The sequence below is a fragment of the Tenrec ecaudatus genome, chromosome 15, assembly GCF_050624435.1.
Source record: "Tenrec ecaudatus isolate mTenEca1 chromosome 15, mTenEca1.hap1, whole genome shotgun sequence".
Classification (NCBI taxonomy): domain Eukaryota; kingdom Metazoa; phylum Chordata; class Mammalia; order Afrosoricida; family Tenrecidae; genus Tenrec; species Tenrec ecaudatus.
The window spans coordinates 10,920,563-10,992,651 of NC_134544.1; the positions used below are offsets into that span (position 1 = coordinate 10,920,563).

At 36.9% G+C, this 72,089-nt stretch overlaps 1 protein-coding gene and 1 non-coding gene across 2 annotated transcripts; one reads left to right on the plus strand and one right to left on the minus strand.

The window, feature by feature from the left end:
* Positions 1-744: 744 nt before the first annotated feature.
* On the plus strand, positions 745-58,750 carry CDH19 (cadherin 19). The gene is made up of 11 exons (XM_075532727.1): positions 745-1,051; positions 10,189-10,483; positions 24,103-24,222; positions 24,700-24,864; positions 26,732-26,916; positions 27,454-27,707; positions 30,877-30,998; positions 38,796-38,917; positions 52,413-52,530; positions 54,542-54,793; positions 57,100-58,750. The coding sequence occupies exons 1-11, from the start codon at positions 857-859 to the stop codon at positions 57,588-57,590; spliced, it is 2,319 nt and encodes a 772-aa protein (XP_075388842.1). The 5' UTR covers positions 745-856; the 3' UTR covers positions 57,591-58,750.
* LOC142428412 (small nucleolar RNA SNORA41) lies at positions 51,930-52,067 on the minus strand. The gene has a single exon (XR_012780317.1). It is a non-coding gene; the product is annotated as a small nucleolar RNA SNORA41 (small nucleolar RNA).
* Positions 58,751-72,089: the final 13,339 nt, after the last annotated feature.

The following is a 72,089-nucleotide window of genomic DNA, read 5'->3' on the forward strand; positions in this document are numbered from 1 at the left end:
TCATTTTCATCTAATACATTATAAACAGTAAGTCAATTTCACTCAGGCACTATAATTTTATCCCCTATAAATCAGTTTATTTATTTCAGATAAAAAAGCTTAGATCCCATATCTAACAAGACAGCTTTTGTATAGACTGTCTAGTCAGAATATTTATAGCATCACTATAACTTACTAATAAATTCAAGAAGATATTAGGGAAAATTTTCCTTTTTTATTTCATTGAGTACATAAACTATGATAATTATAAAGTTGGATAGGACATACGATTTCTACTGTAGACAAAAAGCTGAAAACTGACATTTTTCCTTTTGCTTGGGTGTTGATTTAACAGGAAGGATTGAATTGTGTTGAAGTGGAAATAAATAGGCTGAAAGAAAGAAAGAAAAGACAAAAACAACAACCAGCAAAAATAGCAAACCAGAACACCCTGCCTATCTTAATGCCAGCTGTCAATCAAGGAGATTGGAAGATCAACTTGTCAACAGTCAGTCAGACTGATGACGGGCTCAACATAAGCGGTGCTTGTGTAGATATTTATAATTATTCCAATCAATTGGTATATGAATGGCAAAATAAAATGAGCTCACATAATTGGATGATAAAATAAATATATGTCTTATCCCATTTACTCACATAAGTTTAAGGATGTGAAAATTGTAACTTACCTTTAGGAATTTTTGTGAGATAATTCTATTTTTACTTATGTCAAATTTTATTTTATTTCTTGTACTTTAGGTATATGAAATCCATTTAAGAACTTTTTTAAAAAGCACGATAAGATAACAAGACATTTGTTTACACCGTCTACCATTTCCTGGGAAGAGTACCACCTGGGATCAAAGGAGACATCAGGATGAATCGTTTCTTACTGCTACTTTCCATGGTGGGAATTCCTCTCCTGCAGCTCTGCCTTGCAGTCACAGCATACCTGGAAACAGAGGAAGTGCAGCAGTCTGTGGGATCTCATGTTCGAGCTAAGCGTGCCTGGGTGTGGAACCAGTTTTTTGTCCCAGAGGAGATGAATACGACCAGATATCACATTGGCCGGGTAACTATCTTCTGAGAGGGTGGCGGTCCAGGCAGTCCTATCGTTATGAGTGACTTCTGTTCTAAAAACAGGTCCCTAAATCAAACTTGTATGTAAATCAAAATGGCTAGTTGTTCATATGTAACTTCAATGAGTCAAAGGTTTATCTTAGAATATAGTATGTAGGGTACCATTCAGTGGAATAAAATAAAATTTAAAGAACCTTTCAGAAACACTTTCGGATCCATTTGAAACACAAAAAATACAGTGAAAATAATGATGGAGATGTTTAACTGTGCCCCACAAAGGGACATCCACTGCTACGATGACGCCTGTATTAACTTTGGAGCCCTGGTGACACCGTGGATGAAGCACTGGGACATTCATGGCAAGGTCCGCAGTTGGAGCTCAGCACCTTCCCCTTGGGAGACAGACGTATCTGTTTGTCTCGCAGTCTCAGGAGGTTTTTAGTATGAATTCATATTTTTTATTACAATGGAATTTATGGGGGTCTGGTTCTTACCTCCACGCTGTATGTCAATAGGCACTCACCACCTGAAGACAGCTTGGACACTAATTTTTATGAAATGTAAGTTAACTAATTTCCAGATATGGGGGTATTTGATGCCACTCTGCATTATCTCAATTAACCCCAAACACAATCATACAAGAGTGTCAGACTTATGAACCCTAAACTTCCCCTCAAAACTCCAAGGGGAGGTGGAGCTCAGGTTGTCCCTGGGGAAGTGCATCTCAGTCTCCAGAGGGACTGTAGCCTCCTGTTATCATTGCAGCTCAGTTTTATCAACATCTGGACATTTGATGATGCTATTTTTGGTAATTGATGAAAGCAGCAGGATAAGTATAATTTCATTTACCAAAAATATTTAGCCTTCCCTTCTATTACGCTAAGTAGCTGTTGATTTACCCCTCATTAGCTTTTAATGAAGCAGATTAATACCAAATCCTTTCACTGCTAAGTAGCAACGGAAGCCCACACGTTTCATTTGAACAGTGGAGCTGGAGGACAGAGGATAATTATTTTCACTTTATGCAAAGACAATCTTTTAGGGGAAAAAGTTTCCTTAATGAGACAGAACATTTATTTGTTTTGGGGTTTTAATATTATTTGGCTTTCTTTAAAGCATGGTAATTAAGATAGCATGGTCCTTTCCATAAGGCACTGTCTCTAGAAGGATGGACTGAAATAAGTTTAACCGCTAATTAACAGGCACTAAAATTTAATTGGGCCCAAAGGGTGAAACACTCAAAATTCATTAACTCACTTGTTCCTGGCTCTTTTCAGGAGGACTGGGGTGTTATCCTGGGTCTGGCTTCCAAAAGAGTTCACCCATCCAATTAGCCAGACAGGGAAGCTAAAACGTGGCCCAGCCTGAGAAGCTCTGTGTTTCCAGGCAGAGGGTTCTCCAAGCTCTGCTCACCACCCTCTCCACCCCACCACCCACCTTTTTTGGCAGATGATTCCCAGGCACATCACAGGCGTCTGCGTGCAGGTGTTAAGAGACCCCCAGTTAAGTGTTTGCTAGTTACTGAGCCCCTGCAGCCTCCTTTGCAAAGAACCCCGCAGAGTGCCTAGTGCAGGCCCATCCCTGGCTGGGTGACTGGGGGCGGCTGCTGCAGCCTTTCAGTAAAGGGGCGCTGCGGGGAAGCTGGCCAGCAGGATACAACCGCAAGTTCCCTAGGAGGCTGTCATATTTTCTAGTTTGTTAGTCAGCTTCCGCTCCCTGCACGAATCTCCTGCTTCATTTCACACCATGATTGGTTTTGCCTTCTATTTTTTTTATTCCATTCTGTGAAAATCGTTATGAAAAGACTCTACTGAATGCTTCCCCTCTCCCCGACTTATTTTTTGTCTTTTACAACTGTCTGTAAAGAACATACAGATAACAGGTTTCAAAGTCCTCCTTGGTAGTGCTTCAGTGCTCACTGTTCAGGAGCTACCAGAACATGCGGCCCCAAACAACCAATGCACTGACCTGAGTCCCTGCCAACTCACAGGCAGCCCCAGCGCCAGGTAGAGCCGCTGGGCCACTTCTCAGACTGTCCCTGGGTTGCTGGGGCAGACAGCGCATCTTTCACCTGATCCAGTTAGCAGGTCAACATGTACCTGATGGCACCGCCGCCGCCACCCTGGCTCCGTATTCAACAGCTAGGAAAGTAAATGTGACTGCCTTTAAAAAGATGGCTCATTTAGTGAAGGGGTTGATGCATGTGATTCAGTTTTCTAAGCACCCAAAGAAACAAACCAATAAACAAACGACCTCCTTTGTCACCTTGTTGACCAGAACTCATAGCTGACAATTTAAAGTGACATTCATTTACCAAATTGATAGTAGCTGGCTAGTTGAGAAAACACTTTTGGAATGGCATTACAGGATATTTCATAATACTACAGTGCCTAAGATTGAAATATTCTTATATCAGCATTATGCCATTAGCGGGTAAGGCTGTTCAAATGTTGTTGTTGTTGTTTTTTTTTTTTTTCTCTTCATTCATGATCCTGAAAAATCCCAGACCCACTGGTCTATAAAAATTACATTGTGAATATACTGGAAGTACATTTACTCATCATTGATTTCAACTCCTCTTCTTCTGAGTAGCATGTTATAAATACATGTAAGAACTACATGAACAAAATAATGGGCATTAATTCTTTCATCTGATGATCTGATAGGCATGCGTGTTTTTGAAAATATCTGAAAATACCAGATTAACATTATGGCATATAAATTTGCTTTTTAATTTTTAAGTAGTGAAAGATTACCTAAGTTGAAGCACTCTAAGAATTCTGGGAAGATGGTGGCATGATATATATAAATATGGGAGAGGAAGAGAGAGAGAGAGAGAGAGAGAGAGATTTATGTCAAGAAAATGGTCAGACAGTTGTAGAAGTAGGCAAGTCCTGCCTAAGACTCCACAGGTGAAGAAGCAGGTAAATTCAAGGTTAGCAGGTCAGGCTTTTGAGTGGCGAGATGAATGAATCCAGGCTCAGTAGATCAGATGTAAGATTAGATGGCAGGCCCCTGATGACTCATGGGATCAACTGTCAATATGACAGGCTGTTGGCTCCAGTCCAGATCCTGATGCAGGATCCAGGCCCAGGAAAGACAAAGGCAGCTTTTCCATATTGTCCTTAGAGTGGAAGTAGACCACACCCCGGAGGAAACTTCTTTTCATTTGCTTCAGGACTGCGACCAGAGTAACAGGGTTGCACTGAAAACTCGTCTTACATCTGATTGGCTCCTCAGAGTCTGGACGTGATCACCTTGTGTTGTGATCATCAGGGTGTCGTATCATCAGGGATTACAGTCTTTAACTGCCGAACCACTGACAATACTGACTCAGCCAAGCTGACACAAAACATAATGATCACAGATGGTATGATCCTATATAGAGAAAATCAGAGTCCATAAGGAAAATTCTGGAGCTAATAGAGAAATTTAACAAAATTTAATAAGAAATTTGACAAACTAAAATTCAATTGCATTTCCAAGCATTATTTAATGAAACAATCCATATAAAGGAGCATCCATGTACATAAAATACTTTGGCATAAATCTAACGAGGGACTTAAATGAGTTATGCCATGAAAATTAAAGAATACTGTAGAAAGACATTATAAAAACTTAAATAAATGGAGAGAGGTTGCATGTTTATGAACTGGAAGACTTAAAAATTATTAAGATGTCAATATTACTGAAAGTGACCTATAGATTGAATTCAATCATGATCAAAATTCCAACAGTCATCTTATAAAAAAGGAGGGGGGAAATCCCAAACAATAATTTACTTTGGAAAGGGAAGTGGGATAAAGTAGCAAGTGAAAAAAATAGTACTCACACTTCTTGATTCTGAAACGTATTGTCCAGCTGTGAGGATGTCTGGCAGCTCTGTGGGTTAGATTTTACCCTTTCGAACGGCAATTTTTTGCAATTCAAATCCACTAACTGCTCAACAGCAGAAAAATGAAGTTGGCTGCACTGGTAAAGATTTATACTCTGAAGCATATATAGTGCCAAAAGAAATCATAATTAACTGTCAGTTAGTTTGAGTTTTAAAATACAGCTGTAACAATGGAAATACCGGGGTGGCCCTGGTGTTGTTCTAACAATAAATACATAGACTGATGGAATGAACTAGAAAGTCCAAAAATAAACCCACACACCCCTGGTGTAGTGCCAAATCCTTATGTATGAATTTATATATAAGAATGCTAGGTATATATAAGGAAGGTAAATCCATTCAATGGGAGGAAGAATAGCATTGATTAAGGTAGGGTTACAGATAATTTTTGTAATTGCTTTTCATAGGCTGTGCACCTATAAATGGTTCTGGGGAAATGATATCTCTACATATAGAAGAATGAAACAGGATCCATGCCTCACATCATCCAGAAAAACAAATTGAAAATGAATGAAGCACCTAAATGTATAAATTAAAAGCATAAAACTTCCAGAAGAATAATGTATGCATGAAAAGCACAGAACTTTCAGAAGAATAAGCAGGGGCAACACTATTAAGCATAGCTTTCAACAATGGAGTATCTAATATAACAACAATAGCTAAAGGAAAAATAGAGCGTCAAAACAATTATCTTTTTCCCCCCCAACCAAAACCATTATCCAACAAGTAAAAAGACAAGCTACCAACTAGGGGATCATATTCAGAAACCAACCATATAGCTGACCAAGATTTAGTCATCAAAACATCTACAAAACATTAATAATTTAACAATAAAAAGGTCAATAAGCTCGTTAGAAATTTTCAAAGGACTTCAGTAACATTTAACCAAGGAGGGAATTCAAATGACCACATGAAAAGATGCTCAGTGTTATTAGCCATCAGAGAGATATAAATGCAAAACGCAATGAGATGCTAGAACATGGCTCCAAACCAAAGATACCCAAGTCACCACCATGGAGTCCACCCTGATTCATGGCAACCTTACAGGACAATCTAGAACTGCCTACATGGGTTTCCGAAGACTCTTTTTGGGAATAAAAGCTCATCCTTCTTCTTTGGAGAGGTTGCTGATCTTGCAGTAAGTAACCCAGAAAGCAACCACTAAACCACCAGGGATTTTCTAATAGGAGGGCAAGATTAGATAAACAAGGAAGATTAGAGAAATAAAAACTAAACAAACAAATAGAAATTAACCAGTGTTGGTGGGGATTGGTTGTAGAGAAATGGTAACACTTATCCAATGTTGATGTTCATACAAAACCCATTTTGTATTAACATTATCCAGAGTCTCTGCGGAAAGCAACACGGAGTTCCTCAAATAACCAAACTCAGAACTATGGTATGACCCAGAAAACTGGAAAGCAGAGACTCAAGAAAAAGAACAGAAAGAAAGAAGAATGCACGTCAAGGTTAATTCCCATAGCATTCACAAGAGTTAAAAATTGGAAACAACACAATCGTTAATCAGCAGGCTTATGTGTAACCCAAACATGGTACATACATATAGTGGAACTACTCAGCCAATAAAAGAAAGGGAAATTTGTTACATGCTACAATACGGATTGAGCCTGAAGACATGATGCGAAGCTAAATAAGTTACTAACTAAAGGACAAATAGTATGTGATTTTACTCATAAAAATACCAGAAAATGTTCATGTATAAAGACCAAAGTTTATTAGAGGTTACCAAGAGCAAGAGGAAATTGGGGAAATGTGAGGGAGAGGTAATGGTGATGGAAAAATAACATTCATTATGGGCAGGTTGCATGAATAATTATTGCAATTGATGTTCATAAGCTGTGCACCTATAGAAAGTTGAGTTGAAATGATTCATATTGTACAACAATGACAGACAAAAGGACACACCCAGACACACACATACATAAGGTTAAACATAAGGCTGCTTATGTATAACCCCAGATCTCCTGGATTCGGTTCACTGATTTGAGGTTTAAAGTCATGGCATTAGAGGGAATTCCAGTTCCTAACACATTTAGTGCTTCTGTTCTACCTTCTAATTTGTAGCATAGTGTCTAGGTTATCAAAAGGCTGTAAGTGGCCATCCAAGGTATAGCAATTGGCTTCTACTCACCTTGAACCATCAAAGGAGAAGGGACTCACAGGGAGAAGAGAGGCTGCGAGAGATGCAGCTCATTGCCTCCCTGAACCACTTCTTCCTTTGCCATGAAAGCAGAATGTCCTAGCAGCTCTGAACGTTTTGATCAAGTATTCAATGGAGAAATCAGATCACAAAGAAAAAAATGGAAAAGAGAATTTAAAATTCTCACAAACTCTATACATTCTGGAGACATGGGCAGGGAGGCAACGGTGGCATAATTCATGAAACTACTGTCCTGTGAAAATCTTTAAACTTCAAACCAAGAAATATCTCCAGATATCCTCATAAAACCAAATAGTGTAGCTCAATTACTACAAGCGTCTATCTTGAGTATTATGTTCTTTTAAGAATCATCGCTATGGGATTATATTAACAACAGAATCTTGAAAGATGAGAAAGAAGCCCTAGGGGCAATGGGGTTATGTTAACGAAGGAGGAGAAATTCCAAAGCAGTAGGGTAGGAAGAATTGCACAACTCAAAAGAAAGAACCAAGACCCCTAAATTGTACATGTAGAAACTGTTCAATTGCTATATGTTTTTATTTGTAGACTCTCAACAAGGGCAAACAAAACTTAAGGAAACAAAATAGAGAAATCTGACATCAGAAAGATGATGTGGTTTGTTGCTCGGTGCCATCGAGTCAGTGCTGACCCAGATAGCAACCCTATATATAGCAGAGTGGTCCACTGCCATGTTTGTGCCATCCTAACAATTTCGGTGATGTCGAAACCATCATGGCAATCATTGTATCATCGCATCTCATTGAGAGGCATCTGCTTTTTTGCTACCTCATATCTTTACCAAGCATAAGGTCCTTTTCCAAGGACTGGCCTCTCCTGAGGCGTTTTAGTGGTGAAGTGCTTATGCAGTGGACAAGGATCTGAAAGATCAGCAGTTCAAAACCATTGGCAGCTTTGCTGGAAAAAATCAGGGCTTTCAACTCCCATGAACATTTTCAGTCTTGGAAATTCATGCACAGTTCTACCCTTTCCAGGTTGATAGCTGTTAATAAGCATCAACTTGATGGCAGGGGGTTTGGATTTTGATAACCCCTGATAACATATCCACAGTATGTGAGATGAGTCTGATCATCTTTGTCTCCCTCATTCAACATCTAACTTTCACATGCAGGTGAGGCTATTTAAAACACTGCAGCTTCGGTCTTTAGTCTTCAAAGTAGCATCCCTGCTTTTCAACATTTTAAAGAGGTCTTATGGCACAGATCATGTATCGTTTACCCTTGACTATCGCTTCCATAAAGATTGATTGTGGATCAAAGCAAGATGAAATCTTTGACACTTCAGTCTTTATCATGAGGCTATTTATTGGTCTAGTTGTGAGGATTTGGGTTTCCTTATGTTCAGTTGTAATCCATATAGAAGCCTACAATCCTTAATTTTCATCAAAAAGTGCTTAAGTCCTCCTCACTTTCAGCAGGGAAAGTTGTGTCATCAGCAGCTCAAAGGTTATTAGCACAGTTCTGTGTTTCCAGGGAAGCATTTTACTTAGAAAAGAGCATATGTTTAAAGAGAGAATCAAAAAATTGTCATCATCGTAATTAAGGAATTAGGATATACCTCCATTATTTATGTAAACATAGTAGCTTATGTTAACAATGTTAAGTAATTGATAGGAATGATTTATTTCCCCAATATGCTTCTTTCCTTGCTTAACAGTGATATCTACACATTATTAAAATGCTTTATCAGTTTCTGTCTCCAGATTGTCTCAGCAATCACATTAAATTCTTATTAAGTCATTGAAATTGATATATTTTAAATAGAGTCAACAGAAAAGTCATATTTTTCCTCGAATTATATGTTTGTATTAACTTTGTGAGTTTTCAGGTAAGCTTTGTACTTGGAGAACAAGTATATTCATAAAGAGAGAATCAAGAAAAATATCAAAATAATAATGAATCATGATATCCCTCCTTTCCTTATGTTAAAGTGATAGCTTGTGATGTTAATGAGGTTCAATAGATGGGAAGGAGTCTTTAAGTGTTAACATATAATGGAACATTTTAAATAATGCTCTTTATGAAACTGACAGATGAACACATATGCTTCATAAAACTGGAAGGAAAGAGGGCAGAAGAAGGACATGCATACTTGATCATTGAGCAGAATATGTTCAGAGGCAACAGGAGTTGAAATCTGGCTGGATTAAGTGTCAAAAAGCATGTCTCCCAATGGTTAATGGAGGATTTGGGATCATCAGATAATCTGTGGTATAAATTATGAATTTATGAAGCAGCTATGTAACTTTCCCAAGTCTTTTTTTAAAACCAGAGTCTAAAATTTTTTATCTGTCAAAAACTTGATTATATCAATAATAAAGTATCTCATAATGTTACGAGAATTAATTGAGAGAATTAATAGAGAGTGATTAGTGGATTTTATGATATCTAACTAGTAGTCAATGCATGAATAAGCCTGTTATCTCTTCATCAAGTATCCTAGTTTTATTTCCAATATTTTCTATCCATTTTCAGCTTGCATGCAAAACCTCATATTTAAGATTACTCAGATTATTATCCCCCTATAAGTCTCTAGTCAGAAAGATGGGGTTTGTACTCCTGTCTACTCTGTTCTAAGGGGTCACTGTGAGTAGGCATCAATTCAACGAAAGTGAGTTTGGTTTGGGTTTATTGGTCTCTGGGGCCTAACCTATGTACATATGTGAAAAATATGGAACAAAAAGGTAAATGTTGTACAAATTTGAGCCAAGTTCCTTGTTCATTATGTCTGAAAAATTATTTATTCTTCAGTTATTTTAATTTCTCATTGGAACTATTTCAATTGATCCCTAAAACTTATGTAGTTATTCACATGAATAATTCAATGTCTCCTTCCTCTACCTGGAGACAGTGTTTAAGGTGAAACAAATATTTTACCTTTTAAAAAAATTGAAAATACCTAGGATTATTAACTTGGAAAAACAGAACTCTTTTCTTGGGGAAAAACAATGAGAAACCCTAAAATAAAAGCATTCAAATTTACCTGTCCATTTCAACAACACAGGGAATTAAGTAGCTCCTTTTTGTGTTTGCAGCTCAGATCTGACATAGACAATGAAAACAACTCTTTCCAGTACAAGCTGTTGGGAGATGGCGCTGGGACTATTTTTGAAATTGGCAGCAACACAGGTGACTTATACGCTGTGCAGAAACTCGATAGAGAGGAGCGTTCCCTCTACACTCTGAGAGCGCAGGTAACAGACACCACTACTGGACAGGCTGTGGAAACCGAGTCTGAATTTGTCATCAGAGTTTCGGATATCAATGACAATGAACCCAAATTCCTAGATGGACCTTATGAGGCCATTGTACCCGAGATGTCTCCAGAAGGTATTGCATATTAATTTGCATCAAATCTTTACTAACAATGAAACAACTTTAAAACTTTCAGGAATTAAAAAAATAAATAAATGCAACTTACATGACATTCTATATTCATTCTTCCTCCTACAAGTATGGCTGAAAAATATTTTCCAAAAGTAAATGTATTTTTTAAATTTTGTAAAGAAGGTACTGCCAACTAGTTTTGCTGTCAAAAATTTCCTCAGTCTTTAGAATAATTTTTTAAATCAGGAAAAGCAAACAAAGACAGATTAAAGATGATTAATTGAGTGAGTTGCAAAGTTCTTTAGCTTGTGTATTTATCAATATTTTACACTTAAAGTTTTAGATTAAAGAACAAAAATAAATATTTTGCATCTCAGAAAGAGACAAATAAAATAATGATATAAGGTATGCATGTGAAAATAGTAAAGACAATCTGTGAATCAAAACCTATTATACACAGCACAAAGCATGAACCTTAGTGGCATGAAGCCCCCAAATAAGTCGGACCCCTCAGCATGTTTATAGTCATTTTCAAGCTTTCTTTTAAAATACAATAGAATGTAATTAATATTTTAAACAAGATTTGTAGATTACAATATTTTCAATAACATAAGCATGGACTGCCTTTTAAATGCAAAATAATAATAATCATCATCTATTTCCAGGTAGGATGTAGTGCAGGGAAATATAGCTCTTCTGATCAGGGTCTTTGTAACTCCCACCAAATGAATGGGGGAACCATGCTGGAAGGTGAATGGCACTCTAACAAGGGAATTCATCCGTTTTGCCATGCCACCGAGTTCAAATGAGCCATCTCAGAGGCAGAAAAGGGATTGCTCATTACCATCAAGAAAGAAGAGCCCGGAGCGCAGCCCATCCTTTGGAGCTTGAGTTGCCTGTGGGTTGAGTTTTGTTGGACCCGGAAACGGAGCTGGAGATGGCAAGAGATGAAAGAGAGGGTGCATCAGAAGGAAGAGCAGCACTGAGAGCACAGAACAGCGAGGTGGACATGCAGACCCCTGAGTGATTGATTGCTGAGGGCCTACAGGCAGGTGTCGCACAGACATAGTGGATATCCTCCAGGAACTTAATCTGTGGAGTTCGTTAGCTGACCCAAGGAGCTACAGCCAAGAGCCTTTGGGCTGTGGTTTATCATAGCGTGGAATGATATTTGATTGTTTATTGGCAGTGCTACAAGAGCTTTGTAACATTGCTCAAGAAAGGAAGAGGTCAAAAGGTTCGGTGATTGAGAGGCTCTGGACCAGAGAGAAACTAAAAAGGTTTGCCTGCAGGCATGGCTGAGAAAGGACATCTCTGGCTGGAGAACTGTTGTGTCCTGGGCATTTCTGTTCATAACTTGTAACCTATTAACTACCCAATAAACCCCACAGTTATGAGTATTGTCTATGACTTGTATGTCGCTATTGCAATGAATCTTAGAGTCCAGCAGAGATGTGAAGTGCTTTGGGAAGGATAGTTGGTGGTATAATAAATGGAAGAAAGGTGGAGGCATGTCGTCTAAGCTCTGTCTCAGGGATTGGCCTTGTTTGATTCTTATTCCTCCCTGTGATATCACAAGAGGCCAGACAATGCCTGCAAGACAGTTTTACAAGGTGTGCATGTGGGTGGTGAAGAGTGCTGTGGCTACACAGAGAGCGAGAGCGAGAGAGTGAGAGAGCGAGAGAGCGAGAGAGCGAGCGAGAGAGAGAGAGAGAGAGAGAGAGAGAGAGAGAGAGAGAGAGAGAGAGAGAGAGAGAGCAAGCTTTGGAGCCACCAGCTGATTATTATATTTGGATCTGCACCTTGAATTTAGATTACTATAAAGAGTATTGCCACATGAGGATTCCAGCCATATAACAAATCAGAAATCAATAAACTACTTGTGGCTTAGGAAAGAAATATTTGTTTCCAGATACTGATGGCCTTTCAAGCTAAATCTTTCATGTGAAATTGAGTCTAAAGATTATGGTTTCCCATCTGTCCCTCTTGATTGGCAAAGTTATTCTTTTTCCTCTGCTGATAGTGCAGCAGTTACACATTCCACTGCAATCCTCGTGGTTGACTGTTCAAAACCACCAGCAGTTCTGCTGGAAAAAGACTGGGATTTCTACTCTGGTAAACAGTTAAAGTCCTGTAAAACATATGGGGGTCGCAGTGTGTCAGCATTGACTTGATGGCAGTGAGACCATGAGAGCTAAAATATAGTGCTGTCTTAGGCCAGGGGGCGTGCTAGTGGTGCAGTGGGTAAGCTGCTCAGTTGCTAACAGAAAGTTCTGTGCTTCTAGTGCACCAGTCACTGTAGAACAGTGATAAGGCGGATAGTTTTCATAGAGCCGTGGGAGCACTAAGGGGAACTTCTCTGTCCTACAGGCTCACTATCATGGAAAATTGACTAGACAGCAGTGGGCTTGGATTCTTTTGTTAGTTAGTTGGTTGGATTCTAGTACGTCAAGCGACTAAATGTGCCTGGCTTTGACGAGATTCGATGGATGAAAATCTCACTGCCATGCAGTCCACTCTGACTCATGGAGATCCTGGAGAGCAAAGTTGTTTCCAAGCCTGTAAACCTTTACAGGCGTAGACAGTCTAACTTTTCCCTAAAGGGAGGGTTGTAGGCTTAAATTACCAGCCTTGCAGCTAGAGGCCCAAACTTAAAGTTACTGAAACATGTATGAAAAGACTAAGTTAGCCTGTTTTAGGAAATGAATAGAGACTATCAATGGATGCAAAGTCTAGCCAGACTCTACAGATCTGAACTGCGGCCCAAGGAGGCCCAGTGGGGTGGGGGTGTTTCATGTATTTGCTAAGTAGTGACTCATCTTTCCAAAATTTCTAGTGCAGTCTTTTATATTTATGCTATTTTAAAGGCACGCTAATAACAATTTTTCAAAGAAATGATCTTATCGTTCAGTAATAGTTTCTAGCCATATCCCAAATATTAGCAATTCAATTTCAATAAACCACGTGATTTTTTAAATTTGGCTTAGAATGCTACATAATAAGCAATTCAGACTTCATGAGTTAATTACGCCATTTCTAATCCCTCAGTGCATCTCGCAGTTTTTGTTGCAGGTGCTTGTCTCACCTTTCTGCACATGATCTTTGAAAAAGCAGAGTCCTCAGTGATTTATTTTCAGAAAGCAGCACAAACTCTAGGAAAAGTGAATCATGCTTTAACCAGTCAGGTCACAGTATGTGAAAAACAATAAGGAACATATTTACAGTTTGCTTAATATAAATATTTGTTAGTGCTAACTGGCTTTATTGATAAGTATATATTTGTAGAAATAAAAATAAATTTAAAAGCAGATTCCTTGGTTATTTATGTTTATAGAATGTCTTGAGTATAGAAGGCAAGGCAATATATTGCCCAGTAAATATTATCAGTCCTTATTTATCCTCATCTCTACTCCTGGGCATTTTTCTTTTCCCAATAAATATCCTCCATCCACATTTTTCACATCAGCCGTCACTGAGTATAAGCTCTAGCCAAGTATCCAACTTTCCACACTGGTGGTAAGTGCTTTATTTGTTTTGAAAACTAGGATGTGATTGTGAATGAAGCAGAGAACTCTTGAGTGAGACTCCTTGTTTACCTCACTGGTTAAGAATTCCTATTTCAGCAGTCTCAGAGCTGAAATGCACATGAAGAGGATGATCTCAACTATAACCATAGTAAGGATGAAATTATATTAAAGATGCATTTAAGCTGCCTGTTTTGTGGTATTTAGAAAGGCATAGAAAGACAGTTAATGTTAGTAACATCTAGGTGGCATATGTTTACAGATTGGACTGCTAACCTGAAGGTCAGTAGTTCAAATCCACCAGATGCTCTGTAGGAGATATAACAGACTCTCTATTGCTCTATAGTTACCATCTTGAAAATCCCATCCTGTCCTGTCGGGTCATTATGTGTAGGCATCAACCAGATATCAGTGAGTGAATTTTATCATCAATCGAGGAGTCCCAGATGCACAGAGTTAAGCACTCAACTGCAATCCAAAAGGTTGTCATTTCAAATCCACCCAATGGCACCACAGAAGTCAGGCAAGGAAGTCTGCTGTCTGAAAGTTCATAACCTTGACAACCCAACGGAGGGGTTTTACTCTATACACATGGAGTCACCATGGGTCAAATCCACTTGATGAAAATTTAACAACAACAATGACAATGTCATTATTGTCTAACTACGCCATGATGAAGACTCATTATAAAAAACAGGTTAAATTCAATGTATGAGAGGGCTTCAAAAAGTTCATGGGGAAAATCCATTATCTTTTAATTCCATTTTTCCCTCATGGAATTTCCTTCATATTGTAAAAGCTACATATCCAAATAACTGTCATTGTTATTTTATAAAGTATAACAAACCTCAACATGTAGGACAGATTTCTCAGGGGAAAAATAACATCCTTGAAAATTGTTATTTCCTGAAAGTATCTCCATTAATTAACTTGGAAAATGAAATTCTGCACACCCCAAACTGCTTCAGACACACAAGTCAAAAGGAAGGAATTTGGCATATATTGCTCTTATTTTCCCTCTCCATATATCTCATTGGCTTTCTTAAATGCAATCAAATTGATTGGATTCACATTATAGTATTTCACATTATACAAAGTATTAAACTACAACCCATGAAAAGTAATAAGTGTCTACTTTTCAGCTAATAATCAGAATAAAATGAAAATACTTAGAGAATAATTTACAAATTTAGCTGATAAGTGGGAAACTATGCTCCAGTAAGAGGTGCCAGGACAGAAAGTCATTGTGTCTCCCATATAAATGCTGCAAGAGTAAGTCAGCCAGGAAATGGCAGGGGGGCATATCTAGCTCCCTCTGGCTATATCAAAGGAGGAGAAACCACCACATCAACCCAAGGCCAGTGGCCACAGGCAGAGGTCAGGCAAACCTTGAGCCTTCTTTACAGTAACTGCTCTCACCTCAACTATCTCTTGTATTGTAAGTTACGTCCCTGCTGGGTTTGATAATTCCTTGGGATGGTTACATAGAATTCATAGACAATATCCGGGGCTGTGGGGTTTATTAGAGTAACTAACAAATTATAAAATGTTAAGGATACAGGTATTTTGTCTATAACACCTCTCATCAGCTGTGCTGCCAGGTATGTTTCTCTCTGCTCTATGACCCTTCATCCATATGTTCCCTTGGCCTTGACCTTGTTCCATGGTCTGGGAAAGTCCCCATTCTGTCTCATGGTTTCAGCACTGCTCCTCTCCTCTGTTTCATGGTCTCTGTGATGCCACCATGGAGCCTGTACTGCCTCCACCTTTTCAGACAGTGATCTCAGAGACACTCTGATGGTGGCTCTTCTGTCTTGATCATCACAGGGCCCTCCATGTGCTTCTGAGATAGCATGCGTTTACTGAGAGCAATGGCAAAATTAACCAGTTCCCCTATTGATATTTCACATACTGTATCTGCAGGTTTCCACCCAGTCATTTGGGAGTAGTGCCAAAGGCATGGCTAGAGGAGCCATCATTAATAAATTTCACTTCATCAAATCCTGATACTAATACATTTCATTCTCTATGTGAGGGGTGAGCAGATATAGCAAGTATACCAATCATTCCATCGTGAATGTGATATTCTGAAAACAAAGTTTCCTCATGGTCATTTGACTGAAATGATTTTGTTGTTGTTACAAAAATCAGTGAATCTGTGTGTGGGTCAAAATAATATTATTTTATATGTGCAGCTTCAAATTTGACCACTAAACAACTCAATATTTTCTCAGGAAAAATAGATTGACATTATTCTGAGTGTAATCACATTAAACAAGTAAGTCTCCTATCAAAGAGAGTTGTGAATAAGTCTTATCGAACAATGCACACCTTCATTCAATGAGATTTCTGCTGCCCCTCTTACTACTGAGCTAAAAGAAACACAATAACACTCAAAGAAAGGGGTCACTCTGAGATGCGCTGCTTAAATCTAGGCGTTCAGACATTATGGCATGGCTCTCCTCATGTTCCCTAAATGTTTAAAATAAATTAAAATATGCCCTTAGTGACAGTTACTGGCTTTCTTATTGCCTACCTGATTCCAGAATTAGTCTGCATATAAAAATTTATCACACTCATATGTTTTTACCTGTAGATACCTCCCATAATTGCCAGAAGAGATAACATTATAAGTGAGAAGAAAAGAGCTTATCCAATATAATTTTGTTGCTGACTTTAAAATAGCACCTGGAGGAGACACCTGTAGTGTTCTGTCTTAGTACTGGATGACATTGAACTCCACATAAATCAGCATTGACAGTCACGCCACTCTTACACCAGGTTTTCCTCTGTGTGGGAAGCTGTATAGTGGTAAAAATATGCCTGACATTATGGAAAATCATATAATTGATCCTATAATTGGTGCTTTCAGTCCTTCAGATATACAGGTCCTTTTAAAATGTATAAGCATGCTACCATTGCCATGGAAAAATGTGATTTCATGCAACATGTGGATGCACATGCATGTGAGGCATTTAAGAATGCCCTGGCCTGGGTCAGGCACACCTTTGTTCAGTATGACGTCTATGCTTTTGAACTTGAAAGAGATTTTTCTACAGCCGATTTGCCCAATGGAACACGTTATTGGATTCTTCATTGCTGCTTTTCCGAGTGTAGATTGTTGATTCAAGTAACAAAACCATTGACAAATCCAAACTTTTCTTCATTTATACTGATGGCGCTTTTTCTGGTCGTGAGCCTCTTTTTTGTTGTTTGTCGTCTTTTTTTTGTACTGAGGTATAATTTATAATGAAGTCCACAGGTTTTGATCTTCAGGAGTCAGCATTTCTTCTAAAGCTCTTCACTTCCAGAAAGTAAGATCGTTAATTGGCGTATCATAGGGTACTTGGACATCAAGTAGGATTGTTCCATTTGCATCTCACAGGGTCCTGGGAGTTTTCCTCCAATTCTGAATCCACATTCTTCCTCTTGTGAAAGAAGTTTTGATTTGATTTCTTTATTTAAAAAATAATTTATTTCTTTTTTTGGTGTTACAGAAAATTTATTTGCATTTTTTCATTAAAAAATCATTTTATTGGGGCTCATACAACTGTTATCGCAATTCCTACATACACCAATTGTGTAAAGCACCCTTATACATTCGTTGCCCTCATCATCCTCAAAATTCGCCTTCCGCTTGGGTTCCTGGAATTAGCTCTTCATTTTCCTTTTTTCCTTCCCCCTCGCTCCCCACTCCCCCCTCACTCATGAACCCTTAATAATTTATAAATTATTATTTTATCTTATCTTGCACTGCCTGGCGTCTCCCTTCACCCACTTTTCTGTTGCCCATCCCCCAGAGCAGAGGTTATACGTAGATCCCCGAGATTGGTTCCCCCTTTCTACTCCCAGATTCTGGACTCATATGCTCAGAATAGAGATTGAATAAGTATGGTGAGAAGATACAACTCTGAGAAAGCATCTCTCGTCATTTTAACCCGCTCAGTCAATCCTTGTCCTAATGCCTGGCTCTTTCTCAATGATAGCCTCTTGCTGTTCCCCGCTCCCAAATGAGCGCAATCAAAATCCTGGATTTTATAATCCTTGCAATATCATCCAGAACATGTGATGATCCACACTCTGAAATGCTTTCATGTAGCTAATCAAATATAGTTAACCAGAAAGATATAACTAATATTTTATATACATTTATGAGAAATCTTGTTAGATGAGCAATATAGTGCTATCAAGTATCTATGTAATGGATATTGGAATAAGTAAATTGATTACTTTTCTCACATAAATTAGTCATATAACATATGATACAGAAAGAGGAATTCTCTTAATAACACCTTTACTGACTTCACAGGTAGAGGCTATTTATTTCAGAGGCTATTTAGACTAGTCAGAGCTCATTCATTTTGCTCTCTGCATTTCCCAATGACAAGGCCATCTCTGCTCCAGTGCTCGTGGACATTAGCTTTACCCTAAAGTCTGAGTGCTGATCCATTCAGTCACCAAGGGAAATGTTTTTCCTCCTGCTCTTTAGTTTACATTTCTTCCTAATTTGACTACAGAGCACTAGTCCATTTAAACTTTTTTAAGACTGGCTATCACTACACTATTCCAATCACAGGTGGATCAAATGGGAGTGAAGCATGTGATGATTCAATATACTTGGATCATTCTTGGATTACTTTCATTTTGCAGAAATGGGATCTTGGTTGTCCTTGGGCATTGGGAAAGGTCATCTAGAAGTTGGTGATCCAATCTCCAGTTTGACCAAGGCCAGTCTGGCTATCGGAATTTCCTCATGTTAGGGATTGAGTTGCTTATCCTAATGGAGCTGCAATGGCTAAATATTTGGCTGTTCACAAAAGGTCATTTGTTTCAACTTGGTAGACACTCCATTGGAGAATGATGTATCTCTTAATTTTGGTAAAGATTACAACCTCAAAAATTAAATGGGAGCATTCCTACTCTGTCCCATAGGGTTTATATACATCTGAAGTGACTTTATGGAAATGGGTTAAAGACAAAGGGCAGTGATGGTGCAGAGGATCAGTGCTCTCAGTGGCAGATTGTAAAAAGGGTGCCTTGAAGCCACCAGCGACACCAAGGGAGGAGACCAGGCGCTCTGTTTTCTGAAGATGACAGCCCAGGACATTGTAGAATGATGAGTCAAAACTGTGACGAGTCATAACTGATTTGATGGTAATTTTTATGGAGGTTTTGAAAGTTATATTAGGACCCTTGCGGCACAAGGGCAGTTTGAAATCAATAATTATAGCAGTCTTCGAAACCCAGTGGGGCAGTTCTACCCTATCCTATAGGGTCTCTTGAGTCACACTGACTCTAAGGCATATAAAGTATCAATCTTGAAGATTTAATCCCTACTTCCTGTTACAAGAAGATACTAGCAATAATATGGACTTATCACAGAGTCTTTGAGGGAAAATAGAAATACAGATTAAATGTGTAATGTAACAATATTAAATAGCTAAAAGTTGCTGAAATTAGAGTTCCAGAGGGAGATAACAAAAGCAAAACGCAGGGGTAAAAAATAAAGGGATAAAAGCCAAGAATATTCCAAAATGACTTAAGTTGATTATAGGAACTCAAATAAGCCAAAGCAATTAAAAAAATAATCCAGACACAGTCACATAATTTTAAATGATTAAAATCCAATGACTAATAAGAGTAATTATAGTACCTTACACAAAAAGAGACACATTCCCTTTAGAGGAACAAATATAAGAATTATATCACAACATCCTTTTAAAGAGAAATTGATTGATAGTATTACATACAGAGAAAAAATATAACTGAAAGTCATAACACTAAATATATATTTCAAAAATATATTTTAATTAATTAAACTGAGAGAAATCAGGTCAATAGTTTTTTGTTTTATCTATTTATTTTAAAAATCATTTTATTGGGGGCTCATACCGTTCTTATCACAATCCATACATACATCCATTGTGTCACGTACATATGTACATTTGTTGCCATCATCATTCCCAAAACATTTGCTTTCTGTTTTTTTTTCTTTTAAACGTTTTATTAGGAGCTCATACAACTCTTATCACAATCCATACATATACATACATCAATTGTATAAAGCACATCTGTACATTCTTTGCCCTAATCATTTTCTTTCTTTTTTTTTATTTTAACAATTTATTGGGGCTCATACAATTCTTTTCACAGTTCATGCATATACATACATCAATTGTATAAAGCACATCTGTACAGTCTTTGCCCTAATCATTTTTTTTCTCTTTTCTTCTTTTACATTTTATTAGGGACTCATACAACTCTTACCACAATCCATACATATACATACATCAATTGTATAAAGCACATCCATACATTCCCTGCCCCAATCATTCTCAAGGCATTTGCTCTCCACTTAAGCCCCTTGCATCAGGTCCTCTTTTTTTTTCCCCCTCCCTCTCCATTCCCCCCTCCCTCATATGCCCTTGGTAATTTATACATCGTTGTTTTGTCATATCTTGCCCTATCCGGAGTCTCCCTTCCCCCCTTCTCTGCTGTCCCTCTCCCAGGGAAGAGGTCACATGTGGATCCTTGTAATCAGTTCCCCCTTTCCAACCCACTCACCCTCCACTCTCCCAGCATCGTCCCTCACACCCTTGGTCCTGAAGGTATCATCCACTCTGGATTCCCTGTACCTCCAACCCTTATATGCACCAGTGTACAGCCTCTGTCCTATCCAGCCCTGCAAGGTAGAATTCGGATCATGGTAGTTGGGGGGAGGAAGCATCCAGGATCCGGGGGAAAGCTGTGTTCTTCATCGATACTACCTGACACCCTAATTAACCCATCTCCTCTCCTAAACCCCTCTATGAGGGGATCTCCATTGGTCGACACTTGGGCCTTGGGTCTCCACTCTGCACTTCCCCCTTCATTTAATATGATATATATATATATACATATATATACATACATATATACATATACACATATATACACATGCATACACACACTTATATCTTTTTTTTTTTTTGCATGATGCCTTATACCTGGTCCCTTGGGCACCTCGTGATCGCACTGGCCGGTGTGCTTCTTCCATGTGGGCTTATTTGCTTCTGAGCTAGATGGCCACTTGTTCACCTTCAAGCCTTTAAGACCCCAGACACTATCTCTTTTGATAGCCGGGCACCATCTGCTTTCTTTGCCACATTTGCTTATGCACCCGTTTTGTCTTCAGCGATCATATCATGGAAGTGTGCAGCCAATGATATGATTTTTTGTTCCTTGATGCCTGATGACTGATCCCTATGGGACCTCGTGATCACACAGGCTGGTGTGTTCTTCCACGTGGGCTTTGTTGCTTCTGAGCTAGATGGCCACTTGTTTATCTTCAAGCCTTTAAGACCCCAGACGCTATCTCTTTTGATTTTTATGGCCAAAATTCTACCAAACACAAACATAGAGAGAAAATATTTTTAGTTTGTTTAGGAAATACTTTTTCATTGCTCTTAAGGTAAATCAAATTCCCTATTAATACAATTTCTTGGTTAGAAAAAAGAAACAAAATTTAGCTAACAGAATTAAATTTATAAACCCAAATCAGTAGAAAGATTGCATAAAAAGTGGCCCCAGCGCATAAAAGATCATATGTGGAATATGAGTTATGACATATGCTGCAGTTCAGATGTAAAATGGACAACACTGGAAAACCGGCACAGGGGCAACAGATTCTTTAATGTGGCTTTTGTAGCCAAGTCTCTATCCCACACCAAAGGACCTTTCCCTGCCTGGGTCTGGTAAGAATGGGTTTGGAGTCCACCACTCTGTCCCATGTTCTGGCTCCTGGTTCTGCTGCTTTTCTCGTGATACAGCTGCATTTGGACCTAGAAGGTTCACTGCACTATCTTGAATCCAGAGGACACACCCCACTCCCGGCTCTTGCTCGTAATGAAATCCCTCTTGCAGGTGAATCCTATCAGTACCTTACCCCGTAATGTGTATCTATATCCATGAAGTCTGAGGTGGACTCCTGTGTACCCTCTCCTTTTCTTGGTCTGTCTGGTTCTCCTTGGCATTGTATTATGTTACACGGAAAGAACTGAAATAGAAACATAATCATGAAACAAAGAAGGAGTGAGTAGATGCTTCCACAGGATGGCTAAATAACTACGTCTGTCCAAGGCAAACTGATCTAGTTAGTTTTCTATGAGATTACTTGTTCAGATAACGTCTCATGACTACTACACAAATGCATTTTAAAATATCTAACACAAGTACTGTATCTCACTGCCAAAGAGTCGTAGTCACATCATATGTGTGTGAAAATTTGACATTAAAGAAGGATGCATTTTGATCCAGCTGAAGAATGTGGAATGTAACCTGGACTGCCAATATATTGAACACCTTTCTCTTAAAATAAATACCGGCAGGTGGTTCTTAGAGGAGAGGATGGTGAGCCTTCTTCCCATGTGCTCTAGACATGTGATCAGGAGATTGGTCCCTTGGTACAGCAGAAGGGTGGTACAAGAGAGCAAGACCCTTGACAAGATGGATGACGCAGTGGCTCCAATCCTGGGCTGAGACGTGACCATTGTGAAGATGGGCTCAGACCTGGCGGGGTTTTCTAACCAGGACTGTTGGGAATAGGGTTGCTGGCAACGGAAACTAACTCCATGGCACCTGACAACAATCATGTTGATTTGTCAGGAGTTGGGTAAGGAGAGTAAGGAGAGTAAGCTTGGGGGAGCAGTGGTTAAATGTGAGGCTCCACACTGACAGGTTAACTGCCGGAACCCAGCAGTTACTCTGTGGACGAAATAGGGAGTGGTTTGCTTTCATCAAGGCTACAGCCTTTAAAAATATATTTATTTATTAATTTTAAGACTAAAGTCTGGAAAGCCCTATAAGGCCATTCCACTCCACACAATAGAGTTTCTATGAGTTGGAATCAAGTAGACTCTAAGGGGGTTGATGTCTGGATTTTTAAAGAAGTGAATATATTGTAATAGTGTATGCTAAGATAGCTGACATACAGCCTTATCACCATCAGCTGTTCAGAAAAATAAACATTCCAATATATCATTGTGTTCATTCACTGTCATCAAGTCAACTCCTACCCTTCATCTGCCTATAGGACAGGATAGAACTGCTCCTGTGAATTTCTGAGACTATTAACGCTTTACTCCTTTCCTCCAATTCCAATGTATATAAATATTGAACAAACAAAAATCTAAAAATAAGCAAAGAATGCATTTGACTTAGAGTCATGGTAAAAGTTTGAACAATTTTATTACTGAAGAACAGAATGGATTGTTATAAGAGTGCATCAATTCGAAGCATTCTATTATAATGGGAAAATACATGATGCTAATTAAAAAATGAACAAAATAAACACAGGCTACTTGATTTTGCATCATTTATGATGTCATTCTTACTGACACAAAGCATCGCATTTCAACAAAAGTTGATTTTCAATGAAATTTATACTGTTAGACTTAATGTTTGCATTAAAATGTTAAATTTATTCAGAGATATTTTCCTGAGCATTATTTTAAAATGTACACATAGGAATCCTCTATGGTTTTTACTGATGTTTAAAAATTAATGATAATAATAATTGCTATAATTCACTTTGCCTTGGGTTTGATTCTTCAATTCAAGCACATTTTTCTAGAAAAGATTTAAGCAGTCAAAACAGATACACCCATCCTTGCCTCGAAGCTCTTTCTAGTTTATTTAAATAACACATATAAATAACTCGTCACCATTTTGCAATTTGTCGTAAGTGCGTGTCACAATGTGGATTTTGAAGAAATGCATTTTTGATATCTCCATTAATGACAAACCTTGTAAACATCTTTAGCTGAAAATCATAACACATTACTTAATGTAGACACTTTATAATGTGATAAAGCTACATGTTTAAAATTCTACATTGGATATGGGAATTGGGGTTACAACGTAATAAGACTCCAGGTTAGGTTATCCTATATTTTTCTGTGCAGAAATATATTCGTCTTATATTCCATAATAAAAGATGGGCAAGTCTTTCACTTATATGATCATTTTTTCTAGCAAAACAAAAAATGCTTTACAGAACTGAGGTCACTGTGGAGTGTGATCAGCATCTTATTGTCATGACATTGTGTATATTCTCTTCAGGAACCTTTGTCATCCAGGTGACAGCTAGTGATGCTGACGATCCTTCCAGCGGCAATAATGCTCGTCTCCTCTACAGCCTCCTCCTTGGGCAACCCTATTTCTCCATTGAGCCAACAACAGGTATCTCCGAATGAAACAAGCATAACCAAGATGATTCTAAAATAGGCAAATAGCAGAATTGCAAAGGGGAATTATTTACAAACTTAGACTCTTGTTAAAAATTTAAAATGTAATGGAGAACTGCATTGTTAAAAGTAAACAAATTTAGTTCAACGTTCAACTAAAAATAAATCTGACCCTAATCGCCATTGAGATATATTAATAAAATATGACGTGCAGCCGATTCGATAGTTTCATAAATAATTGGATCCTTTCCTCCGGGGAAGCATCTGGTACATTATAGTGGCTCTGGATATGCCAACAGGCTGATTGCAAGATTTAACTTTGCTAGGGAGTGTCATTCAGACATGGATGGTTATATAACAAACACCGCCTAATGACAATGGCTCTAGTTGGTGGTTCCTAAGATTTCTAAGGTTAACTAAGGCATGATGATAATAATGAAATAATAATTGACATTCTATTCCATTTGTAAAGGAGTTATAAGAATATTTTCAGAAATGGATAGAGAGCTGCAAGAGGAACATCATGTAATTATTCAAGCCAAGGACATGATTGGTCAGCCTGGAGGACTTACTGGAACAACCAGTGTGTTAATTAAACTATCCGATATTAATGACAATAAGCCAATTTTTAAAGAAAGTAAGTAGAAAACAGCCTGGAAATTGTATTATAAAGTATGAGCAGGTATATTGAACATGTGCAGATATTAATATTTGCCTAAAATCACTACAATGTTAGAACCATATACAATGAATTTAATAATTGTTCATAGATGAGTTTCATAGTATGAAATACAAATGCAAGAGTGATGTGTTAGTTTTCCACCACTGCAGTAACAAGTTACGACCCATTTTGTGGATTGCAACTACACATATTATCTTACAGATGTCTTACTGAGGCCTCATTCAGCTGAGATCAAGGAGCCAGAAGAGATGGGGCGCTTGATATAGATGGGAAGGGAGACTCCATTTCTTTGCTCATTCGCATGTTGACCAAACTCAGTTCCATGTCATTCTAGGACTGAGTGTGTGTCCCTTTGCTGGTTGTCAGGTGTGAAGCTACGGTCTTTCGCTGAGGTTTGCACGTGGCCCTCTTAGCTCAGAAGCAGCCAGGAGCAGCAACTCCTATTCGGAACCACCCCTCTACCCCTTCCCCTCCCTTGAAGTTCTCAGATTCAGGAAGTAGACTGAGCCTACTGGTTTGAAGAGGAGCCACTTTAGCCTTCTAATGTACTCTACAACTTTCTCCTTTCAGTGTGCTGTTCTACATGTCCTTTCCCAAATATATTTTTGAATAAATTTGGAAAATGCTAGAGACTAAATGTTGGTACAAAACATTGTTGCCCAAACCATAACAAATCTGTCGGGAAGAAGTATAGCCAGAACACTCCTTCAGAACAAGGAGAGCAAAATTCAAAATTTGGGGACAGATTAGTAGAAGGGCCCCACCCGTGAAGAAGAAAATATTGATTAGAAAGGTGGACCTTCAGTGAAAATGATGACCCTCAACTACTTTGGTTCACAGGGACCACAATGGGCCCAAACTCAGCAATTACTGCAAGAAGAGTGCAGGACCAGACATTGTTTTGTTTTACAAAGCAGATGGTCACTATGAGGTGGAGCCAGTTCCTCAGCACCATACAACAAATAATGATGTGAAGGAATGCTTTGGATGCTTTTTAAGTTGAAGGGCCATTTTCTAGTATGAATCCAGTAACACAAAATTCTGGAGTACCTGCTTATAAGTGTATGAGTGTCACGGTCTTCTCATTGAGTTTGTGGGCAGTTTCTAATTTGTGCAGTCAAATAAGAAATGCTGTCCTCTTTCTAGAATGAAAGACTTTCAAGGTTTACTTCTTCCATTTGTAACAGTGATGAAATATTTCTGACTTTGGAATAATGTTCCTTTCACCACAAAATAAAATAGAAGCAGTAAAATCCTACAAGGCTATCTACAAAGTGACTTATTAAATGATTATGAAGCATCATAGAATAAGTTTCCAGAAAAACAAAAGATTATACTTTCCTTTATTAAAATCCAATAGTTACACTTAGAAATCATCTACTTGCTTTAGTCTCCATAATCTTTAATTCTCACCTATATTTGTTGGTAAATTGAGACACTCTGGAAAGCTGAAGTAAAACTGAAGATTCTTGTAGCCAAATCTAATTTAGGATGATGGTTTAAGCATAAAATTAAAAACAAAATGAAACAAAAAGAACCAGAACCCATGAATACTGAAAAGATGTGCTTATGAATAGAAATTTGGAAATTATACATACCTGTAATAGGGTTTCATGAGATAAAATTTGATAGAACAATAAAGGTTCAAAGAAGATATTAGGAAAAGGGTTACACTTACCAAGTAGAAAAATTTGGAGAAATTTTGAACAAATAATTTGAAATGGTGGGATGGGTGGCTTGTAATCCATAAATGAAGTGTGTTAAAATTGTGAGTTCTATGTCAGCAACTGACACCCAATATTTTGAATTTTGTTTCTAAAAGATTTCTACCGCATGTCTGTCCCTGAATCTGCCCCCATTGGGACTTCTATAGGAACCATCATTGCCTATGATTATGACCTAGCAGAGAATGCAGAGATGGATTACAGCATAGAAGAAGATGACTCACAGACATTTGAAATCATTACTAATAATGAGACCCAAGAAGGAATAGTTACATTAAAAAAGGTAGCTGTGTTTAAATCATTAACTTTATACAAATGGGCAAACAGAAATAAGAAATGCACAAAATTATTTTGCATCCATTCTGCTTTATTAATTAATTGAAATGATACTGTTATTTATTATCTAGAAGGGGGGGTTAGAGTGTACAGACCTAGCTATTACAGCATTACTATAATATAGAAGACTTTATTTATAAATATTTTCAATGAAAGGACAGAATTTACAAGATCAAGATGTTCCTGACCAGAAGAGAATAAGTTCATTATATCATAAAACATTTATGGTTTGAGAACTATAATTTTAATCATAAATGAAAAGTATAATTATTGTCCCAAACCACTTTGTTATATATTTAAATAAGATAATATAAACAATGATTTTAATCACATTGTTTTATGACTGTATCAGAGGAGCTTCTGTAGAGAGTAACATTTAGTTGAAAAGCAATGGAAGCTTAATTGCATCCTGAACAGTTTGAACACAAATATCACCTTGGTTTAGTGAAGAACTGTCTTCTGTCTGCATGTTATTCCTTTGTAGAAAGTGGATTTCGAGCTTCAGAATCACCACGGGATTAGAGCAAAAGTTAAAAACCGCCATGTTGCTGACCATCTCCAGAACTATCACGTGGCAGCTTCCACCACTTTCATTAAGGTCCAGGTGGAAGATGAAGATGAGCCTCCGGTTTTCCATCTCCCATATTATATATTTGAAATTTCTGAAGGAAATCCACATGGATCTTCTGTAGGCACAGTATCTGCCAGAGATCCAGATTACAAGAATTCTCCTATCAGGTATGCTAACTAATCAACCGTGCATTAAATAGTGAGTGAAAAGATTAGCGCAGAAAGAACGTGCCATGCAAATTTAAGCCAGGCTATTTACTTTTATTTGTATGATGCTATCCATACCACTGTCCATGCAGAGCCCTAAAAGTGAGAAAGGAAGAAGCAGTGGTCATACCTAGTATCCCAGGCACTGAGACAACTTGGCAACACTGATGGTTGAATCCAGAACTGTTCTAGGGAAATGAGCCTGGAACGTCTCCCAGTTCCAGAAAGGAAGCATACATGCAACAATGAATTGAAAATATGTTCAAAGGGCCCAGAAACTGCGCTGGAAATCTTCCAATGTCCTAGACTGGAGCTATTTGCACACCACATAGACAGCAGTCATTTTGGATTATGACACATTGACAAATGTGCGTGGTTAATGGCATATATGAATAAGAGGAATACATTTTCTTACAAAAGAATCATAAGGAATGTCAGTGTTAGAAAGAAGGGGGGAAGTCATTAGGAAACCAATGTGACCATTATTGTGGGTGTGGTCCTCCTGGGTAGTTATACACTAAGATTAGTTGACATGTGTTTAAGGACAAAGTCAGATAATTTTAAAGCATTATCCTTGAGATATTTCTTATTTTTCATCAAGGATATTTGTAAATCAAATTACTGAGGAGAAAAAGTGTTGACCAAGGTTAGCTGATAATAGCATTGACCCATACCAAATCTGTTTTGCTCTTGAGGGCACATCACTTGTATGGGACTCTAGCTCCCAAAGGCGTCAGCTCAATCCAAAAATCAGAAAACACCAGATCAATCAAAACAGAGAGATCATTTCCAAAGCAACTGGACAGCAAACATGCACATCACCAAAAACATGAAGACTGAAAATCTGTATAAAAGACTAAAGCAGATATGGAATAGAATTTTCATGTGAATTCTATCCTATGTTGACTATTAGAAAATAAAATGACATTCTTTACAGTAGCTATAGTGAATGCCGGAGTATTATGCCAATTACTTCCTTGTTTGATACAATGAAAATTATACTATAGTTCTAAGATGTGCAAACCTTAGGGGAAGCTGGATGAAGGCTGTAAGGGGCAACCCTGTACTATGTTTGCTACACCTATGCAATTCTATAATTATTTCAAAATTAATTTGGATGGGGAGGGGAAGCCAGCAAGGAGCATGATGTTGAATATGAGCACACCACTGTTGTTTTTCTCATTTTCAAATCTCTAAAGTGTCAAAAACAAAGTGTGTGTGTGTGTGTGTGAAGAGAGAGAGAGAGAGAGAATGGCAGTTCATCTAGAGAGTGTCATGAGGTGGGAAAGGGATACCATGATTGGAATTGGAGGTCCTAATAGGGACCAAGGAAACTGATACATATTAAACTGTCTAGCCTGATTTTGGAAAAGAAATTGTAAAGTATCCTAGACTACTTAAAGGACAAGCAAATATATCTTGGAGCAAGTCTGGCCAGAATACTCCTTAAAGGTAAAGATGGCAGGATTTCATCTTACAAACGTTGGCCATATTGCCAGTAGAGACCAGACCCTGGAAAAGAATGTTATGTTCGGTTAAGTGAAGGAGAGCAGGGCTGCAAGGAGATGGATTAGCACCTTGGCTGCCACAATGGCCTCAGGCATTGGAACAATTGTGTGGATGGCACATAACTGGGTGGTGTTTCATTCTGTGGAGCAGAAGGTCGCTATGGGTTGGAACTGGCTCCATTGCAGCTAGAGACAATGACAGCTTAGCCACTATTCTGAAATGTCTACATCTTTTTCCCCCTTGTGTTTAAACCTAGTTACTGTGCCATCTATTCCTGTAACTTAATTGAATGCTTGGTCAACTCCTGAACACATCAGCGTTCCATGCAACTTTAGATGAAATGTTTAGAGCAGTGCATTTCTAGAAATGGGATGTTCCCCAAAATGTTTAATATGAAATATTAATGGATACACTACTTGGAGCAACAAGTATAAAATGCAACCAGTTGATAATCAATTCTAGGAAATGCTTAGTAATGAGTTACACTGAACAATTTTAGAACCAAATTCTCTGTGATTCTATTTTCATTCTCTCCTGAACACTAAACTATAAATTGCTGAGGTATTTTTAGAAACCTGTCAATTGGAGATTAAAATAGTCTCATCTTTTGCCACCTAATAATTCAAAGCTCCTTGATGTCGCATCAAAGTCCTTCAGGAATATACATACGTGCAAACCTTGAGAAGCCATCCTGCACTCCAGTTTCCACTCTGCTTTAATGTTTATTATTAATCATTTGCGAGCAGATGTGACCCGCTGAGAGCTTCAGAGGCTGCTTTCATTGTAGACCTGGGGATCCTTGGCAGGCTTTTGTATGAGGGAATTCGTAACTTGTCTTCCTTTCATGCTTGTTCTAACATGACTTTAAATTTACCATTCTTCACTTTGGGGATAAGAGTAAGGACATGTTCATTCCACCTCATTTGGGTGATAGAGCAGGGGATAGGAGGTAAACACCTTGATACCATTTTTAAAAATATATTTTTATCTGATATCACAAAAAATATATACAATGTAGGTTTTCGTGGTTAGTTTCTTTTGTATTTTTGTTTGTTTATTGGTTTCATCCTATAATACTACCACATATTCATTAAATAGGAAAAAAAGAGGATAGGAAAACCATTTTCTTTTATATAGCAGGAGTTAAATTATCGTGACATTAGAACAGACTTGTCCATAAGTTAAGCAGGATAGGGAGGAGTCCACTAACAGCCTGGGCTAAGGATGTATTGTATTTGCTACGAAGGGAAAAAAGAACAAAGGCTCACCACCATCACTTTTTCACACTTATTTGGACTTATCTTCATTTTGAAATTGATATTATTTTATTTCTCTCCAAGGAAGAGTTTCTCCTATTAAAATTCTTCCTCTGCAATGGTAGTGAGTGGCATGTGTTCAGATTTAGCACACATCAATTAAAATCTGGATAATTTTTAGACATTTTTTATCTTAGCTGAGTGGAATACTAAATGTATCAATGTAGATTTTGGAATCCCTTTGGCATTATATTAGACACACGGAGCATGGATATCATGATACTCGTGTATGTGTTTGCGTGCGTATGTATCTGAGTTATAAAGACACAAGCATGCCATGAGAAAATGCTTATCTTCTGTTGTAGGTATTCCATCACCAGGAGTAAAATGTTCAGCATTGACAACAATGGCACAATCACCGTAATCCCTCCTCTTGACCGGGAGATTAGTGCTTGGTACAACTTAAGTGTTACAGCCACAGAAAAATGTAAGTCCTACTAGAGCAATTACAGATCGGTCCACCTTATTCTGTGAATCAAAAATAATTTGTCAAATTAGCTGGAAAATAGCTTAAAATATGGTTGGAATCATTTACACAATCATAAATGTGTTATTTTATTTTGTTATTGCCAACAAATGCTGTCTGATCTCCCCTACTGCTGAGTTTTTATGTGATTGCACATAGTTTTCAGAAATTCTTTTATGAAAATAAATCTTTTCAAACATAGAAAATCATGGGACATTAGAAAAACACTAGGCGGATACTCAATGGGTCAGTTCTGCTCTGCCCTAGAGGTTGCCATAAATCAGAATAGATTAAATGGCAAAACCTTCGTTAATATACTTGAAAATGTTAATATATATATAGTGATATCTATTTGTATCAGTGGGATGTGTCTTTTCAACATGCTAATCTTAGTAGCACTTCATGTATATTCTCCATGGTCTTTCATAAAAAGATGAGTGTAATTGACAAAGAAAGACTTGTGTGTTTAGAAAGACTTGTGTGTTTGCTTGTCTTTTCCAAGGGGAAAAGACAATTGTGATTGGAAAGATTTCATAGGAACAGTATGCTCAGAGAATAACGTTTAACTTAGAGAAGCATGTAATTACTGTTATACATTATTTTACGATTTTGCAAATAGTAATAAAATTCTTGGCTGAAAATAAAATTTAATATAATTGTAAAGGATGGAAATATTATACCATTTGACCATAATCAGGTAATATTTAATTCATAACTTCACACACAAAAATGATTTTACATTTCAAATACGGAATATGAGTCTACTTCTAATTCTGTGTTATAGTATTAGAGTTATTCTAGTACATACATAACAAGGTACAATTTAGGCTATGACAGCTGTCAAAAGCATAAGCATTTAGTACTAATCAAGTCTCAATAAAACTATAATGGAAAAGAACACAAAGGATTCAAACAACACATATTCACTGGCTGGTCACATCTCTGTATCAAGAGATACTTTCAAATTAACTCGGTCATTCCAGCTATGTTGATAAAGCAATTGTCAGCAATCAATAGGAATCAGTATTCTGAGAGACAGACAGAACTTTCACTTTTAAGGATAAAAAATGGAGAAATTTATACAGACATAGCTTGGGTAGTATCCTGAACAGTATCACTCAATTAATTCCATTATTTAGTAATTCATTTTAATTCAAGATAAAACACAAAAAGATGACCCAAAGTATCCCCATTATTTAAACATGGAAAAGCATACAGTATAGCAGAGAATTACATTTGTGAAAATGGAATGTTCTGGATCACATACTTTCATATATATATATTTAATATGGTAACACCTTTATTTAAGCTCTTCAACTTATATCTATTATTCCTCCTCACTTTGGTGGAGAGGTGGCAGGTGATATGGTGAGTGGAAAGCGCCCCTCACATATCTTTTGCCATGCATTGCATAGCTCTGTGGATGCCTTGCAGAATGACTTCTGTCCTGGATTTTGAGTTTTCCCTTTCACTAAACAATAAAGAATGGGGGAGCAAATTTTACAATAGGAGAGGAAAATGCCAAGGCTTTTGGTGTCAAAAAATACAAAGATATTTGTCTCAAAGTCAAGGAGCTTTTATTCCTTGGGTCTTTCTGAATACAAATTATTTATAATGTCACGCTTTATAAATCTATTGAGCCAAAGAATTTAAATGAGTTCAAGGGAACACCTGGCTAGCTTTGAAAACTGTTCCACAATCCAAACATTTTCAGCTACAAATTGATCCTGTTTTCTTAAATTTGCATGCATAAATTTTCCATTTAAGCCTTGTGTATATGTAGTCATTTTTATAAAAATTATATCAATCACCCTTTTTAAATTAGATACATCAGTGTGAGCTCCTAGAAAGTAGAACCTTTAAAAAGTGCTTTGAATATTACTTTACACAAAATATTTCAACATTTTATGACTGAATAGAAAAACATACCCAAGTTATTTACATGTAGTGTGTGCAGTTTCCTCAATTAGATGATTTATTCTTAGAGGCCCCACGACATTCACCATTTCTATGAGGGAAAAATCTCAAGATGAACTTGTTTTATTTTTTTAACAATGAGTGGAAATGCAGTATTATAATTAAAATTATGTAAAATAATAACGATAATTTGAGGAGGCAGTAAAGACAGTTATTGTCCATTAAATGGCCAGTGCAATCATTGCCTATGTGTGTTTATGAAGAAAAGGAGCCCTTGTTGCAATGGTTAACTATTTGGACACTAAATAAAAGTTGGTGATTCAAACCTACCCAGTAGCCAGGCAGGAGAAAGGGAGACAGGGCTGGCTGCTGGCTTCCATAAAGATTACAGCCTTGAGACCTTCATGGAGCCAGTCTACTCTGTAACACATTATTACTGTGAGTTGGAATCAACTCGACAAGGTAGAACAATGACAACATGTACATTTTCATATACATAATACAATTATAGAATCCATCAAACAGTATAATTATGGCAAATTATATTGTATTCAAGAATGACATTAAATAGCATAATACAAGTAATTAGCTTAAACTCAAGGCTGGATAATATAGCCTTCCCTGTATTAAAGAAGAGCGGTCTCCAAATGGACTCATTATCTATATAAAGTAAAAAAAAAAAACAATTATCCTCCCTGTCATTGAGTAGATTCTGACTCATAGTAACCATACAGGACGGGGTAGAACTGCCCCTGTGGGTTTCTTGATGATAACTCTTTTTTTTTTTAAACATTTTATTAGGGACTCATACAACTCTTATCACAATCTATATATACATCAATCGTATAAAGCATATCTGTACGTTCCTTGCCCTCATCATTTTCAAAGCATTTGCTCTCCACTTAAGCCCTCAGTATCAAGTTCTCTTTTTTCTCCTCCCTCCCTGTTCCCCCCTCCCTTATGCACCCTCTATATTTTATAAATTATTATTTTGTCATATCTTGCCCTGTCCGGTGTCTCCCTTTACCCCCTTTTCTGTTGTCCATCTCCCAGGGAGGACGTCATAACTGTTGACCTCACAGTTAGCAGCCAAACATATAATCACTATGCCAACAGGGCTCATACACACACACACACACACACACACACACACATACACACACACACACCCCAATATGGGTATGTGTGTTTACATATACTAAAACCTCTTACTGCCATCCTATGGTTGCTAACTCATAGTGACTCTATAGGAGAGGGAAGAACTATGAGTTTCATAGATTATACCTTGTCATGGGGTCAAAAGCCTGGTCTTTTTGTTGCAGAGGAGGCTGATAATTCAGAACTGCTGTCCTTGAGGTTAGCAGCCCAAAGAGCAACCATTACATTACCTGTGTAAATGATTGGTTTAAAAACTACCTAGTCTAATATTTCCATGAATTAGTAGGTATTGGAGGGGAAGACAATGAAGAGAAAAGACAGCACACACTGGATATTGTTTAAGACTCACCAGGAATAAAACCCTCTTGCTTCTTTAGCATGCTTTCATATAGTTATTTAGAAAATGTGTATTTGCTGAAATGATCAAGAGTTCCAGCTAGCTTTGAGGCATTGTATTTTTTAATTATATATTTAAACTGAGGTGTTCCTTCTGTATGAATATGAAGAAATTGAAAAAGTCAGCTCCAAGATCAGCATTTAGCACACACACACCCAGATGGGGTTTTCTACTGTAATAAAGCGTGACGGTCTCCGACACTCTCAGGAGCAGTTCTCCCCTGTGCTATAGAGTCTCCATCGTAGGCATCAACTCGGTGACAATGAGTTTGGTTTCTTTGGGATTTTTTTTTCCACTTTCCCAAACACGAGGTTCTTCTCCAGGGACTGTCTCTTCTGACAATATGTCCAATGTAAGTAAAACAAAGTCTTGCTCTTCTTGTCTCTAAGGAGCTATCTGGCCTAAATTCTTTCAAGATTGATCACTTTGTTTTACATAAATATTTCTAAATTAAATGATATGACCTGTAACTATATATTGAAGTATTCTGGTTGGTACTGTCAGGTGAGACTGCTAAGCAGGAGATCTGAGGATCAAATCCACTAATCACTGTGAGATAAACATGAGGCTGATTGTTCCTATAAAATCTCCATCTTTGGAAGGCCAATAGAGGGTTCCGACAAGTCAAAATGGAACTCTAGTGGTGTAGTGGTCACAAGGTCAGCAGTGGGGAATTACCAACTGCTCCCTGGGAGAAAGATGAGTTTCTCTATTCTCACAGAGAGTGACAATCTCTGAAATACAGGAGAGCAATTCTACCCTATCATATAGGGTTTGCTATGAGTCAAGATTGACTTTGAGTTTGATAAGTTAAAATTGATTTGATGGCAGTGGATTGGTTGATTAATCATAGTTGAATTTTATACCATTGTTGTACACCCCAGAAAACAATACAGCTTAATGACAACGTTTTTTTCCAATAATGACCTAACTTAAGAAAGTAAAGCATGATTTGAACCTGGTTGTGTTAGCAATTGTACAATACTGATCGATGTGATTGAACAGGGAATGGTATATCTGCATTAACTCCCAACAAAATAGTTTTTTAAAAAAAGCATCTACACCGTGCCATGTTGCACCTTTTCCTCAGGGACAAACAACCTCTGCAGAGTCATTGGTCAGTTCCACTTTGTTGCTCACGTTGACTGATGCCCAATGTGTTATCTCACTCTGAAGTGAGTTATTCCACAGTCAGGAGTCAGTTACAACACGTCTGGATAGTAAGCGACTGTTGATTTGATGAGAATATCAAATGATGGTTAAATGTTGAATAGTTCAAGAGATGGTAAAAACTTCAAAGAACATGGTCCTGTCTTAGTAAAACATGCTTTGCTTTTATTTTTTTCCAATGATCAATTTGCTTTTGAAGCAGTAACAACTCATATCACAGTTATCATTTCATAAAGGTAAAGATCAGAAAACAAAAGGAAGCCAAAAGCAAAGCAAAACAAAAACTAACTTGAAAATATATCAGTTCTTTTGGGCAAAAGGAAAGAAAGGAAGTATCAAAATAGGATATGAAAATAGGAACAAAATAAGATTAATAAAAATGTGATTATAGATACAGAATTTTAGAAAATGTAAATAGATCAATGTTTAAATTTATCTTTGGAAGCAAAAAGTATGAACTTATATGATTCTTGAATTTTTAAAGAAACATAAGTTTGCAGTATACAACATTATATTTAAACAACTATCTTATAAATACATAAAGACAAAAAATACATTCTGGAAAATTTAAGCAAACTTAAATATATGGAACAGACAAAAATATCAATGAACTATATTTACATTATATGTAACATAATATGTGAATGTTAAATATTAGTATTCAGATACAGGGGATTGGAAATATTATCAACTATGGGAATGAAGTAATAATCAAACTTTTGCACAATCATCAGTTTTCTCATGATTAACAAATTTGGTCATCTGTATTACTCTTATTAATCTCATATTAGTTATGCAGAGATTAGAAATTTCAAAAATAAATTATATAACAAGATTCTTGGAAAACAAAAATTACTGTTGATTTATCTCAGAAGACACGTTTTTGAAAAATGTTTAGTGCACCCTCAAGGTTAAACTAGTAAGAAAAACTTTATACAAAATGGGTAAACTTTTGCACACATATATGTTTTAAATTTAATCTACCCCATTAGGCTCATTTTAAACCACATTTGAGGAAGATATTTCTGTCAACATCCTACTCTCATGATCTCAATATTAGAAATAATGTTGAGCGACCACTTGAACTTTGATATAATGTAAACAAGCTACCTGAAATGCAACACAAACAAATGAACAGGAATCTCATAAAATTTGTTTCTAAAACACTAGTTTCCCTCTGGTCGCTATCTTAAAAGCTTGCAAACTTTACAATCAGCGTAGCTGGAGGAAAAGAGCTGTTTCATTTTAGTCCCTCTTCCAGCAAATGGAGTTAATTGTGCTGCTTCTCTTTCCTGGAAAGCTTCCCAAATTACACACCCAAGCTATTTATCAATCTGCCAGCAAGTGACAAATACCTCCTCAATACATTCAGATGAAACTGTGAAGATATATGGATACTTTATGTAGACGTGTCATAAAGGCTTAATCTAAATGTAATTTGAAGCAAATTTTCCAGGAAAAAAAATTAAGATGAAAACTTTAAAACAATTGATTAATATCCTTTAAATTTCTTTGTACCAGAAATTTCCCCAATGTCATTACTTGAGGATTGGGAGAGAAAAGTGTTCTATAGTTTTCTATGATTCCTAAGCCCATAAAATAGTGAGTCTTATTTGTTGTATAATTTCATTTCTAACTCTCCAATTTTAATTTTAATGGTTTTAGTTCTTTATTTTATCCCAAGTCTGATGCCACCATAGACATGAGTTACAAAATAATCGTCCCTGTACAGTTTTTGTATTTTCAGAAAACTGTGGTTTATTGCATTTTTATTGTGTAATACACCACCTATATTTTCATTTAAAATTAATTGAAAATTACAATTTCTATCATAAGCGCATCTGTAATTACAGTTACAAATGTGTGTTCCATTAGCCAAAAAGTATACAGATTATAAATAGAGTTATTTTCCATTAATACAATAGCATATAAATTATGAATAGACAGTACGCAAATAAAAGTGACCCATCGCTATCTTTAAATGCCAGCTTATTGAGTTAATATTGGTGTTTCTTTCTCTTTTTTTAACATTTGAAGATATGAGCTCAAAATAGTGATGCAAGTGTTTTCTCATTTCTGTGGTTTTTATTCCTTGGCTTTTTCCATCGTGTTTTGACAGATTTCAAATGTAACTCATCTTATCTTTCTAGTCAGTCTTCATTGGCTCTGGATTTCTTGGCTCACTTTAGAAAATATTCTCAGCTGAATCACTATATGAAGCTTAACCAAGGTTTTATTCTAGTTATTTTATTTTCAAATATAATTAAAGATATATGGATATTATTGTAAAATCCTACAATTAATCCATTAATGATTCAGAACACAGACTGCAGCTTAAAAATCATTTTATTGGGGGCCTTTTACAAATATTACAACAGTCCATGATTCAGTAGTGTTATAATTTCTTTCTACTTGAGCCCTTGGTATCAGTTCCTCTTTTTTTCCCTCCCTCCCCCACCTGCCCACCTTGTGGCTTCTTAAAGTATCTTTTCCAACAGAGCTATGACCTTAGAAAAGATCTCTCATTGTGTTTATTAGTCAACTTAGGAGAAAGGGGCCCTGGCGATAAGGACTGGGATACTAAATGAAAGGTTGGTAGTTCGAGCCCACAAGCTACTCCAGATAACAAAGATGTGTCCGTCTGTTTCTGGAAAAGATTACAGCATTGGAAACCCAATATGGTAGTCTTATTCTGTCTTATACAGCTGACTTATTGGCAATGCGTTAAAATTGGGAAGTGTAATAAAATACATTTACATTCATCTATTAAATGAGTTCATTCAATTTACAAATAGTTGAAACAGCTCCTGGATTTCAGCAAGCAGTCTGTATGCCTGACTCTGTGTCGGCTACTGTAAGAAGCAGTCAGAGCAAGTAGAAGGCATTCAGTAAGCATTGATTGAGTTAAATATGTTGAGCAAAAGAAACAATTTTTCTAAGCTATATTGTTGATAAATAGATGAACCATATAAAATTCTTGTTCTCAGACAGCTTTTAAAAGAGTGAAATAAAAACAGGAAATGTGTCATACAGTAGTTAATGGAATTTTTATGACTTTCCCCACAGAACATATTATCAAGACCCCATATTTTCATTAAGTTTTCTTCTATTTACAGACAACATACAACAAATCTTTGAAGTCCCTGTGTTTGTGCACGTTCTTAACATTAATGACCATGCTCCTGAGTTCTCTCAGTACTATGAGACATACATTTGTGAAAATGTAGATGCTGGTCAGGTAAGACCCTAAACGATGGTAAAGCCTAAACTATATGCATTACACATCTAATCACTAGCTCTGCTGCACATTTCTTCAGATGGAGAATGTTTTTTTTTAATTAGAATGTTTTAAAGTCCAAACTTTATTGTAACTGTATTTACTAGTGGTGGAAACTCTTTGTTGCATGCTTGGCTGCTAACTGAAAGGTTGGCAGTTTGAAGTCACCATGTGCTCTGAGGAGACAGCTCTGGCAATCTAATTCTATAAGGTTGACAACCATGAACCCGGGGAGGGGGCAGGTCTGCTATGTTACATGGGACTGCCAGGAACCAAAATGGTGTGAACACACCTAAAGCTAATAATGATGTCACATCTCAATACTCTGGGATCTGCATAATAATTTTAATGTCTACTTTTAAAATAAATACAGAAGGACTCTCTCCTCACTTATAGACATGGTCAGTTTTTAAAGACTAGGTAATTATGGTAAATGGAAGTTATGTGAAAATAGAGGATGACCACACCAGGTCTCAAAATGGTAGATAATTACATCATTACATAATGATGTACTTATTATATAATTAGCCATTATGTCATTACGCAACTGTCCAATTAAATCATTATGTAGGATGATTGAGACTCAGATCCCAGGCCATTTGAAACATTATCTTAGCCATTACAGAAGTAATACTCTTGCCTTGCCCCTGAAAAAGTTATTGGACAAGTAGAATTGAAAGACAATGCATTTTCCCATGATTCTTTTGAAGCCCTTTCATATGCTAGTAATGTGCAAAGTAGACTTTTTTTTGCCTTTCTATCAAATAACCATACTTTTATTAGTTTTTAATATTTTAAGGAGTTAGTCAAATGATATGTATGGGTAAAAAATAAGAAACAAAAGTGAAAAATGTCCTATAACTTTAACAAACTACATCAGCTATGTAAAGATAACTTAAACTTAATTTATATTAACTAAATATATAAAAACCTCAGAGTCTATACTTATTTTTTAATATACTTTAAGTATTTGGCAATGCTCATAATAAAGAACTTGAAAAATTATTCAAACTAAACTAATAAATCATATTTTGATATATTAGTTCCCTTATTTTAAAAATAATTATTAAAATAGTTTACATTTAACTAATGAATGAATATCTCACTTATTTAAGGGTTAAAAGATATTTAACAATTACCACAAAGACAGTTTTATTTTATAGTCATATATATAATACATATAATATAGTTATATATTTTAAAGTGTAAAACTGGAAAACTATTTCAAGCCCTTTATGTAATATCATATTCAGATTATGCCATCAAAGAAAACAGAACAACCTCTAGCTCCACTGCTAACCCCAAGGTCACAGGTCCAGACTCACCATCAGCTCCAGGACAAAGAGGTGGCAGTCTACCTCGGTAAATGTTTACCCTCAGAAACCCTGTGGACAATTCTATTCGGTCCTATTTACTGCTTGCGAATGAAGTTGGTTCCTGCTATTATCATAAGTTGTGTGATTAAATCTTTCCTCTTGAATGACTAAACAAAACGACGATGGCGTATTTTCTCTTTGCCCTTGGAGTTAGGCTGTTCATTCATTGGCTCTTAATTTTCAGAATGTTCACCCGCTATAGATTCACCTAAATGTTCAAAATCTGAGGATTTGGTTCGATGAGCAATTAATTCCATCATCATCATTCTGAGTTTGGAATGCTGTTTCTTTGTTTGACATTTATCTTCAGATTTATCCAAATATTCTGAAATGTCTTATTCTCCCTGTTTTCTTTGTCATATGAACTGGAAATGGAAAATGCGGAATTTTCAAATCTAATCAATGAAAACTAAAATCACACAAAAAAGTCTATTAATCACTTTTATATCTTCTTTAAAGTGATGTGATATTTTGTACAACTAGAAAAAAATCCCCTTTCAATTTAAAATGATGTAATGCTTAAGCTGTGTTTCATTCCTGCATTAACCTTGTAGACCAAATTTCATGCTGTTTCCTCATTATGTAAGTCTTTTAAATTCATATTTGGGAAATTTTATGAGTAATGAGGAACTAATTCCTAGGATGATAACATGGGAAAATGTTCAGATGTCAAAACAAACCTCTAAGTTTCTATTAAAGAATCTTAGATTTTGAAAAGCATGTAAAGTTTTCATGTAGTGATTAAAATTAGTAAAATATTATTTTGTTGCAAATAATTCTGAATTGTATTTTTGAAAACTTCTAAGAAGCCATAATAAAATACCAATTATACAAAATATGGATAAATACTAAGAAAGAACTTAAAATATAACTTTTGGTACCAGGTACCCTCATGCTATATGAAATGGCTTCAAAAAATTCATTGAAGTGTTCAATTATCTTTTAATTCCATTTACAAACTTTTTGAAATGTCACCTATATTGAGAGTTAAATTCTTCTGAGGAGAAATATTTATGTGAAATATAATATGAAAATTAATTCCATCATTAATAAACAAAAATGACATGCTGCATAAGAAAACATAATTTTGTTTCAAAGCTGATTGTAGGCACTTATATCATATGACTTTTTTCCAAATCCTTTGGGTGAGTTGGTTGATTAAGAAATGGCTGGAGACCTGGTGGTGCAATGAGTTAGGCATTGAACTTCCCACTGCAAGTTCAACAGTTAAAACCCACTAACAAATTGATAAGCCCTGGAACAAAATATAGGGTCACTAAGGGTCACAAGTGTACTTGATGGCAGTGGGTTTTGTTTAAAAAAAAAACAAAACAAACAAAAAACTAAAAAACACTCTTTCAAATTCACTATTAAATTGTTAGAGCAACCAAATTAATGTGTCTTGATCTAATATGATTTTCGGCAACTGGATTACAGAGAAATCAGTAAGTCATCCTATAAAAGCAAGAGATTTATTTATTAACTTTTGCAACATCTAGACTATCAGAATTTCTTCAAACATGTATTCACAGGCAATTAGGGGGACATTCTTTGAAATGTTAAACGTGGTTATCATAGTTACAATGTAACTGTGTGTGAGAGAGAGAGCATTTTTGCGATTGTCCATGAGCTTTGCGGGCTTCCGTTTTGTGATGTACATTTATAAGTAGGTGGTAGGACAAAACTATGTCATCTTAAGAGGATTTTAAATTATACAAAATAATTTCTGTGAAACTATGTATGCCTTAATACCATGTTTTAGTATGCATACCATTTCCTTGGATTATTTTTTAATATTACTTGTTTCCAAAATTAGTTGTTTGTTAATGATAAATGTGATGTGATACTGAAGATTGCTTAATTAAGTTAGAATGTCAAAAACTAAACCATTTTTTTGCTTGTTTCAAAAGTAGGCAGATGATTAAACAAAAGTAGATATTTTATTCACTGGTTTATTTTTTGAATGGCATTATCTATTACAACTCTGATTGAGAAGTCATAGCTAGCACACAGTTTTCTAATAATTTTCTGGTGGACCTAGAAGAAGTTGATGGATTTATATCCTTTATCCTAGAAAAATTACCATGGTCTAAAAATATGTTTTATTCCCTTGATGTATCCTTTAACTATTGTCTTTTGTTTTTGATTCTTTTATTTCATTTTGTCTTGTGTTTGTGAGAGACAAAGATGTTCTTTATAGATATTTGAAATGAACATTTTTTTCGCAGTGTTAATTTGAGGAAGTATGATTTCCCAGTGGATTGTCTCCAACGATTGGGGGAGCTGATTGGTATTCCTGATGATTGTCTGGAAACCACCTGTGTAAAAACCCATAGATGTTCATTCAAATGTATCTGCCCTCATGTGGGACTAAAACATCAACAATAACAGTGCACAACAAGATAAAAAGACTGCACTAGGCAATAATATCAAAGGACTTTTTTAGCACTCATCCACACTTACCAAGCTAGCTAGATTAGCTCATAACCAAACTGCATATCACTCTTTTCTGAAAACTTATATAATATCAACCTTATCATCTCCTTGGTATGAGGGGGTTTCAAAATGTTCATGGAAAAATGAACTTTAAAAGTAATGGACTATTTGGGTTAGCTTTTTGAGATTTCCCCGTATAAGAATATTGATAGGAAAATAAAATATAAACTTAGGTGGGAAACAATATTAGAAGTTTGATTACCTAATTTTAACATTAGCAAGACTAATTTCACTCATGGTATTATTTTAGCTAGTCCTCTCATCTAAAGGGAATATGAATGATCCACAAGTTGTCTGTAACCTTTGATACTGTGTAGAATCAATGATGTGAATGTGTGTTTCAGATGAGAGCAGGTACAGGCTAATGTCTCTCACCGGAAACTCAAAATAATTCATAAATTTAAATGTAGAAATTAATAACTAAGTAAAGAAGTCAATAGAAAATACAGTAAAAATAAAATCGCATGATGATGCCAATATCAGTAGTCAGGGTTTTTAAATAAGTGGCAACTTGAGGTTCAGCCTAGTGGAGAGTCAGAGAAAGAAATTCTATACCGAAGTAAATCAAAAAGTATTACTACCAGCCAGTGGAAAATGTGTGATGTCATGTTTCTTGATAAATCATCTACCTATGTCTATGCAATTTTGAAGGTGCTGTTTTCATTTCCCTAACCTCTTCCTGAAGAATTCCACATTCTTCCATAAACACATCAAAACGGGCAGTTTTGACATCCTTGAGAGATTTAACTTGTGCTATTTTTTAATGTTCCTGAGTTTGGGGGTAGGGGTGATGTATGAAGGGGCAAGGGAAGGGCTGTGGAATGGAGGGAATCGTTTCCCAATGACATCTCATAGGACAGCCTTTGCTTCACTCAAAGAATGGGTAGGTAGAAAATTCCTTGGCAATACTTCTCTGGCCTTTTGCTCACTAATGAAATTTTCAAATTCTGTAAAACTTCTTCCTAATAAGCCCCTGTAATATTTCTGTGGCCTTTCAAAAAAATCTATCAAGATTACTCATCTGAGTCACCATAACCTTGAATTTAACTGGCAAAACACATCTGCTTGTAGCCACTAGTTTGATTCCATCTTTTTTTTTTACATATGGTTTTAGACACACTTAGATTTTATCTTATATATATATTAATTTTATATTAGACCCTCTAATAAGTCAGACTGAGGCAAGTGTATTACTGATAGCAACTGCAATGGTTTTGGGGACAAACCTAGGTCTGTATGAACTGGAACAATTGCAGCAGTACATTTTGAGTTATCTTCGTATTTTCACATTTCATACAAATATATGTGACATGAATTATCACTGGACTACAAAGATTCAATTGAAATCTCTATTAAACGATCTTTGTATCTCACAAAACCCTTTTTTCCCCTAATTTATCAACGTCTGTGCTTCAAATCCTGTTCATATGTGTATGACCACTAGCTCTTGAGTTCTGTTCCTTCCGTGCTCTGGAGCTGTATAATAAACAGGAACTTAACTTCTCTATCAAAATTGCTCTCAAATCTCCCCATTTATCAGCACTACTAATAAAAAGTAATATACCTCAGCAGGTAGAGCAAGACATTTAGATGAGCATTATCCTTGTTATGTCCATCTTTTACTCTCCCATTCAGTCAATGAGGATCCCTGGAGTACAGCAGTTAACTGACTGCAAACAGAAAAGTAAACCAGTGGAAACTATCTAGCGGCTTCTGCTGGAGGAAACCTGGCAATCTACCACCTTAAAGATGACAGTCTAGAAAGCCCTATGGGAAATTCTCCTCTGGCGCATAGCACCGCTGTGAGATAAAAGAGCTCCGCACCCAAGTACCAGCTGTAGCTTATTGCCACTCCTAACTACCTCTTTCCTCTGTTGAGTTCCCATTATTCTCATTCTAGCTTCTTTACCAGAGTTTGAGACTCTCTTCTGGAGTGAGTTTCACCCAGGTCTACTGAAGGTCCTTCTGGTAACATCAGTTTCATCCAGTCTAATAGAAAACATGCAGAGATAGGCCACAGCTGCCTTTTATCACTTCCTTAGGTACGATTAACCCTGGTGTTGTGGATTGTATTGGAGTGTGAACCACAAGGGCAGCAGTTCAAACCCATCAGCTGCTCCATTAGTCTACTAGCAAGCATGACCTTTCTGCTCTAGTTGAGATTTACAGCCTCAGAAAGCCCAAAGGGGCAGCGCTCCTCCAGTTATGGAATCACTAGGAGTCAGAATGGACCTTGTGGTAGTAAGTTTTTGCTTCTTATGCTCACTTTTTTCTGGTTTCATCCACAGAAGTGTATGAGAACTTTCAAACACAATTTGTGAATGACTCCATGATCTTTATTTCCTACCAGCTCCATGTGTGTGTGTGTGTTAGAGGCGTGTAAACTACTTACAGGCAAGATTACAGTGTTGGGGTAATGTCCAAAGCAAGAAGAGTCGGCCAAAAACATCCCTGAAAAAAATTCCATTATCTCTTATTCCATTTATCCATGAATTTTTGTGTAATCTGATTCTTTGGAAATAGTATATAGGGGAATCATTTACTAAGTATATTTCAATGAATTAATCATGTATATTAATTCATACTTAGCATCTGTACCTGATACATATTTTATAGCATTATTCAACAAGTTACTTTTCATCTCATCCTGGTGGTGAGTTGGATTGCCACTTGAGTTTTAAGCAAGAATATCAACCAACACCTGTTCAGTGACTGCTCCAAATCACAGTATGTAGTTGTTGTTCCTGAAAACAACTGCCAAAAGTTGTCATTTAGAACAACATGTTACATAACGAACAAACTCTCATTCTTGGATAGTGAGTATTAGGCTTATTTTTGTATCAGGACAGAATCTTCAAACAACGTTTTTCTAATTTTATTTACCAATGATCTGTGTCCACTTACTTAATAAGAGAAAAGCAAAAGTGCAAACTAATTGACATAGGTCAAATGAATGTCTTTTTTTAAAGACAATTTACTCTCATACAATTATTGTTTTAAAACTTATGAAAATAACATTATTTGAGTGTTGCTTTTTAATTCTTTTTATTTAAGACAAAACAAACCCCTAACATAGTGGTGATTTCTCCTTACAGCAAATCTGTAAGTTTTCCCTGGAGCAGAGAGCATCATGTTACTCTCATTGGGCAGCTAGTGATTGGGAACCTTCAACCTTGTGGTCAGAGTCCAACAGTTAACTGACAACACCCGACGTCCATTTATTTAATTAAATTTTTTACTTATACAACATCATTTTCATTGACTTCAACCTCATGTACACCATCGTCCAACATTTTCACATATAAGTTTTTGTCAAGGTAACCCATTATCACGCCTCTTGTCATCAAGGCTGTTCGAAGTCAAAGCTATTGGTAGGCAGGTAGACATACCCCAGAGAGTTTGTAAGGCTGTAAACATGATAGAAAAAGACACCCCATCTTTCTTCTCAGGAGCATTTCCACAGGCCTTGAACCATATTTCTCAACCCTTAATTAGCAGCTAATCCAGATATCATATAATTCCATAGTTCAATCCCATTAAGCAGTACTGTACAATGGCTAACACAATCCATTTCAAAACAAAATTATATCTTAGGCTTTTTTAATATATGAGAGAATAAAAGACCAAAATGTGTATAAAATAGGCTCTGAAACTTGCTCTTGAAGATACAATTTTTAAATCAATTAGAAGAAATGCTAACATCACAGAGCTGAACAGGATCCTCAAATGGGGGTCTCAAGAACTCAAAATAAAGTATGATAGTTTAACGTGCAAGGACTGAGACAAGAAAAGCAAAAGGTCAGACTCACAGAATTTCTGAAGCTGAGAGAGCTGAAGCAAAAACTCCAGCCTCAACTTGCCATACTGAAAGAGTCTATGAGAAAAATATTGAAAGATGCAGGAAGCAACAAAAGAAAAGAATTGGAGAAGTAGCACAGGATCAACATGGGATTCAAGTCCAAAAAAATCCAAGCCACATTGAATGCACTGGCAATAACTAGGACCCAGGCATTAACAGAATAACCACTGAAGTGTCATCTTAAAAACTGCTGTAGTGCCAGAAGAACTTAATTGTCTTTGTTAAAAAGAAAAGAGAAAAAAAGGAAGATAGCTAGAACTGATGGGAAGCGATCCATACTTGTGCCCATTGCAAAGACTGGTGATACAACGGAAGCAGAAACTAGTCAACAATATCCCATGTAAATAAAATTTTGCTGAGAATATTTTGGAAAATATTGCAGCAGGACATTATTGGTGCTTTGCCAGAGATTCAATCCAGATTCAAGATTCATGGAATAAGGAATATTGTTGCTGAGAATAGGTGAACCTTGGCAGAGAATACCAGTAGATATCTATTTGTGTTTTATCAACTCTGAAAGGCATTCAGTCATGTATATCATGGGTTCATAAATTAAGTTGGCCTACTGCCCCTTTTTCAGAAAAATAAAGTTACTAAGCACTCCCCTGGAAAATAAAAATATATATATACTTTAGATCATATTACAGGATAAAGTGTAGGTATGTGCTTTTGCAGCCTCCTTAGATCACTGCAGCACCCCTCCCAGAGTTTGAGAATTCCTGGCATTGATCATAACAAACTCTGGTTTATATAGGAAAGCACAGAAATTCCAGAATACATTGCTGCGCTGATTCCGGAACTGTACATATAACACGAGGCAGCTGTGCAACTAGTGCAAGACATAATTGCGTGGTTTAAAAACAGAAAAGAGGCATGCCAGATGTCACTTTGTCCTTCATCCAAACTCAATTATTCCCTCCCAACCCTATATGCAGTTATTGTTCATCTATATCTACTTTGTAGCCATTACATGGTATATTATAATTGTGTTTATCTACCTTTTCGGGGGTATGCGTTCATCTCCACTACAGCAACCTTTGTGTTCATGTGTAGACTCCACTAGAAGGTGCATATGTTCCAGGGGCCATATAGCTGCGTTACACGTGTTCTACTCAAAAGTAAATGTTTTCACAGTGGCTTAAGCACCAGTTGCCATTCAAAATCATAAACACCCAATGTATTTGAAATGATGGTCAATTCATTTGAGGTTTAAAATAAGAAATTTTAATATAGGGAAAGTAATAGAATGTTCCTTCAGATCAGTCTTTAGATTAGCTCAGGTAAAATCCCACACACAGACATATAAAGGGTCTAATTGAATATTTTTGTTGATATCACTTAAAAAATCATTGTATTGGGGGCTCATACAACTCTTTTTTCTTTTCTTTTTTTACATTTTATTAGGGGCTCATACAACTCTTATCACAATCCACACATATACATACATCAATTGTATAAAGCACATCCGTACATTCTTTGCCCTAATCACTCTCAAAGCATTTGCTCTCCACTTAAGCCCTCTGCATCAGGTCCTCCTTTTTTCCCCCCTCCCTCCCAGCTCCACCCTCCCTCATGAGCCCTTGATAATTTATAGATTGTTATTTTGTCATATCTTGCCCTATCTGGAGTGTCTCATACAACTCTTATCATAACCCATATATCAATTTAATCTGGCATTTAATCTAGACATTTAATCTAGACATTTACTTTCTATTGAGTCCTCGGTTCCAGCTCTTTTTTTCCTCCCACCTCCCCGCCCCTCATAACTCCACGATAGACTGTCCATTGTTATTATTTTCACCTCTCACACCGACCGCTGTCTCCCTTCTCGCATGCTTTCTGTTGTTCTTCACCCAGTAGAGGGGCATATGATTATGGTTTGATCATTGCGATTGGTTCCCCCTTTATTCCTTCATCTTCCCATCTTTCCCCTACCCTTCCAGCCTCCCATTCCCACTTCTGTTCCTGGATTCTGTGTTGTGAGCTCCCATCCCTTCCTATACTTGTGTACATGTTCCTGTCTAGTCTGAATTGAGAAGCAGCACTGGGGTCATGGTAGTGAGGAGTGATGAAGCCTCAAGGAACCAGAGGAATATAGTGTGTTTCATTGATGCTTCATTGCACCCTGGTGACCCATCCCTTCCCTGTGGGCCCTGGGTGGGGAGATGGGTTGTGTAAATATATATAGTAGGTTTCTTTAAAATACAAAAATTCACTCCAGATTTGTAATCCTTTCAACCTAAATAGTGGGTGGGTGGAGGAACATCAAAATTGAAATGGACTTGGAGTCTTTAATGTCAAACCAGCTCACCATAAACACACAAAAAAGGTAAGCTGAGATACTACGGGGCCTGGTCTACCAGCTTCTCTAGATTGTCTATGTATATGCACTGCTTTTCCTTTATAGATTTTAAAGAATTATAAATTGAAATTTGAGTAATTTGGATCAGAAAATAAATTGGCAGCACTCAAGCCAAGGTAAACAAATACTGAAAAATCTGAACTCTCAAAATGTATTTTAAATATTACTTATTGTACTGCTGTCTCAATCCATTGTCTTGTATATATAGTTTTATTTGACTTTCCTCCTACTATAAATATATATTGTCAGGAATAGTTTCCAAGAGCAGACCAAACCAAACCAAGCCTGTTGCTGCCATTTTGATTTCAAGTCATATTGACCCCATCAGCTGGAGTATAACCTCATAGGATTTCCAAAGCTATGATTTTTAAAAAGTGGACTGCTACTTCATTGTCCTGTGGAGTCGTTGATGGGTTGGCTTCACTGATCTTATGAATTAGTACTTACATTGTTATAGCACACGAGCTATTTTTATTCACGGTATGTAATTATAAGTCAATAACCTAGATATATAGGTTGCCTTGTTGTCTCTCTTCATTCCACACCCCCCCTCTTTAATCTAAGTAGCAAATAAAAGTTTCTTTCCTAAAATGTTACTTGAAAATTCAAAATAAAAACCAAACTTGACAATATTTAAATTTATATTTTAAAATATTTTCTGCTTTATTTTAAATTAATGTGTTGCTCTTTGGTATTTTGTCGATGTTGCCAGATTGGTCCCCTTTTTTGTCTTCATTTTGTAAGTTTTTCTGTCTAGGGCAGTCAGGGTGGGTGGATCTATGAAGACTGCAACTGCATTAATGATTACCTGGGGCACACGAGGGGAGATGGGAAGAATGGGGAGTCAAGAACAATGACTATTAAAAGGAAGACAGTGTTTCTAAGTTAATTGTATTGTTGATTGAACAACCCTTCTTAATATTAGTGAATGATTGAACTGTATGATATTTTAATTATATCTCAATAAAACTTTTTTATATATTTGCAATTATTATGTTAAAAACAAAAATGAACATTATCTTGTCAAGACTTATGAGATCATTAATGCTGCCTCAGCTCAGAACTTTGTAATGTTTTCATGAAAAGTATACATATTCATGGTTGGTTCAATAGCATAAATGATACCTGAAGTCTGAGTGATTTCATTATTCTAGGGGCTTTCTATTTTGATTATGCATCAGCATAAAATAAAATATTTAATCTCAATGGAAGCCTGAGTCACAAAGGAAATCAAAAGACGGGTAAGCTCATAGGAATGTGTCAGATATACTGAGACCTTGTTTATTCAGATTACCTACCCAATAAACATACAAGAGTACACCCAACATGCACAAAGTCCACCACTAAAAATCATCCAAGAGAATTTCCACCAAGAGAATATTTAACAAACACTGATGGAATGTGAAGCAAGCAGTTTTACAACACAATAGAATCCTAAATTTAAGTATTTAAGAATATCTATTTTAAGAGTAAGTTGGGAAAAGTTACTCATCTGTCAAGTGTACACTGCTATTATCTATCAAAGATAGGATTCAGAACATTAGCCTGCCAAAATCATGCCTGTACAAATTCTTTTGAATATAAAAGCATCCGGATGTAATCTCACCATGCATTATTGTAAGCATGGGTTGACTGAATGTATTTTCCTTTTAGCATATTACTTAATTAACAACATATTGTAATTTAATTAGAAATTTGTTATGAAGAAAACATAAACCGGTATAGGATATCTGTACAAATTGCATTCTTTTCACAAGTTTCATAAGGCTGTTTATGCATGTGGATAGGTATCTGTATTTTTGAAGTGTAACGTGATAAATGTGGGTCTGTCATTTTTCTATTTGACACCTTTTTAATGGTTCTTTAGTCTTAAAATTTTAAAGCAGTAATTTCCATCATCAGTTTAATTTATAGGATTAGTCATGACTGCGCTGTGTGATCTTGTCAGATTCCTTTTCAATTTTTTTTGACAGTAATGAACTACTGAAGTAGCATACTCATGTTTTGAAAGAAAATAATTAATTGAAAACTGATGTGTTCAAATCAGCATTACTTTAGTTCCATGTGATCTGAATTATCAAGAGAAACTTATTTGATGCGGAATCCTCTTCTCATAAATGTTATGTGTCAAAAGAAATTATGTACATCATCCCTAAGCTTCAATGCAGTATTCCCTGAAATCAATTATAAAACTCATTACATTAGCACATACTTTACTAAGTCAGCAACTCTGCCACATTTCTTCTATCAATATAAGTGGAAAATATGTAAACCAGTAACTCATAATGACTACCATTCAGATCAGGAAAGACAAGCAAAAGAAAAAGAGGAGGAAAACGGAAGGGGAGCAGGAAAGGAAATGCTGCACAAAGACAGTCGGGCTTTGGGAACTTTGAACAAGGTAGCCCTGGGATCCGGTGGATCATTAACAACATTGTTGTATCATGTAATAATATCTTAATGCTCCTTTGAAAAGGGTTCCTAAATGTATTTTTTAACTGACAAAATTAACTTGACATTCTCTGCCAAAGCACTAATGATTTTGATTAAGTCATTATAATAAAAAATATATAGCAGCAATTCCTGAATCATATATATGGTTATTTATACTCATGAATTATATATATGCATATATATGGAATACATGCACACATGAATTGTAATGTATTGCAGAATAATAGCTTTGTTTTTTGTTTGTTTTGAAGTAGAAAAAAATGTTCTGAAGGATTTGGGTTAGAGAGGCAGAATTTGTTTACTCTTTACATGAAAAAGCATTAACCATATTCAAAGTAATTGTTCATTTTTGTATGGCTTCAGGAGTAAGAAAAATTGTCCTTATATGAATTACTGGTTGTATTTTTCTTTTTTTTTCTTTTTTATCTGTGTCTGTTACACATATACGCCCAACTTTCCACTGTGCTGGGAAAGAGGGATGTTACACTGGGTAACACTTTCTTTCCCACAGAGGAATGCCACAACTGCTACCAGAAAAACAGCTGCAGACCAGTAGCTGTGGAAACTGGTTGTATTTTTCATGTGAAATTAGGAGATAGATAGATAGATAGATAGATAGATAGATAGATAGATAGATAGATAGATAGATAGATCACGCCATATAATGGCCTAGTGGGTTACCCAATAGGCTGCTAATCCAAAAGTTAGCTGTTCTAACCCACAAACTGATCTTTGAGAGAAAGTGGAGCCTGTCAGTTTGTGTCAATCAAGATGTATGTCTGCCGAAAATTTAAGAGGAATTATATTCTGTCATGTGCGCTGCTGTGAGTCAAAATCAACTCAATGGCTATGGCTTGCATGTTTGAGTGAATATCATGTGTGTGGTTTCTCATCTTCACGTTTTCCTAGGTAATTCAGATCATCAGTGCGGTGGATAGAGATGAATCTGTAGAAGAGCACCATTTTTACTTCAATCTATCTATAGAAGACACAACCAATTCAAGTTTTATGATCATTGATAGCCAAGGTAATACTATTCTTTCATGATAATTTTTAGGTCACGCTGAGCAAATCATGTTTGATTTTAACAGCATGTCTAACACTGCTCCTGCGATATGACATTTTTCTTGAAATAGCGCAAAGTATAATGGGGAAGGAAACCAATGCTCACAACCAGGTGTTGAACAGCCAGACCCTTGTCTCTCAATGCCATTCTTCCAACTAAAAGCACAGTTATAGTCATCCAGGTGGGTTGGCCCTTGCAAAAGTCTCAATGACTGAAAATTTAATTGCAGTTCTGACACCATATGGCTTTTTATGCATTCCTATAATGCAAAACTTATTCTATGTCTAGGGAGCAGATGATAAATATAATGTAATGCTAGTTGGAATGATTTCAGTGTATTTGGAGCTTTTTATTATGAGCTATAACAAATGAGCCTGGTTTGATTATTTTCCCTTTTCTGTATATATTGGTAATAATTTTATCAACATAAGAAGAAACCTTGTGTGGTGTTGAGGTGACAATATTTAGAGTTGACATGTGTCAGAATTCATTCTATGGCAATACGTTTAGTTTTCTTTGTTTTTAAGGGGGAAATGCCCTGAAGGGCTTTGTGTGGTGAAACCAAATCACTTTCCTTTCACAGTGAGAATGTATTAAAATCACAAATTTAATTATGTTAATTTTTAATGTTTCAAGATAATAGGGTTTATTTAGTTTGATGTCCATTTGAGTTTCTAGTTTAATTTTTCTTTGCATCTCAAATCTATGAAAATATACGGAAGTTACTACTCATACTTTTATAATTAAAGTATGCTTTGTCATTCCTTACAATTGCCTTGAAGTTTAGGAGTGGGGGGATTTTTTGTGGAACAGGAAATGTAGGGTTGTTCTTCCTCTTGACTGTATCAAATTCTCTAGGGAGAGGAGCTCAAATATACTTCACATAAAGGGTAAATGCTTGCACAGAAAAATAATTTCTAGCTTATATTTGTTTCTATTAACATAAAATTAGTTTCCAAGGAAAAGAAATACATTGAAACATAAAAAGAAGAATACATAGGGTTAAGTATTTATGATTGAAAGTAATTTAATAAAAACAAATGAAAGTGTAATCCTTCTCTTGCATCTTAAATATGCCTAGTAAATAAAATCACATGGTTTTAATGGTCTTTCAATACATGACAGAGAATTGCTTTAAAATATAATTTGAGAAAAGTCATAAAGAAGCATGCATTTCAAATGATTTCAATTTCTTTGTATTTTTATTGCAATTGTCTCCTAAAATTTATCTGAAAAAATATCAGAATATATTTTTGTGGAGGGTAATCAAAAATGAAGGTTTGTTAGGAAAAAACAAAGCAAAAGGGAAAATAGCTTTGGGACACAAGAATTTGCAATGAAAAGGCTTACACAGAATATTCTGGGTATCAAGAAAGAATAAATGTGCTCGATATATGCAGTATTCATTTTGGTGTTCTTTTGTTTTATTATTATTAGATTATTTTCCTATATAGATGAATGATGCAACATAACAAATGTTTAAGGATTTTGTGTTTTAGATATAAATTTGTTGATAATGTCAATGTAAAATCAACTAGCAATTTGTTTAATTGGGAGAATTTCCTTTTAAATCATTTTGATAAGTTAGTATATTTATTGTATTTATGAAGACAATGGGTTCCAGCTATTTAAAAACATCACTGTGTGTCATGTGTAATTAACTCAAATGAAATTGATTCTGCCATCATACATTTAGTGTGGGTAGCCCCTATCAAATATTTATCGGTATTTAATTACAGCGACTGTTTTCTGCATTTCTATCTGGGACTGATTTAAATAATTCATCTAACTACATGACTAGAGTTTAGGTAATGTCAAAAATCATAAGGCTATTTTGATTGATTCACTATCTTTTTTTTTAATCAAAAATGCTCTCTTCCTTTTATTGAATTTTATCTGATCATACTATAATACAACTTTTCCTCATACTTATGGCTTGTATTGGTTCATATGTTTATTGTTATGTTTTTAGACAACACAGCAAAGGTCTTGACTAATAGGATGAGTTTTAGTCTTCAAGAAGAACCTGTATTCTACCTGCCCATTGTAATTTCTGACAATGGAATCCCAGCCCTCACGAGCACAAACACCCTCCCCATCTACGTCTGTGCCTGCGATGACCATGGCAGTGCAGAGACCTGCAGCAACCGGGATCGCATGCTGGCCAAGGGATTCAGGACAGAAGTCATTATTGCTGTGTTTATCTGCGTTGTGATAATATTTGGTAAGAAATGCTCAACGATATGCCTTTTCATCCTTTTAAAATAACACGATGCATATACAAAACAGTTCCTTCCAAAAGAGCTATATTGGTTTTTTTTTGTGTGTGAGTGTGTGTGCTTAATTTCTCTCTGATTGTATTACAATTATTAAAACCCAATAAGCAAAATTTAAAAGTACGGTTGATACAGGCAGCTGAAATTTATTAAGCCTTGAATTGTGGGAACATGTGATCATGTATGTGCTCATCTGATTATACATGTTTTGGACACCAACATGTGGCTATAAATTTTATATAATCATTAGAATAGTGAACTTCTTTTGAGTGTTTATCACATGCCATGAAACATTCTCTGGTGCTTTCTATGCACCATGCAATCTACTTCAAACGATAAATGCATGACTCAGCAACTTCGTCACCTGCACTGTGATGGGGAAACTGAAACTCAGAGTATATGCGTCACAAATAGTTATACTTTCAACAGAGCATAGCTGCCTAGAAATACTACAAAGTTAACCACCATGAAGGATAAAAGTAACAGCAAGAGGTGAATTCTAAGTGCGAGGCAGAAACAAACCTCAGCAAAACAATGTCATATTATTTCCCTGTTTCCAAACCAGTAGAGTTAGTTTACTCATCTTTTAATTAAGTGACCTCACTATTATCACGTCTATTCTAACTCAGAAGGCCCAAATGATTAAGACATGAAACACTTCCTTCAGCACTCCATTATTTAGCATCTGAACCCGTTCTTGTTTCCCTGATAACTTTTCATTAAAATGCAAGAAAAGCCATGATACCAGCTGCTGGTTCTGGAAAGCCAAACTCAACCATCAATCACATTAAAAGTTTGATACACTTTACCTTCACACTCATCTTTCCCAAAGCTTCAGAAACAAGACATTCCTAGTTTGTCACTGAATATGGCCAGACTTTTTTTTATCCCTACTCCAGTTTCTCAAATTGCTTTCATAGGCCTCTTATGATAAAACTAAATGTAGAACATTGTAACCTGATAGCAAAAACAAGAAACTTAAACATAGTTTATGGTGTAGAGACTTAAGTCAAAAGACGACAGCTTCACAGTCAAAGGCATGAGTCAGATTCATTGGAAGAGGAGTATGTGCCGACTAATGAAACACCCTAGTTTATGAATTGGAAAACTATTCACTATACCATCTTCTACTTCAAGTACAGGAGGGTAAATAAAATATATATAGCTAGTAGAGTTAAAGTTAATATAAGCATAGATTCATGCGCTTAAAATGTGTTTAAATGTGTTTAAACATGGCTTTGTGATCTGTGGGTGCCTACAGACAAGTCCTCACAGTAATCCACTTGGCCTAATCTCTTTAGGGTGTCTTCAAAACAGACAAACAAAACAACAACAACAACAAAGCTTATTAAAAGAGAGGCTTCAGAGGAGGTCTTTTAGACCAATTAAATTCAGGACAGAGTTCAACTCAGAAGGTTATGTATGGTGACTGACAGGATGATGATGGGGACTTACTATTAAGAATTTATAGGGTAGAAAATGTAGCCCTATGAGATTTTCACTGGGGAAGCCAAACCTACTCATTCTATCGTCCTAATTTGACCCTCCAAATTACCCTCATTCTCCAAATCTCAAATAACAGTGAAAAGGAACATATTTCAATTCCTCCAATATCATATTTTTTACATGGTGCCATTGATTATTGCAGAGTTCTTTGGGAAAGGGTTAGAGAGAGGGAAACCCTGCTGTCAGAAGTGCACAGACTTCAATGGAGGCTATATTAAGAAATACTGCTTCACATGTTGATACGTTTATTTAATACATGTTTCTATGCTTTAGTAACAGTACTGTTTGATTTACCCTTTTATACAGCAGATTAATTGAATAACTGTGGAACTAAAGGGTAGAACTGTACCTTTGGGTTTCCCATATTTTAAATCTTTATGGGGGCAGGTAGCCTCATCATTTTTCCTGGTGGGTTCCAACCACTGAACTTGGAGTTATTGTAATGTGTAACCCACTATATCATCAGGACAGAAATCCAATGGAGGCAGTTGCACTCTGTCCTATGGTCTAGATCAATTCAACTGCGTATCACCACCACCGATACCATTCCACCCACCAACACCTCCACCAACACCACCCTCTCACCACCACCAGAAGGGTTCAATCAACAAATAATGCAATGCTTTTATCACCATGTCTGGTCCATTCTTTGTGGCCAATCAGTATTTTCCTAAAATTTGAATATTATCTTAAATGTGAAGTTAAATTAGATGCTAAGTTAAATATTCTGCTGCACTTTCTTTGTCAGGGTTTATCTTTCTGATCCTGAGTCTGAAACAAAAAAGAAAACAGACTCTGTTTCCTGAAAAGAGTGAGGATTTCAGACAGAACATCTTCAGATATGATGACGAGGGGGGCGGAGAAGAGGATACAGAGGCCTTTGACATTGGGGAGCTAAGGACCAGCACCTTCATGCGTGAGCACAGGGCTCGCAAACACGCCCCCTCAGAGATCCCCAGCATGTACAGGCAGTCTCTGCAGGTGGGTCCAGACAGCGCCATCTTCAGGAAATTCATCCTGGAGAAGCTGGAGGAGGCCAATACGGATCCTTGCGCCCCTCCCTTTGACTCCCTCCAGACCTTTGCCTTTGAAGGCACCGGGTCCTTAGCTGCATCTCTAAGCTCCTTGGGCTCTGAAGTCTCTGATCCAGATGACAACTATGATTACCTGAATGACTTGGGACCTCGCTTTCAGAGATTAGCTTGCATGTTTGGCTCTGCGATGCAATCAAATAATTAAGGCTTTCTCTTATGACTGCAATGTACAAGATGCTAATGTGTGTTGAGGCGGACTGGTCCTCCCTTGGTAAAGAAATCAAGGTCGTGTGATGATAACACATTCATAGATCAGTTGTCTGAAAGCAAACAAAGAAGCAGAAACAAATCAAAACAAACCTCAAGGTATACGCTGTTGGTTCCCTTGGATAAACACCACGTGGTCACTTCAACTCACCCACAGGATGTAACCTGAAAGCAAAGTTTGGGAGAGATGCTCTAATCAAATCTTGAGAAGCCGTACCAACTGGCTCTGGCATTTGACAGAAGCAGTCCGCTGGCTTTCTTTCGATAAAACCCGATCCATATTCTGTGTTTCTGAGTGCTTACTAGGAAAAGCAATGGATTAAGTCATTTTTATATGATATCATTTATTTGTTCTACTTTTAGAACGTACAGACGAGAGTCAAGTGTTAATGTGTGTAAAGTTCCTGTTACTATTTGAAAATCCTTTTAATACTAGAAGAATGCGGGTGATTGCATGCAATGTGTAAACAACTATTTCCTGTATATGAACAAGCTGATGGAGTTTATGCTTCATTCCAGGTTAATATTTTGGGACTGATTTCAAATTTGGACAAATAACACATTTGGTATTAATGCAGCTGAAAATTAGAGAGTTGCATTAATTTTGATATTTCTACTTTGTGTAAAAGGGGAATATGAAAATATGTTTAAGAAATTTTCATAGAGTATTTTCAATGCAATGAAAACAGTTTTGTATTACATCAAAACACAAGGGCAGGATTTGGTCATTATGACCTTTAGACTTCTTAGAACTTGTGAAAAGTCTGTAAACTAAATAAATTTTATTGTAACTAAAAAGGATAGAGAAACAAGAAACAAGTAGGAGGTTCTTGCTTGCGTTAATATTCATCTTAGAGAGTATGATGAAATGCACTGTCTTTTACCATGCATGCAATAAAACACGATACAGTTCTCACAATTTCTTTTTCATTAAGAGCATAGAATATAACTGATCCTTCTGTGTCATTTTTTATTGTGGAATATAAAATTAGGTACAATAGTAAGTTTTATTGCTACATTTTGAAGGAACTAAATGCTAACCTGCTGGACATTAAGCTTTATGGTAACATTGGTAATAAGGTAATAAAATGCTTTAATTTTAACCCACCTTCTAGAGAAAGATCTTTATTCAACTCAAGTAAAGATAGTATTAAAAATTCATAGTTTGATCAAAAAGACAGTATTGCATATAATATTCATAAAATTGGCTTATATGGTCATGCTAATTTATAGTATGTGAGTCTGAGCACATGCAAACTGGTCATGTATATTTAAATAAACCATTTCAAGTCATTTTGACCAATGAAGATAAGAGTCGGCTCACTTTTATTTCCCAGAACTTGTAGTTTGAAATAGCCATGTCATTTGGCAGTGTAGAGGTTTTCAAGAACCTGACACATATGCCTGTGTGGATGCCACATCTCACAAGAGTCAAACACACTGAGATAGACTGATGTGAAGAATAATGATTTAAGATTTATTTTTTAATGAGAGAATATAATTTGGAGCAAATCCTTAATGAGTTATATAATTATTTAATATGGAAGAGTTCTTTTTTGTTGTTAATCAACCAAAGAACTCCTTAAGAACAAAAGAAAGGAAAGAAAAATCTCAATTAAAATTGCAGTATACAAGTGGAGAAAAGTGGTATGTTTCCATCATATTAAAGTAGAACATAGCTTTGAAAGCATTTAATTACAGAGAATACCATGAATTTCTCCATGTTTAAAATTATCACTATGATTTTGAGGGAGGAACTAGAAAATGTGATTAACAATCCATGAAAATTTGATTTAAAAACAGAAACAAGAGATATTGCCTTCAGTGTCACAGTTGATTTTTTTCATGAAAAAAAAGATTGGTTAAAACAAACAAACAACAAAAACCTTGCCTACTCTGATAAACAATCATAAGGAATATATCTTGAGCAATATCTGCCCCACTGTGTTTGATATTTGTGTTCAATGGCACTGTGCTTTAGTTAATATTTGGATTATTATATGAGACCTAGAAAAGAAGCCCGAGTGGTTTTACATCCATTGGTTAGCCTAAACAACGTTCTGTGAAACCTTATGTGCTAGTCCAGATAGACTAGAGAAACAAATTCATGGACGCTCCTATGTGTATACAAAAGAGCTATACAAGAGCAATTGAATATTGAGAAAACATCCCAGCCCAGTCCAGATCAAAGCCATAAGTCTGATATTAGCTCATATGTCCAATACCAATCTGTAAAGTCCTCTTCAGACTTACGAAATGCATGAAATGACACTGAATGCAGGAAGATCACAGGCCAGTGGGTGGGAAGTCTTGTGAATCCTGTGGCAGTGGAAGCATCTCAGCTCTGGCAGGGGTCTCCACCTGGCTTCTCCAGGTCCTGGATTCTTGCTGCCATCGGCATAGCTCCATGTGTCTTGAAAGAAGAGAGTTTCTCAGGGTGAGCCAAGAGAGAGTCTCCAAGGAGGAATACAAGAGTTCCCAGAATCCTCAGGAGAAAGCCATGCTCACCCAGAGGCCTCATTGGCTATGATCTGATTGATAGCTCTAGCCCCCCACTATACTCTTAATCCTCAGATTGATACCAGATTATGTAACTTCCACACCTTATCAAAAATATTATTTATTTCTAGTACAAAAGTTATAAAATCTTGACAATTATATTTGGAAATACCTTAATAACCATGTCATCTCCTTTTAGTGACATCAGTGTTACAGAAACACAATCAGTGGTTGACTAAAGGTATTATAGTCAAACTTTCACTTTTGTAATTTAATAAAGGCTAAATCAGAGGAAATTGCTATGAAAATAGCACAATTTCACAATAATATCACCACACTTAAACACCATCCTTACCTGACACATGGGTTTATATGAGCGGATAACACATGGGTTTATATGAGTGGATACCGGAAACAAGCAAACAAACAAAAGCACACCAGAATTTGTTGTCGGAGCTATGTATTCTTTTTTTCCCTTTCTTTCTTTCTTTCTTTCTTTTCTACAAAACAGCCTTTTCACTTTCAAAGTATTCTCCATCAAACTTAATACATTGGTCAAGTCTGTGATTCCATTCTTAAAAACATTTTTCAAACCCATCTGTTTGGATAACGACAAAACCTCCCTTGTTTTTTGCTTCGCCCCCTCTGTGTTATCAAATGGATGCCATTTCACACTCCTCTTTGTTCCCAGAAACAAAAAGGAGTCACACAGACTGAGATCAGGTGAGTAAGGTGTGTGACATGAAGGACATGCTGTTTTTTGCCTAAAACTGGCATATGTAGACAGCTGCATGAGCAGGTGGATTGTGGTGGTGACAAAACCAGTCTCCTGTCTGCACAAAGAAGACCTTTTTGTTGTGCACTGGTAAGCTATGTTTTCAAAAACTCCAAATAGATAGTTTGATTTAAAGTCTGACCTGGTGGAACTAACTCCAAATGTACTTCAAATCAACATTTTCATAGTGCACGAACTCAAAGCAAGTTGCTCTGTGATCGCCCAACAGGGGGCAGGGGGGGGGGGATGCATACTATGAAAACTTTGGTCAGCAGAGCGTTGTTTTGCATTTTCTGGGGTACCCGTTCTTTATGTAAACCTTAAATTACTAATTATTGAAAGTATTGAAGCATGAAACTATTGCGTCCTTTATGAAAATCAAGGAGGCAATGGGTAGGGCAACCAAAATATTGGCAGTAAGAATCCACCCAGAAGTGCTTGGGAATTAAGGCCTGGGGGGTCACAGCCAGAAAAATCTTATAGAAAGTTCAAATCTGCAACAAGCGAGTTTGGTGGCCATGAAGCTGGAATCCCATGGAAGGCACTGATAGGAATCAGAATCCTTCTAGATGAGTTTTCTCCATTCTCTTTTACTCTTTAAGACTATTGAGTTTTAGCAAACTGATTTTTAAGGCCTCCATTGTAATATGTAAAATTCTGTCCGCTCTACCTCATTCAGGTGGCTGCTATGTAAACAAATACGTAGAAAGCCTCAGTGAAAACTTGAAAATGTAGTAAACGCGGCATGTTTTGCTATGGTGGTGCGTTTCTGTTGGTTCCCTGCTCTCTCTAATCTCCAGCACTGGTGGCTTTCTGGTAAGTTTCCAGAACAGGTCACCCCTGCTCTGGTTTCTCTCTTCAACTTTCTGCTTACTGTGCAATTCCCTGCTTCTGTCCTAAAAGATTTTTTTAAATACCTACTTTTTTTCATCATTTGTTATTTTTGAGGATACACACAGCAAAACATACACCCACGGAAACATTTCTCTGAGTATTTAGTCATGTAGATCAGTTTCTCATTGAACAACCCTTCTGTTTCCCCATGAATATAAACTCACTACATGAATATAAACTCACTACCCCGTAAAGTTCCTAATTAATGCTTTTTAGTGATCTTGTCAATTTTATCTCATTTACACAGATCTGAAAAAAGTACAATGTTCAAAGCAGACATTTTTTGCTAGTAAAGAGAAACCTTAGTTTTAAGAACACTCAAAGGCTTTGTGGTACATGCCTAACTGCTTCCAACCTGGTTCCTATTTCATGGTTTTAAACAGGATTTGACATAGCCTGAAGTACTCTGGCCTCAAACATTGGTGTATTCCTTGCCTCACTTCATTCAGACCTGTTTTCAACTGCACCTGAGAACCATTCCTTCCCACTGCTCTGCCTTGTTTTCATTGAATCACCAAGCTATCCAGATAATATAATGACACTAATTATTTTTAAAATCATTTTATTGGTGGCTCTTACAACTCCTGTTATGAACCGTGCATCCATTGTAACTGCATAAGAAGGCAAAAAACAAACACTTCATTTTTCATTGTCTCCACTTGTTTCTAGTTCTCAGTAATCACATTGAAGATACATCTTCAATGGATGTAATTATGAACCCTGATCTAGTTTACTTACAGTCCTGTGAGCACGTCATATTGAGTTTTGTGGAACATAAATCCTAATGCATCACTCAAAATAGTTTCGTACTGGGTAGTAACTGAATACAACCAAAAGTGTTCTCAGATTGTTCCTAGAAATTATACAATAGATGTTTGGTATTTTAAGGTCTTTACACTCACTATTTAACCTTGATCAGAGGGGGAGGATATGTTTACAAAGCTGTCCCTAAAAACAAACTCACTGCCACTGAGTCAATACTGACTCATAGCAACCTCCTGTGGGTCTCTAAGACGTGTTGTTTATGGGAACAGAAAGCCCAGTCCTTCTCTCCTGGAGCTGCTGATATATTCCAACTGCTGACCATGCTGATCACAGTGTGACGCATAAACCCTCTACCACTAGGGCTCCCAGGAAGCCATACTGTTCAAAAAAATATGTGTTTGATGATTACCGCATTTCTTACAGAATTAATACCTTCATATGAAGCATAATGACTGTATGAATGAGCTTTCTATTTCCAATTTTAAAGTGCAATTCATACTCAAGGTGGGACAGACAACGGGGTCTGATTATCTGTGATGGCAGAAAATCTTCAGTCAGATAGCTTTCAAACCGTTGACCTTCAAGTGTAGCAGCCATGTGCCTCCAAGCAGCAACTTGGCATTATTATGGGGGCACATAATGGGAAATAACTTTTCATTAGGACAACGTGAGTGGAATGCATCTCCAACCCAAGAATGGGAAGGTTTCCTGCATGGGAGCCTTGGTCTCCAGACTACTTAAACAGACTGTCCTCATCTGCTCTCGTCCAGGTTCTGTTTCCCACAACTATGCATGCAGGCAGGAGTACATTATCCAAGATGCAAAGGGAGTACCGACTTACTTATTCTTGTTTACTGTAGTGAACAGTTTGAATGTTTTCCAGAACTTTTTTCTTTTAATTTGAGGGAGGTCAAAGCCTTCAGCCAAAGGATATGTTACAAGGACCGATGAGCACCTGTGGCCTCAGGCTGTGTATCAGAGTATCCCAAGCACCTGCTGCAAGGAAGAGCTGATACACACAGAGCACTCTGATCCTTATGTTGTGGTAGCCTTTTCCCTTATCCCTTACCTCCCCACCTAACCCAGATCTGGCATAGTCAGCAACTGCAGAGTATGAGAGAGAAAGTGGTAGATGTATGTTACATTTGATCTTTGGTTTAAATTTCTAGTACCTGAACCAGAAACCTATATATTAGAAAGGAATCAGAAGTTGTCAAAACTGCCTGATCAGAAAAAGGGGGAATCAAATAATCAATGTAAGTAAGTCTGAAACAGGAGTACATCTAATTAAAGGTCTTCCTGTTGGTTCTCTTTATGGTGCAACCTGGTCAACAAACTGAGGGCATTTACATAACAAATCAACTTGGCATTTCTTATTGTTGAGGTAATAATTTACAATTAAATTTTTTAATGTAAACCTAGAGTAAGATTCAGAAAAATAAACATATTTAAATACTATCAAAGTGATACTCAGTGCACTGAGTCAAACCTGACTCACAGCTCATCTATAAGATAGTAGAGAGCTGTCTTTTTGGGTTAGCCAGACTGTAACTCTTTCTGGGAGTGGAAAGCCTTTCTCCCAAGAACGGGACTTGTGGTTTTGAACAGCTGAACTTGTGGTTAACAGTCGGATATACCACTACGGCACCAGGGCTCCTAAATATTATTTATACTGTGTTCACATTGTCTAAAACTTATCCAAAGGATTTGCACAACTTTATTTTATTTAGGACATTGTGTTTATTCACTTAAAAGTAAAACAGAAAGTAGCTTATGTCAGGGAAAAATAAGTTTATACATGAAACCTACACGATTTTCATGAATGTACAGAACAGAAGTACAGCTCTATAGAGTGTTTTGTCTAAAAATAGGAGTAGGTTTGTATGATATTCACAATAGTGAATATTTCCATAAAATTATTTAATTTACATACTAGCAGAATATGTGGCCTATGGAGATCATTTTCAAATTATTTTCTACATGCTGACATGTCTTTGTTATATAAGGTTGGGAAAGATCTTCAAAACCTTTGTTTTTGGTGAATTCATCTATGTAATGGGGGGGGCTATTAAGAATACATAACTTATAGGACTGTTATAGGAATAAACTGAAAAGATGCCTATAAAAGTGCAAAAAAATAAAATAAATTAAAATGCAGCCCGAGACTTAACAGCTAGTCCTTGTCAGTTTTTGCTGATTGCATTATTGTTATAATTGTTATTACTATTATAAATCTTACTTATAGGAAGGCTTATAAGCTTAGGTTCTTATTCAAGTATGAAAATTAATACAAAAAAGAAGAGAGAAGTAAATCAATTAATTCCAGATAATAATCTGCTCTTTATGCCTTGACCCTCCCCTGCGTCCTGTTCTTTGATTACCCAAGGAAGAAATTAATCATGGAGGTTATTCATGATGTATGAGGTTTTCTAAACCAAAGTCACTCCTCAATGAGCATTTATTTGGGGAAAGGAAAGAAAATCTGCTAAATCAAATGGTAACCAAAATTTTTGTGCCAACGTCTTCTAGTTACAGCTATTTTAAACGAAAAGTTGGCAAAAAATAAAGAGCACGCTTTGGTACTTTGTGAATGCAGAACAAATGGAGGACCTCCATGGCATCCTAGCACTACATAGAAGGCAGGGAGAGAGAGATGTCAATGGCCCCAGCAGAAATCTTTCCGAATGTGTTGTTGGTAAATGCCATCTGACATCCACACTTCTAATTTCATCTTCAGAAAATTATATGAAATCACAGAACAGAATGTTCACATCAACCCTGACAAGATGAAATGAAAAGTTGTGCCCTTGTTTTCTCCAGTCTGCTCTCCACTATCTGCTCCGTAAAAATTAAGGGCACTTTGCCAGGTGTTCGTGGATGAGGGCGCTGGGTTTTGTTTTGTTTTGTTTTGTTTTGCTTTAAATCTCTGCTCCTTCTTATATCCCAGCCAAACAGTAGGCACTTGTCCAACTCACACTGATAGCTCTGCCTTCAAAAGTTCTTGTTCCAGATGACGTCTGTATTATTGGGGAAGCTTCCTCAGTAATAATTATCCCATGTCAAATCTATTTAAAACATGCACATGCCAGCTCATCACAAGTTTAATATATGTAGATTTCCTATAACTATTTGGAAATATGTTAAGTTGAGTTCATTCCAGAAAGGAAATTTCAAAATTAGTTAGCCACCATCTAATTGATTGCAACTCCGGAAGCCCCATGTGTAAGGAGGGTAGAAATGAGCGCCGCAGCCTTCCAATGGCTCATTTCTCAGAAGTTCATCACCAGGCTTGTCTCCCAAGGAGCTTTTGGCTGGACTTTAACAATCATTGTGCTGGTTAGCCGCCACGTGCATGCATCATTGCATACGCTGGGACTCCTTGATAAACATTAAAAAAACAACAACCCTAAAACCAAAGTAGCTGCCATTGAGTTGATTCCAACTTGTAGCGAGTCTGTAGGACAGAGTTGAACTGCCCTGTGGGTTTCTGAGAATGCTGCACTCTAAGGGAAGAGACACATCCATCTGTGTTCTACACAACTGATGTTGTTTTATTAAAAAGTATTATTAAAATATTTTATTGGGGGCTCTTCCAGCTCTTATAACAACCCATACATCAATTGCGTCAAACACCTTTGTACATCTGTTGCCGTCATTAAATTGCTGACCTTGCAAGGAGCGGTGCAGTTCATAAATCTCTGGGATAATCGAACACCTCGAAAGGACGTTGGAAGTTGATGAATAACAGAGTGCCTTTGACATGGCAGTTTACCATCATCATGTGCCTTTAAAATCATCCCAATGCAAATTCTCAACATCTGAAACCCTTGCTTTTAAAATAGCCTTCACTCCCAAATTCTTAAGCACATACATGCACACACATTGCTGTCCATTCATCCGCTATATTAAGTAACCAACCAGCATTACACATTTTATTCACTGGTAGTATGAATTGAAAATCTTTATTTGAATGCTATGTGATAAACTTGAATCAAAATTTATCCAATGAGATGTCCTAGCTTGAGATATTAATTGACACTTGGTGGGGATGAGAGAACACATGGATCCAGAGGCCAGGCTTTTAGCCCACACATTATGCTGTCTCTCCATTGGCATCATCAATGTAGGTCATTAACCTAGGAATTTAATCATATTGTTCTGTCAAGGATCTCTTCTATCTTTAGATGATAAGATTGTATTAAATTTAACATATATAGTTGCTTTGCATAATGTACATGAAAGCATTAAAAAGTTATTAAGATTTTATATTCCATTTTAAAGTATAACTTGGATATAAGTTTGTTAGTGTTATCTTTAAGTGGTTAGGTGCCCAAGAGTCTATTCTGATTCATAGTGACCTTAAGCATAACAGAACAAAATGCCGTCTGGTCCTTCACCATCCTCATAGTGATTACTAGGTTTGAAGCCATCATTGTCGCCACTGGTGAATTCATCTCATTGAGAGCCTTCCTCTTTTTCACTGACATTTTACAGCATGGTGTCCTTATTAAGCTACCTGTAATTTTCATAAATAAAAATACCTGGTTCAGAGGAAATAATGTTAGCAATAGTGTGTGTTTTCAGAAGTAAAGCGAGATAATATGCTCAACATATTCCCTTACGTTCACTCATCCCTATATTAAGACTGCACTGTCGCTACCATTTCAAAGAGTTTAGTGTTCCTTGCATCAAAAGCACAACAATGGTAGCTGACCACGAGGAAGCTCCAGATGCCAATAGTCATTAGTGAGTCTTTGGAGGAAGTATCAGGGCACATCTCCAAACAAAGGAGAGCCTTGGTAAGGATTGATGGGAGCCAGGAGTTTTTTTCATAGCTGAGTTTTTGGGGAATAAGCTCTTTGTTATGGTATTGAGACAAAAATATGGTAGGATAGGTTTTAAGTTTACGTCCTATGAAATAGAAGAGAGATTAAGCAAGCTAGAGAGAGAGAGAGACAGAGCCCGGAAGGAGTGAGGCCATCCCTTGACAACATGACCACTGCCCAGAAACAGATGATCAGAAGGCACAAGGCTCTTTCACCTGAGTCACCAGAGAGAAAACCTTCTCCCAAAGCTGGCACCTCTACCTTCTAGCTTCCTCCATACAGAGAGAGTAAATAAGCCAAGCTCACTGTCATCCAATTGACCCCAACTCATAGCGACCCTATAGGCCAGTGTACGACTACCCCATACTTTTCCAAAACTGTAACTCTGCATGAGGTGAGAAAGCCCTTTATCTCGCAGAGTGGTCGGTGGATGTGGTTAGCAGTCCCACATGTAACCACTGTGCCACCAGGGCTCCCTAGAGATGATAAATATTTGTTTGTTTAAATTCACCTTCTCATGATATTAATGAAGTCAGCACTAGAAAACCTAGATAGTATGTATGGTCACTGCGCAACATTAACAAAATTATACATGAGAAGCATATCAATTATCCAGTCAGCAAGGATGGAGTCCTAATCCCTCTGATTCTTTATTGATTTTCTTGAATTTATAGTTTTCAGAAAAGATTTCTATATAAGCCAGCAAGAAGTTATAAGTGATGCTAAGAATTATTTAAAGTTGTTTTTTTTTTTCATAAAGCCATCCATTTGAAGTCTAAAGAAACCAAGTCCTCCCAGAAGTAATCTTCATTACTTCCAAAGTCCCATAATCTGTGTATATGGTTATACAAGGAATATGAATTCCCAGACATATGAGCAGTACCCATTTTCCAACTGGACAAGGAGTCAAAGACTGTAGCCAAGGAGCGCATGGTTTTCCTATTCTCAGCAAAATAAATGCAACTCATTGAGTCCACGACACCTCCTATCCACCCAACACAGGCCCCCTACCAGCACGTTGATGCCAACTCATGCCAATGCACGCAGTATTTCTGAGGCTGTGCATCTTCATGGGAGCAGGTAGCCTCATCTTTCTACCAAGGAGCAGCTGGCTGGTTTGAACCCCTCACCTCATGATTAGCATTTCAATCAGTTAACCTCTGGACTATTTTTTCATCCCAATAGAAGAAGATGTTTAGAATCACCCCAAGATTACTATCATATGAAGCCTTCTCTTTTTCAGTGATTGAAACAGAAATCTATTCAAAGATACATTCTGGAGTAGTATTAAAAACCTATTGAATCTTACATTTCTAATAAAAGATTTGCTTTAGCATATATGTATTTTAAGGAATATTAGATGAGAAACCTTGATAGGAGTTTGAATGTTTAAAGACTTGATGAATGAGATAAGTTTAACACTACATATTATGAGTAATATAATACTTTCTTATTCAACACCAAGTGAAATTTTAATACAGTGTTATAAAGTGTCTGCATTACAATAGGTGGCCCTGAGACTGCTTCTCCTTTGAGGATTTTGAAATGCACCTTCTGCTTTGGGAGCAAAGGGAAAGAATTGTTGCTCTTGTTGTGAGCCATTTTGTTGTGTGGTAAGTCTACTTTATTCTGCACACAACCTTTTCTTTTCCACATAACAGTCTTCTTGACTATGTATTGCCTTACTGATGGTGCAATGAAAAGAAAGAGATGTTTCTATGCTTTTAAAGTCTAAGCAATTAAGAAAAAAGTCTCCAATCATTTGTCTGAATACAATCACCTGAAAATTACAGACAAAACACAGCCCTTCTTTCTCAGAGTCCATGACCATTAGACTCGGGGCAAACAATATGTTTAGTTACAGCATCTTCAAATCTCACAAATGAGCATTTATAAAAAGAAAGTGTTAGATGTATGCATACTTTCAGAGGTATTATAATTTTTCAGGTTATAGTATCAGAAATGCTTGATGTCTATTAAGAATGTTGACTTCTCTCTAAAATATAAAACACTTAAGAAAAGTATTGTAAATGTACTATTTATTCTCTGTGGGAAAATGAATCCTTGTTCATGGTGGCGCGTGCCTTCTTCGCCTTCTGCGCTCTGCCTTCCTCCAGCTCCTGAACCTTACCCCTTACCAGCTGGTCACTGAGCAAGCACACCACGCCCTTAACCCCAAATGTACTGCATTGGCTCTGGTGCACTAAGATCAAAGAGTTATTCAAAATGTTCTCTCACTCAGGAATATTTTGTTTCCCTGATCGACCCTGTCGTTATATATGTTGTCAATCTTGGGGCAGATGTCAGATATTTGGATCGTGTGTGAGAATGCGCCCTGGCAAGTGAAGCCTCTTCCTCCATGACCCACCTGTTTGCTGATGCTCAAGCTATCCAATGCATCCTTGGTAGTTTGTGCTTTCAGGTTTGCTTTGGTCTGTCCTCTTAAATCCCAACTCAAACCCACTGCCATGGGGTCAGGTGAGACACATAGCTATCCACTAGGACAGTAGATTTGTCCCCTGGGGCTCCCACAGCTGTAGATCTTAGGGGAACAGAATGCCACATCTTTCTCTGGAAGAGAGGCTGGTAAATTCCGACCCCTGTCCAGACCTTTCAGCTACTAGGCAGGTGATTCAAACATGATACCAACAGGGATCCCCTTTCAGACTCTCAAACATCTCAGTGCATGGATGGCCTCTTATTTCTTTTCTTGTTTTCGTTAACGTAAAGTTCTTGCAATCTAATGTCTCTCTGTCTTCCCACACATGCATATGTATACATGCATAAACACATTCTTAAAATCATGGGGGAAAACAATAACAGACGTGAAAGTGTGCGCATGTGCTTTTCCCTTGAAACGCTTGACTGTTTCAAGAGCAACTCAGATCGCCAGAGGAAACTGACTGCCACAGATGATGGCTTGATGGGAATGTGACCTGTCACAGGAGGAATGCAAATGAAGAACTGAACGAAGGACAGGACCTTCTTACGTCCTTTGGAAGGTAATGGACTTAAAAGGCACGTGTAAAGGAGGAAACATGTAAATATCTTACATACCCAGGAGTTTCTAAGGTTTGGAAAAAGTTTAATGTCTTAGTAAATTTTGCTACTGATTGTCCAAGTACCAGTAAGGTCACCTTTGATAGGTTCAGTGGAGCTTTCAAACTTAGGGGAAAAAAAACAAACAAAGCAAAACCGCTGATTCACTTCAAAACTAGAAATGAAAAGTGTGGATCACAAAATGTTGACTCAGACGTCAACTCATTAACTTTGGCTAGGCCATCAGGTTAGAGCAATTCGGAAGGAGGACATCAGGTTTGACACCGTGAGGACCAGTGGAGGGCCAGGGCTAACCTCTCTGAGGTGGGAAAATGCAATGGCCTCCACTAGCAACACGAAGATGGGGGGAGACTGGGCAGTGGGCCGATCTGTGCTACGTGGTGTCTCCATGACTCAGAGTTACCGGCACAGCAGCAACAAGGACTCAGGTTATTCTGGGGGAGAAGGGAGGTGAAAGAAAGGATGGGTGCCATGTAACAAAGACTGCATTTCCTGAAAACCAGGGAGCTAGGGTAAAAACAAAACAGCACACTTAAAGGAATGATTGTGTGTGTGTGTGTTACTATTTGCCACGCATGAATGGACGTGATTTTCAACCTTCCGGCATACATATATAAATGCGGCATTGATTTTTTAAAGTAGTCAGCTTAGAAGGATCTAACTAAATCTTACGTGAACTTTTCACATAAAGATCTTGATTTTTTTTAGAAGGCATCTGATACACTTTAGTGCCTAAAAGCCCACACATCTTAGAAATGAATGAAAATGTCTATGAGAGAAATATAAATCAAGTGCTAGGTTTCTGGACCTATTTTCAAAGGGCAGTGTGCTTAAATGACTTCTATACATGCTCACTTTCCGCTCGCCTTGGTGGAGAGCAGGAACTCTGTAACAATTTGGAGAAATGCTTCTGACATGAGTACGGCCATCAGCATTAAATCACCATGCTGCTTCCTGCCAGGCATTAAAAAGTATGTGCTCCTGTTGTTGAAGGTCTGCCTGACCCTGATATCGCAAAGTCTGGGTAGACACATCGTCGCCATGATTTGCCGCAGCAGGGGATGCATTCGACCAGTCTGAAGATGGAAGAAAGACTAGGGGCTTTTCGGTATGGCCCCAAGTTAAAGATTGTCAGCTCAGCGGAAAAGAATGAAATTCAATATGTAGAGAGAATTGGCAACAGCCCAGACAGAATGTAATATTGTATTCAAATTCAAACTTGCTTAGGATTTCCAGTTTTCTTTCTCTTTTTTCTGCTTTGTAATGTCAATAAAAACAGATTCATCAATTAATAGAATAAATAGCAAGTGCTAGCGTCCAGGGAGACATAGGCTAGTGTTATCTGAATGAACCGTCATAACGCATTCCGTTAACATTCCAGACAACAGAAAGTCTTCTGTCCTTGAAATCATGTGCTATAATACCTTGCCTTTTCTAATTAAATTGTTTGCGCAATGATTGTGGCAGCTTGGGATCTGAACTCAGAGTGCATTACTGGGCAGAGCTATTCATCCCAAAATGGTTCTTATTTTGCCACTGCCTCGCCTCACTATTCTAAAGGCCAAATGCATCTTTCTGTGGCATGAACATAGCGCTACCCCTTGAGGCAGATTTTAGC

Coding starts and splice junctions, on each gene's coding strand:
- CDH19 (XM_075532727.1), top strand. CDS start 857: ATGAATCGTTTCTTACTGCTACTTTCCATGGTGGGAATTCCTCTCCTG. Junction 24,223..24,699: donor CTCCATTGAGCCAACAACAG/GTATCTCCGAAT, acceptor CCATTTGTAAAG/GAGTTATAAGAATATTTTCA. Junction 24,865..26,731: donor TAAGCCAATTTTTAAAGAAA/GTAAGTAGAAAA, acceptor TGTTTCTAAAAG/ATTTCTACCGCATGTCTGTC.